This window comes from Neoarius graeffei, chromosome 5 (genome assembly GCF_027579695.1).
Source record: "Neoarius graeffei isolate fNeoGra1 chromosome 5, fNeoGra1.pri, whole genome shotgun sequence".
Lineage (NCBI taxonomy): Eukaryota > Metazoa > Chordata > Actinopteri > Siluriformes > Ariidae > Neoarius > Neoarius graeffei.
This window is the reverse complement of record NC_083573.1, coordinates 35,200,654-35,272,742: the sequence shown is the minus strand read 5'-3', so window position 1 is coordinate 35,272,742 and position 72,089 is coordinate 35,200,654.

Genomic DNA, 72,089 nt, shown 5'->3' with positions numbered 1-72,089 from the left:
TCAGCTGCCCTGTCCTCAGTTTGACGCTTGTCATTCAAAAACCGTAAATCCTATCGTTTAGGTAGACACATTGTGTGAATCAGGACAAGTTTTCCTACTACTTTTGAGAAAATCATGTCTGTAGAGTTAAATTTGTGGCTGAAAACAGAGTTTAAGCGAGAAAGTTTGACCTTTTTTTTGAACCTCTCTCCACTCTGACCTTAACGAGGTCCCCTGGTGTGTAACGCAATAGACACCCATTCAAAAGCCGGATTTTCTCCCAGAAACCACATGGCGTTTGACCCGGGACTGATCCGAAAGTGTAGAACCTAGCAGAAAAGTTGAATGCCAGATCCACAGAGGAGAAGTTTTCCTACGTTTTAGAGTTTGAATCACGTCTCTAGGTGAAAGCATGCCAGAGCAGCGGATGTTTGAAAAAGTGCTTTTTTTTCAATTAATTCCATAGAAATGAATGGGGTTTTTTTGGACGATTTTTTCGCGACTATGTCGCGAAAAAATCCTAATCTGTAGAGAAAAGTAATAGCATAGCGAGTCCGATCGAGCCGCACGTTTTGATATATTGTTTGTCTGTGTGCGACGTAGGGTTATTGAGTTAATCGAAATCGAAATTTGTGTAGGAAGAGTAACAAATATAACACTAGACCGGACAATTCCCCGGGGGAAATTGTGAGAGGATGCAGTGCGCGAAGCAATTCGCTCACGCATGTTCGCTGGCCGTGAATGTGTGACCCGCAATGATGTTTCAATGCAATGATTGTGTGTGTGCTCTAGACAGCAGCCATCATGAAGAAGAGCGATTCAAGAGCATGAACAAAGTGACTACAGGCGGAAATTAGCATGTACTGCTATAACCTGGGACAGACATCTGTCCTTACCACAAGGATAATGTTTAATTTGTGCACTGTCCCTTTTAAAAATAAAATAAACTCTAAACACTAAGAAGAGTGTTTGTAGTATGTATGTACGAACAGAAGTGTTCCTAATAAAGTGGGCGGCTAAGGTGAGGCTAAGACACACAAGGGCTGGAGTTTTCTACTGTTTTTTTATGAAGGACCAGGCCTCGAACAATAACAAATAACTCGACAACGGAAGCAGCTATTCACAAAATTCTTTCACAGTGAGCGCTAGAAGGGTCTCCTGAATAAAATGATGTATTTTTTTGTTTGTACTCTTAAAAATAACGACAATAGAGCGATTTAAAAACGAGTGACTTATCTCTCATTTTTACAATGGGTTTCAATGAAGCCTGTCAGCTGCCCTGTCCTCAGTTTGACGCTTGTCATTCAAAAACCGTAAATCCTATCGTTTAGGTAGACACATTGTGTGAATCAGGACAAGTTTTCCTACAAGGATAATGTTTAATTTGTGCACTGTCCCTTTTAAAAATAAAATAAACTCTAAACTCTAAGAAGAGTGTTTGTAGTTTGTATGTACGAACAGAAGTGTTCCTAATAAAGTGGGCGGCTAAGGTGAGGCTGACACACAAGGGCTGGAGTTTTCTACTGTTTTTTTTTATGAAGGACCAGGCCTCGAACAATGACAAATAACTCGACAACGGAAGCAGCTATTCACAAAATTCTTTCACAGTGAGCGCTAGAAGGGTCTCCTGAATAAAATGATGTATTTTTTTGTTTGTATTGTTAAAAATGACGACGCTACAGGGAGTTAAAAACGAGTGACTTTTCAGCAACGTTTATACTGGGAGTCAATGAGGCCGCTCACCTGTGCTCTCCTCACTTTGAGGCTTGTCATTCAAAAACCGTAAATCCTATCGTTTAGGTAGACACATTGTGTGAATCAGGACAAGTTTTCCTACTACTTTTGAGAAAATCATGTCTGTAGAGTGAAATTTGTGGATGAAAACACAGTTTAAGCGAGAAAGTTTGACCTTTTTTTTGAACCTCTCTCCACTCTGACCTTAACGAGGTCCACTGGTGTGTAACGCAATAGACACCCATTCAAAAGCCGGATTTTTTCCCAGAAACCACATGGCGTTTGACCCGGGACTGATCCGAAAGTGTAGAACCTAGCAGAAAAGTTGAATGCCAGATCCACAGAGGAGAAGTTTTCCTACGTTTTAGAGTTTGAATCATGCCTCTAGGTGAAAGCATGCCAGAGCAGCGGATGTTTGAAAAACGTTGGAAAAGTGCTTTTTTTTCAATTAATTCCATCGAAATGAATGGGGTTTTTTGAGACGATTTTTTCGCGACTACGTCGCGAAAAAATCGTATTCTGTAGAGAAAAGTAATAGCATAGCGAGTCCAATCAAGCCGCACGTTTTGATATATTGTTTGTCTGTGTGCGACGTACGGTTGTGTGACCTGCTATGAAGCTACAATGCCATGATTCATGTGTGTGCTTGAGACAGCCGGCCCCTCCCCTCTGTGCTCGCTTACTGAAGCCAGTCGGCATGGTAAAGGGCCTGAGCAGGTTAAAAAACACACACAAGAGTTTGTCAGGTGTCTGCTGAATTTTGCTAAGGGACAGGCCTCGAACAATGACAAATAACTCGACAACGGAAGCAGCTATTCACAAAATTCTTTCACAGTGAGCGCTAGAAGGGTTTCCTGAATAAAATGATGTATTTTTTTGTTTGTATTGTTAAAAATGAGGACGCTACAGGGAGTTAAAAACGAGTGACTTTTCAGCAACGTTTATACTGGGAGTCAATGAGGCTGCTCACCTGTGCTCTCCTCACTTTGAGGCTTGTCATTCAAAAACCGTAAATCCTATCGTTTAGGTAGACACATTGTGTGAATCAGGACAAGTTTTCCTACTACTTTTGAGAAAATAATGTCTGTAGAGTGAAATTTGTGGCTGAAAACGGAGTTTAAGCGAGAAAGTTTGACCTTTTTTTTGAAGCCGCCTACACTCTAAGTTTAACGACCCTCACTGGTGTGTAACGCAATAGACACCCATTCAAAAGCCGGATTTTCTCCCAGAAACCACATGGCGTTTGAACCGGGCCTGATCCGAAAGTGTAAAACCTAGCAGAAAAGTTGAATGCCAGATCCACAGAGGAGAAGTTTTCCTACGTTTTAGAGTTTGAATCATGTCTCTAGGTGAAAGCATGCCAGAGCAGTGGATGTTTGAAAAACATTGAAAAAGTGCTTTTTTTTCAATTAATTCCATAGAAATGAATGGGGTTTTTTGGGGCGATTTTTTCGCGACTACGTCGCGAAAAAATCGCATTCTATAGAGAAAAGTAATAGCATAGCGAGTCCGATCGAGCCGCACGTTTTGATATATTGTTTGTCTGTGTGCGACGTACGGTTATTGAGTTAATCGAAATCAAAATTTGCGTAGGAATAATAAAAATAATAATAAATATAAGAATAAGAAGAAGAAGAAGAAACACGTAGAAGAACAATAGTTGCAGTGCTTTGCACTGCAACCTATGGGCTCCCCTAGGGGAGCCCATAGGTTGCTGTGCTGCAGCACTGCATCCTAATAAAAAGAAACACGTAGAAGAACAATAGTTGCAGTGCTTTGCACTGCAACCTATGGGCTCCCCTAGGGGAGCCCATAGGTTGCTGTGCTGCAGCACTGCATCCTAACTAGACCGGACAATTCCCCGGGGGAAATTGTGAGAGGATGCAGTGCGCGAAGCAATTCGCTCACGCATGTTCGCTGGCCGTGAATGTGTGACCCGCAATGATGTTTCAATGCAATGATTGTGTGTGTGCTCTAGACAGCAGCCATCATGAAGAAGAGCGATTCAAGAGCATGAACAAAGTGACTACAGGCGGAAATTAGCATGTACTGCTATAACCTGGGACAGACATCTGTCCTTACCACAAGGATAATGTTTAATTTGTGCACTGTCCCTTTTAAAAATAAAATAAACTCTAAACACTAAGAAGAGTGTTTGTAGTATGTATGTACGAACAGAAGTGTTCCTAATAAAGTGGGCGGCTAAGGTGAGGCTAAGACACACAAGGGCTGGAGTTTTCTACTGTTTTTTTATGAAGGACCAGGCCTCGAACAATAACAAATAACTCGACAACGGAAGCAGCTATTCACAAAATTCTTTCACAGTGAGCGCTAGAAGGGTCTCCTGAATAAAATGATGTATTTTTTTGTTTGTACTCTTAAAAATAACGACAATAGAGCGATTTAAAAACGAGTGACTTATCTCTCATTTTTACAATGGGTTTCAATGAAGCCTGTCAGCTGCCCTGTCCTCAGTTTGACGCTTGTCATTCAAAAACCGTAAATCCTATCGTTTAGGTAGACACATTGTGTGAATCAGGACAAGTTTTCCTACAAGGATAATGTTTAATTTGTGCACTGTCCCTTTTAAAAATAAAATAAACTCTAAACTCTAAGAAGAGTGTTTGTAGTTTGTATGTACGAACAGAAGTGTTCCTAATAAAGTGGGCGGCTAAGGTGAGGCTGACACACAAGGGCTGGAGTTTTCTACTGTTTTTTTTTATGAAGGACCAGGCCTCGAACAATGACAAATAACTCGACAACGGAAGCAGCTATTCACAAAATTCTTTCACAGTGAGCGCTAGAAGGGTCTCCTGAATAAAATGATGTATTTTTTTGTTTGTATTGTTAAAAATGACGACGCTACAGGGAGTTAAAAACGAGTGACTTTTCAGCAACGTTTATACTGGGAGTCAATGAGGCCGCTCACCTGTGCTCTCCTCACTTTGAGGCTTGTCATTCAAAAACCGTAAATCCTATCGTTTAGGTAGACACATTGTGTGAATCAGGACAAGTTTTCCTACTACTTTTGAGAAAATCATGTCTGTAGAGTGAAATTTGTGGATGAAAACACAGTTTAAGCGAGAAAGTTTGACCTTTTTTTTGAACCTCTCTCCACTCTGACCTTAACGAGGTCCACTGGTGTGTAACGCAATAGACACCCATTCAAAAGCCGGATTTTTTCCCAGAAACCACATGGCGTTTGACCCGGGACTGATCCGAAAGTGTAGAACCTAGCAGAAAAGTTGAATGCCAGATCCACAGAGGAGAAGTTTTCCTACGTTTTAGAGTTTGAATCATGCCTCTAGGTGAAAGCATGCCAGAGCAGCGGATGTTTGAAAAACGTTGGAAAAGTGCTTTTTTTTCAATTAATTCCATCGAAATGAATGGGGTTTTTTGAGACGATTTTTTCGCGACTACGTCGCGAAAAAATCGTATTCTGTAGAGAAAAGTAATAGCATAGCGAGTCCAATCAAGCCGCACGTTTTGATATATTGTTTGTCTGTGTGCGACGTACGGTTGTGTGACCTGCTATGAAGCTACAATGCCATGATTCATGTGTGTGCTTGAGACAGCCGGCCCCTCCCCTCTGTGCTCGCTTACTGTAGCCAGTCGGCATGGTAAAGGGCCTGAGCAGGTTAAAAAACACACACAAGAGTTTGTCAGGTGTCTGCTGAATTTTGCTAAGGGACAGGCCTCGAACAATGACAAATAACTCGACAACGGAAGCAGCTATTCACAAAATTCTTTCACAGTGAGCGCTAGAAGGGTTTCCTGAATAAAATGATGTATTTTTTTGTTTGTATTGTTAAAAATGAGGACGCTACAGGGAGTTAAAAACGAGTGACTTTTCAGCAACGTTTATACTGGGAGTCAATGAGGCTGCTCACCTGTGCTCTCCTCACTTTGAGGCTTGTCATTCAAAAACCGTAAATCCTATCGTTTAGGTAGACACATTGTGTGAATCAGGACAAGTTTTCCTACTACTTTTGAGAAAATAATGTCTGTAGAGTGAAATTTGTGGCTGAAAACGGAGTTTAAGCGAGAAAGTTTGACCTTTTTTTTGAAGCCGCCTACACTCTAAGTTTAACGACCCTCACTGGTGTGTAACGCAATAGACACCCATTCAAAAGCCGGATTTTCTCCCAGAAACCACATGGCGTTTGAACCGGGCCTGATCCGAAAGTGTAAAACCTAGCAGAAAAGTTGAATGCCAGATCCACAGAGGAGAAGTTTTCCTACGTTTTAGAGTTTGAATCATGTCTCTAGGTGAAAGCATGCCAGAGCAGTGGATGTTTGAAAAACATTGAAAAAGTGCTTTTTTTTCAATTAATTCCATAGAAATGAATGGGGTTTTTTGGGGCGATTTTTTCGCGACTACGTCGCGAAAAAATCGCATTCTATAGAGAAAAGTAATAGCATAGCGAGTCCGATCGAGCCGCACGTTTTGATATATTGTTTGTCTGTGTGCGACGTACGGTTATTGAGTTATTCGAAATCAAAATTTGCGTAGGAATAATAATAATAATAAACTAGACCGGACAATTCCCCGGGGGAAATTGTGAGAGGATGCAGTGCGCGAAGCAATTCGGTCACGCACGTTCGCTGGCCGTGAACGTGTGACCCGCAATGATGTTTCAATGCAATGATTATGTGTGTGCTTGAGACAGCAGCCGTCATGAAGAGCTATTCAACAGTACAACCAAAGTGACTACAGGCGGAAATTAGCATGTACTGCTATAACCTGGGACAGACATCTGTCCTTACCACAAGGATAATGTTTAATTTGTGCACTGTCCCTTTTAAAAATAAAATAAACTCTAAGAAGAGTGTTTGTAGTTTGTATGTACGAACAGACGTGTTCCTAATAAAGTGGGCGGCTAAGGTGAGGCCTGTCGGCTGCCCTCTTCTCAGTTTCTCAGAGCAGCGGATGTTTGAAAAAGTGCTTTTTTTTCCAATTAATTCCATAGAAATTAATGGGGTTTTTTTGGGACAAGTGTGACTACTACTTTTGAGAAAATTATGTCTGTAGTGTGAAATTTGTGGCTGAAAACAGTTTAAGTTTGAAATTTTGAGCATGTAAGTGTAGAACCTAGCAGAAAAGTTGAATGACAGATCCACAGAGGAGAAGTTTTCCTACGTTTTAGAGTTTGAATCACGTCTCTAGGTGAAAGCATGCAAGAGCAGCAGACGTTTGAAAAACGTTGAAAAAGTGCTTTTTTTCAATTAATTCCATAGAAATGAATGGGGTTTTTTTGTGACGATTTTTTCGCGACTACGTCGCGAAAAAATGGTATTCTGTAGAGAAAAGTAATAGCATAGCGAGTCTGATCGAGCCGCACGTTTTGATATATTGTTTGTCTGTGTGCAACGTACGGTTATTGAGTTAATCGAAATCGAAATTTGCATAGGAAGAGTAACAAATATAACACTAGACTGGACAATTCCCCGGGGGAAATTGTGAGAGGATGCAGTGCGCGAAGCAATTCGGTCACGCATGTTCGCTGGCCGTGAATGTGTGACCCGCAATGATGTTTCAATGCAATGATTGTGTGTGTGCTCGAGACAGCAGCCGTCATGAAGAAGAGCTATCCAAGAGCAAGAACAAAGTGACTACAGGCGGAAATTAGCATGTACTGCTATAACCTGGGACAGACATCTGTCCTTACCACAAGGATAATGTTTAATTTGTGCACTGTCCCTTTTAAAAATAAAATAAACTCTAAACTCTAAGAAGAGTGTTTGTAGGTTGTATGTACGAACAGAAGTGTTCCTAATAAAGTGGGCGGCTAAGGTGAGGCTAAGACACACAAGGGCTGGAGTTTTCTACTGTTTTTTTTATGAAGGACCAGGCCTCGAACAATGACAAATAACTCGACAACGGAAGCAGCTATTCACAAAATTCTTTCACAGTGAGCGCTAGAAGGGTCTCCTGAATAAAATGATGTATTTTTTTGTTTGTACTCTTAAAAACAATGACACTAGAGCGATTTAAAAACGAGTGACTTTTCTCTCACGTTTACAATGGGTTTCAATGAAGCCTGTCAGCTGCCCTGTCCTCAGTTTGACGCTTGTCATTCAAAAACCATAAATCCTATCGTTTAGGTAGACACATTGTGTGAATCAGGACAAGTTTTCCTACTACTTTTCAGAAAATCATGTCTGTAGAGTGAAATTTGTGGCTGAAAACAGAGTTTAAGCGAGAAAGTTTGACCTTTTTTTTTAACCTCTCTCCACTCTGAGCTTAACGAAGTCCACTGGTGTGTAACGCAATAGACACCCATAAAAAGCCGGATTTTCTCCCGGAACCAACATGGCGTTTGAGCCGGGACTGATCCGAAAGTGTAGAACCTAGCAGAAAAGTTGAAGGCCAGATCCACAGAGGAGAAGTTTTCCTACGTTTTAGAGTTTGAATCACGTCTCTAGGTGAAAGCATGCCAGAGCAGCGGATGTTTGAAAAACGTTGAAAAAGTGCTTTTTTTTCAATTAATTCCATAGAAATGAATGGGGTTTTTTTGGACGATTTTTTCGCAACTACGTCGCGAAAAAATCGTATTCTATAGAGAAAAGTAATAGCATAGCGAGTCCGATCGAGCCGCACGTTTTGATACATTGTTTGTCTGTGTGCGACGTACGGTTATTGTGTTACTCGAAATCAAAATTTGTGTAGGAAGAGTAACAAATATAACACTAGACCGGACAATTCCCCGGGGGAAATTGTGAGAGGATGCAGTGCGCGAAGCAATTCGCTCACGCATGTTCGCTGGCCGTGAATGTGTGACCCGCAATGATGTTTCAATGCAATGATTGTGTGTGTGCTCGAGACAGCAGCCATCATGAAGAAGACCTATTCAAGAGTATGACCAAAGTGACTACAGGCGGAAATTAGCATGTACTGCTATAACCTGGGACAGACATCTGTCCTTAACACAAGGATAATGTTCAATTTGTGCACTGTCCCTTTTAAAAATAAAATAAACTCTAAACTCTAAGAAGAGTGTTTGTAGTTTGTATGTACGAACAGAAGTGTTCCTAATAAAGTGGGCGGCTAAGGTGAGGCTGACACACAAGGGCTGGAGTTTTCTACTGTTTTTTTTATGAAGGACCAGGCCTCGAACAATGACAAATAACTCGACAACGGAAGCAGCTATTCACAAAATTCTTTCACAGTGAGCGCTAGAAGGGTCTCCTGAATAAAATGATGTATTTTTTTGTTTGTATTGTTAAAAATGAGGACGCTACAGGGAGTTAAAAACGAGTGACTTTTCAGCAACGTTTATACTGGGAGTCAATGAGGCCGCTCACCTGTGCTCTCCTCACTTTGAGGCTTGTCATTCAAAAACCGTAAATCCTATCGTTTAGGTAGACACATTGTGTGAATCAGGACAAGTTTTCCTACTACTTTTGAGAAAATCATGTCTGTAGAGTGAAATTTGTGGCTGAAAACAGAGTTTAAGCGAGAAAGTTTGACCTTTTTTTTGAACCTCTCTCCACTCTGACCTTAACGAGGTCCACTGGTGTGTAACGCAATAGACACCCATTCAAAAGCCGGATTTTCTCCCAGAAACCACATGGCGTTTGACCCGGGACTGATCCGAAAGTGTAGAACCTAGCAGAAAAGTTGAATGCCAGATCCACAGAGGAGAAGTTTTCCTACGTTTTAGAGTTTGAATCACGTCTCTAGGTGAAAGCATGACAGAGCAGCGGACGTTTGAAAAACGTTGAAAAAGTGCTTTTTTTTTCAATTAATTCCATAGAAATGAATGGGGTTTTTTTGGACGATTTTTTCGCGACTACGTCGCGAAAAAATCGTATTCTATAGAGAAAAGTAATAGCATAGCGAGTCCGATCAAGCCGCACGTTTTGATACATTGTTTGTCTGTGTGCGACGTACGGTTATTGTGTTACTCGAAATCAAAATTTGTGTAGGAAGAGTAACAAATATAACACTAGACCGGACAATTCCCCGGGGGAAATTGTGAGAGGATGCAGTGCGCGAAGCAATTCGGTCACGCACGTTCGCTGGCCGTGAACGTGTGACCCGCAATGAGGTTTCAATGCAATGATTATGTGTGTGCTTGAGACAGCAGCCGTCATGAAGAAGAGCTATTCAACAGTACAACCAAAGTGACTACAGGCGGAAATTAGCATGTACTGCTATAACCTGGGACAGACATCTGTCCTTACCACAAGGATAATGTTTAATTTGTGCACTGTCCCTTTTAAAAATAAAATAAACTCTAAGAAGAGTGTTTGTAGTTTGTATGTACGAACAGAAGTGTTCCTAATAAAGTGGGCGGCTAAGGTGAGGCCTGTCGGCTGCCCTCCTCTCAGTTTCTCAGAGCAGCGGATGTTTGAAAAAGTGCTTTTTTTTCCAATTAATTCCATAGAAATGAATGGGTTTTTTTTGGGACAAGTGTGACTACTACTTTTGAGAAAATTATGTCTGTAGTGTGAAATTTGTGGCTGAAAACAGTTTAAGTTTGAAATTTTGAGCATGATGTGTGTGTGCTTGAGACAGCTTTTCCCTCTGCCCCGTCACTGGCCCCAATTGGCATGGTGACGGGCCTGAACAGGAGAGTTAAGCACACACACAAGATTATGTCAGGTGTCTGCTGTGTTTTTTGCAAAGAGTAGGCCTCGAACAATCACAAATAACTCGACAACGGAAGCAGCTATTCACAAAATTCTTTCACAGTGAGCGCTAGAAGGGTCTCCTGAATAAAATGATGTATTTTTTTGTTTGTAGTCTTAAAAATAACGACACTAGAGCGATTTAAAAACGAGTGACTTTTCTATCCCGTTTATAATGCATGTCAATGAGCTAACACACACAAGGTCTTGAATTTTGTGCTGTGTTTTACTACGGACCAGACCTCAAACAATGACAAATAACTCGACAACGGAAGCAGCTATTCACAAAATTCTTTCACAGTGAGCGCTAGAAGGGTCTCCTGAATAAAATTATGTATTTTTTTGTTTGTACTCTTAAAAATAACGACACTAGAGCGATTTAAAAACGAGTGACTTTTCTCTCACGTTTACAATGGGTTTCAATGAAGCCTGTCAGCTGCCCTGTCCTCAGTTTGACGCTTGTCATTCAAAAACCGTAAATCCTATCGTTTAGGTAGACACATTGTGTGAATCAGGACAAGTTTTCCTACTACTTTTGAGAAAATCATGTCTGTAGAGTGAAATTTGTGGCTGAAAACAGAGTTTAAGCGAGAAAGTTTGACCTTTTTTTTGAACCTCTCTCCACTCTGACCTTAACGAGGTCCACTGGTGTGTAACGCAATAGACACCCATTCAAAAGCCGGATTTTCTCCCAGAACCCACATGGCGTTTGACCCGGGACTGATCCGAAAGTGTAGAACCTAGCAGAAAAGTTGAATGCCAGATCCACAGAGGAGAAGTTTTCCTACGTTTTAGAGTTTGAATCACGTCTCTAGGTGAAAGCATGCCAGAGCAGTGGACGTTTGAAAAACGTTGAAAAAGTGCTTTTTTTTCAATTAATTCCATAGAAATGAATGGGGTTTTTTTGGACGATTTTTTCGCGACTACGTCGCGAAAAAATCGTAATCTACAGAGAAAAGTAATAGCATAGCGAGTCCGATCGAGCCGCACGTTTTGATACATTGTTTGTCTGTGTGCGACGTACGGTTATTGAGTTATTCGAAATCAAAATTTGCGTAGGAATAATAATAATAACTAGACCGGACAATTCCCCGGGGGAAATTGTGAGAGGATGCAGTGCGCGAAGCAATTCGGTCACGCCCGTTCGCTGGCCGTGAACGTGTGACCCGCAATGATGTTTCAATGCAATGATCGTGTGTGTGCTCGAGACAGCAGCCATCATGAAGAAAACCTATTCAAGAGTATGACCAAAGTGACTACAGGCGGAAATTAGCATGTACTGCTATAACCTGGGACAGACATCTGTCCTTACCACAAGGATAATGTTTAATTTGTGCACTGTCCCTTTTAAAAATAAAATAAACTCTAAACTCTAAGAAGAGTGTTTGTAGTTTGTATGTACGAACAGAAGTGTTCCTAATAAAGTGGGCGGCTAAGGTGAGGCTGACACACAAGGGCTGGAGTTTTCTACTGTTTTTTTTATGAAGGACCAGGCCTCGAACAATGACAAATAACTCGACAACGGAAGCAGCTATTCACAAAATTCTTTCACAGTGAGCGCTAGAAGGGTCTCCTGAATAAAATGATGTATTTTTTTGTTTGTATTGTTAAAAATGAGGACGCTACAGGGAGTTAAAAACGAGTGACTTTTCAGCAACGTTTATACTGGGAGTCAATGAGGCCGCTCACCTGTGCTCTCCTCACTTTGAGGCTTGTCATTCAAAAACCGTAAATCCTATCGTTTAGGTAGACACATTGTGTGAATCAGGACAAGTTTTCCTACTACTTTTGAGAAAATCATGTCTGTAGAGTGAAATTTGTGGATGAAAACACAGTTTAAGCGAGAAAGTTTGACCTTTTTTTTGAACCTCTCTCCACTCTGACCTTAACGAGGTCCACTGGTGTGTAACGCAATAGACACCCATTCAAAAGCCGGATTTTTTCCCAGAAACCACATGGCGTTTGACCCGGGACTGATCCGAAAGTGTAGAACCTAGCAGAAAAGTTGAATGCCAGATCCACAGAGGAGAAGTTTTCCTACGTTTTAGAGTTTGAATCATGCCTCTAGGTGAAAGCATGCCAGAGCAGCGGATGTTTGAAAAACGTTGGAAAAGTGCTTTTTTTTCAATTAATTCCATCGAAATGAATGGGGTTTTTTGAGACGATTTTTTCGCGACTACGTCGCGAAAAAATCGTATTCTGTAGAGAAAAGTAATAGCATAGCGAGTCCAATCAAGCCGCACGTTTTGATATATTGTTTGTCTGTGTGCGACGTACGGTTGTGTGACCTGCTATGAAGCTACAATGCCATGATTCATGTGTGTGCTTGAGACAGCCGGCCCCTCCCCTCTGTGCTCGCTTACTGAAGCCAGTCGGCATGGTAAAGGGCCTGAGCAGGTTAAAAAACACACACAAGAGTTTGTCAGGTGTCTGCTGAATTTTGCTAAGGGACAGGCCTCGAACAATGACAAATAACTCGACAACGGAAGCAGCTATTCACAAAATTCTTTCACAGTGAGCGCTAGAAGGGTTTCCTGAATAAAATGATGTATTTTTTTGTTTGTATTGTTAAAAATGAGGACGCTACAGGGAGTTAAAAACGAGTGACTTTTCAGCAACGTTTATACTGGGAGTCAATGAGGCTGCTCACCTGTGCTCTCCTCACTTTGAGGCTTGTCATTCAAAAACCGTAAATCCTATCGTTTAGGTAGACACATTGTGTGAATCAGGACAAGTTTTCCTACTACTTTTGAGAAAATAATGTCTGTAGAGTGAAATTTGTGGCTGAAAACGGAGTTTAAGCGAGAAAGTTTGACCTTTTTTTTGAAGCCGCCTACACTCTAAGTTTAACGACCCTCACTGGTGTGTAACGCAATAGACACCCATTCAAAAGCCGGATTTTCTCCCAGAAACCACATGGCGTTTGAACCGGGCCTGATCCGAAAGTGTAAAACCTAGCAGAAAAGTTGAATGCCAGATCCACAGAGGAGAAGTTTTCCTACGTTTTAGAGTTTGAATCATGTCTCTAGGTGAAAGCATGCCAGAGCAGTGGATGTTTGAAAAACATTGAAAAAGTGCTTTTTTTTCAATTAATTCCATAGAAATGAATGGGGTTTTTTGGGGCGATTTTTTCGCGACTACGTCGCGAAAAAATCGCATTCTATAGAGAAAAGTAATAGCATAGCGAGTCCGATCGAGCCGCACGTTTTGATATATTGTTTGTCTGTGTGCGACGTACGGTTATTGAGTTAATCGAAATCAAAATTTGCGTAGGAATAATAAAAATAATAATAAATATAAGAATAAGAAGAAGAAGAAGAAACACGTAGAAGAACAATAGTTGCAGTGCTTTGCACTGCAACCTATGGGCTCCCCTAGGGGAGCCCATAGGTTGCTGTGCTGCAGCACTGCATCCTAACTAGACTGGACAATTCCCCGGGGGAAATTGTGAGAGGATGCAGTGCGCGAAGCAATTCGGTCACGCATGTTTGCTGGCCGTGAACGTGTGACCCGCAATGATGTTTCAATGCAATGATTATGTGTGTGCTTGAGACAGCAGCCGTCATGAATAAGAGCTATTCAAGAGCATGAACAAAGTGACTACAGGCGGAAATTAGCATGTACTGCTATAACCTGGGACAGACATCTGTCCTTACCACAAGGATAATGTTTAATTTGTGCACTGTCCCTTTTAAAAATAAAATAAACTCTAAGAAGAGTGTTTGTAGTTTGTATGTACGAACAGAAGTGTTCCTAATAAAGTGGGCGGCTAAGGTGAGGCCTGTCGGCTGCCCTCCTCTCAGTTTCTCAGAGCAGCGGATGTTTGAAAAAGTGCTTTTTTTTTTCCAATTAATTCCATAGAAATGAATGGGTTTTTTTTGGGACAAGTGTGACTACTACTTTTGAGAAAATTACGTCTGTAGTGTGAAATATGTGGCTGAAAACAGTTTAAGTTTGAAATTTTGAGCATGATGTGTGTGTTCTTGAGACAGCTTTTCCCTCTGCCCCGTCACTGGCCCCAATTGGCATGGTGATGGGCCTGAACAGGAGAGTTAAGAAACACACACAAGATTATGTCAGGTGTCTGCTGTAAATTGCTATGGACCAGGCCTCGAACAATAACAAATAACTCGACAACGGAAGCAGCTATTCACAAAATTCTTTCACAGTGAGCGCTAGAAGGGTCTCCTGAATAAAATGATGTATTTTTTTGTTTGTATTGTTAAAAATGACGACGCTACAGGGAGTTAAAAACGAGTGACTTTTCAGCAACGTTTATACTGGGAGTCAATGAGGCCGCTCACCTGTGCTCTCCTCACTTTGAGGCTTGTCATTCAAAAACCGTAAATCCTATCGTTTAGGTAGACACATTGTGTGAATCAGGACAAGTTTTCCTACTACTTTTGAGAAAATCATGTCTGTAGAGTGAAATTTGTGGCTGAAAACAGAGTTTAAGCGAGAAAGTTTGACCTTTTTTTTGAACCTCTCTCCACTCTGACCTTAACGAGGTCCACTGGTGTGTAACGCAATAGACACCCATTCAAAAGCCGGATTTTCTCCCAGAAACCGCATGGCGTTTGACCCGGGACTGATCCGAAAGTGTAGAACCTAGCAGAAAAGTTGAATGCCAGATCCACAGAGGAGAAGTTTTCCTACGTTTTAGAGTTTGAATCATGTCTCTAGGTGAAAGCATGCCAGAGCAGCGGATGTTTGAAAAACGTTGAAAAAGTGCTTTTTTTTCAATTAATTCCATAGAAATGAATGGGGTTTTTTGGGGCGATTTTTTCGCGACTACGTCGCGAAAAAATCGTAAACTGTAGAGAAAAGTAATAGCATAGCGAGTCCGATCGAGCCGCACGTTTTGATGTATTGTTTGTCTGTGTGCGACGTACGGTTATTGAGTTAATCGAAATCGAAATTTGTGTAGGAAGAGTAACAAATATAACACTAGACCGGACAATTCCCCGGGGGAAATTGTGAGAGGATGCAGTGCGCGAAGCAATTCGCTCACGCATGTTCGCTGGCCGTGAACGCGTGACCCGCAATGATGTTTCAATGCAATGATCGTGTGTGTGCTCGAGACAGCAGCCATCATGAAGAAGACCTATTCAAGAGTATGACCAAAGTGACTACAGGCGGAAATTAGCATGTACTGCTATAACCTGGGACAGACATCTGTCCTTAACACAAGGGTAATGTTTAATTTGTGCACTGTCCCTTTTAAAAATAAAATAAACTCTAAACTCTAAGAAGAGTGTTTGTAGTTTGTATGTACGAACAGAAGTGTTCCTAATAAAGTGGGCGGCTAAGGTGAGGCTGACACACAAGGGCTGGAGTTTTCTACTGTTTTTTTTATGAAGGACCAGGCCTCGAACAATGACAAATAACTCGACAACGGAAGCAGCTATTCACAAAATTCTTTCACAGTGAGCGCTAGAAGGGTCTCCTGAATAAAATGATGTATTTTTTTGTTTGTACTCTTAAAAATAACGACAGTAGAGCGATTTAAAAACGAGTGACTTTTCTCTCATGTTTACAATGGGTTTCAATGAAGCCTGTCAGCTGCCCTGTCCTCAGTTTGACGCTTGTCATTCAAAAACAGTAAATCCTATCGTTTAGGTAGACACATTGTGTGAATCAGGACAAGTTTTCCTACAAGGATAATGTTTAATTTGTGCACTGTCCCTTTTAAAAATAAAATAAACTCTAAACTCTAAGAAGAGTGTTTGTAGTTTGTATGTACGAACAGAAGTGTTCCTAATAAAGTGGGCGGCTAAGGTGAGGCTGACACACAAGGGCTGGAGTTTTCTACTGTTTTTTTTATGAAGGACCAGGCCTCGAACAATGACAAATAACTCGACAACGGAAGCAGCTATTCACAAAATTCTTTCACAGTGAGCGCTAGAAGGGTTTCCTGAATAAAATGATGTATTTTTTTGTTTGTATTGTTAAAAATGAGGACGCTACAGGGAGTTAAAAACGAGTGACTTTTCAGCAACGTTTATACTGGGAGTCAATGAGGCCGCTCACCTGTGCTCTCCTCACTTTGAGGCTTGTCATTCAAAAACCGTAAATCCTATCGTTTAGGTAGACACATTGTGTGAATCAGGACAAGTTTTCCTACTACTTTTGAGAAAATCATGTCTGTAGAGTGAAATTTGTGGCGGAAAACACGGTTTAAGCGAGAAAGTTTGAGCTTTTTTTTGAAGCCGCCTACACTCTAAGCTTAAAGACCCTCACTGGTGTGTAACGCAATAGACACCCATTCAAAAGCCGGATTTTCTCCCAGAAACCACATGGCGTTTGAACCGGGACTGATCCGAAAGTGTAAAACCTAGCAGAAAAGTTGAATGCCAGATCCACAGAGGAGAAGTTTTCCTACGTTTTAGAGTTTGAATCATGTCTCTAGGTGAAAGCATGCCAGAGCAACGGATGTTTGAAAAACGTTGAAAAAGTGCTTTTTTTTCAATTAATTCCATAGAAATGAATGGGGTTTTTTGGGGCGATTTTTTCACGACTACGTCGCGAAAAAATCGTATTCTATAGAGAAAAGTAATGTACTGTTTGTTTGCATGTACTGCTATAACCTGGGACAGACATCTGTCCTTAACACAAGGATAATGTTTAATTTGTGCACTGTCCCTTTTAAAAATAAAATAAACTCTAAACTCTAAGAAGAGTGTTTGTAGTTTGTATGTACGAACAGAAGTGTTCCTAATAAAGTGGGCGGCTAAGGTGAGGCTGACACATCAAGGGCTGGAGTTTTCTACTGTTTTTTTATGAAGGACCAGGCCTCGAACAATGACAAATAACTCGACAACGGAAGCAGCTATTCACAAAATTCTTTCACAGTGAGCGCTAGAAGGGTCTCCTGAATAAAATGATGTATTTTTTGGTTTGTATTGTTAAAAATGAGGACGCTACAGGGAGTTAAAAACGAGTGACTTTTCAGCAACATTTATACTGGGAGTCAATGAGGCTGCTCACCTGTGCTCTCCTCACTTTGAGGCTTGTCATTCAAAAACCGTAAATCCTACCGTTTAGGTAGACACATTGTGTGAATCAGGACAAGTTTTCCTACTACTTTTGAGAAAATAATGTCTGTAGAGTGAAATTTGTGGCTGAAAACGGAGTTTAAGCGAGAAAGTTTGACCTTTTTTTTGAAGCCGCCTACACTCTAAGTTTAACGACCCTCACTGGTGTGTAACGCAATAGACACCCATTCAAAAGCCGGATTTTCTCCCAGAAACCACATGGCGTTTGAACCGGGCCTGATCCGAAAGTGTAAAACCTAGCAGAAAAGTTGAATGCCAGATCCACAGAGGAGAAGTTTTCCTACGTTTTAGAGTTTGAATCATGTCTCTAGGTGAAAGCATGCCAGAGCAGTGGATGTTTGAAAAACATTGAAAAAGTGCTTTTTTTTCAATTAATTCCATAGAAATGAATGGGTTTTTTTGGGGCGATTTTTTCGCGACTACGTCGCGAAAAAATCGTATTCTATAGAGAAAAGTAATAGCATAGCGAGTCCGATCGAGCCGCACGTTTTGATATATTGTTTGTCTGTGTGCGACGTACGGTTATTGAGTTATTCGAAATCAAAATTTGCGTAGGAATAATAAGAAGAAGAAGAAATACGTAGAAGAACAATAGTTGCAGTGCTTTGCACTGCAACCTATGGGCTCCCCTAGGGGAGCCCATAGGTTGCTGTGCTGCAGCACTGCATCCTAACTAGACCGGACAATTCCCCGGGGGAAATTGTGAGAGGATGCAGTGCGCGAAGCAATTCGCTCACGCATGTTCGCTGGCCGTGAATGTGTGACCCGCAATGATGTTTCAATGCAATGATCGTGTGTGTGCTCGAGACAGCAGCCATCATGAAGAAGACCTATTCAAGAGTATGACCAAAGTGACTACAGGCGGAAATTAGCATGTACTGCTATAACCTGGGACAGACATCTGTCCTTAACACAAGGATAATGTTTAATTTGTGCACTGTCCCTTTTAAAAATAAAATAAACTCTAAACTCTAAGAAGAGTGTTTGTAGTTTGTATGTACGAACAGAAGTGTTCCTAATAAAGTGGGCGGCTAAGGTGAGGCTGACACACAAGGGCTGGAGTTTTCTACTGTTTTTTTTATGAAGGACCAGGCCTCGAACAATGACAAATAACTCGACAACGGAAGCAGCTATTCACAAAATTCTTTCACAGTGAGCGCTAGAAGGGTCTCCTGAATAAAATGATGTATTTTTTTGTTTGTATTGTTAAAAATGAGGACGCTACAGGGAGTTAAAAACGAGTGACTTTTCAGCAACGTTTATACTGGGAGTCAATGAGGCCGCTCACCTGTGCTCGCCTCACTTTGAGGCTTGTCATTCAAAAACCGTAAATCCTATCGTTTAGGTAGACACATTGTGTGAATCAGGACAAGTTTTCCTACTACTTTTGAGAAAATCATGTCTGTAGAGTGAAATTTGTGGCTGAAAACACGGTTTAAAAATAAAATAAACTCTAAACTCTAAGAAGAGTGTTTGTAGTTTGTATGTACGAACAGAAGTGTTCCTAATAATGTGGGCGGCTAAGGTGAGGCTGACACACAAGGGCTGGAGTTTTCTACTGTTTTTTTTATGAAGGACCAGGCCTCGAACAATGACAAATAACTCGACAACGGAAGCAGCTATTCACAAAATTCTTTCACAGTGAGCGCTAGAAGGGTCTCCTGAATAAAATGATGTATTTTTTTGTTTGTATTGTTAAAAATGAGGACGCTACAGGGAGTTAAAAACGAGTGACTTTTCAGCAACGTTTATACTGGGAGTCAATGAGGCCGCTCACCTGTGCTCTCCTCACTTTGAGGCTTGTCATTCGAAAACCGTAAATCCTATCGTTTAGGTAGACACATTGTGTGAATCAGGACAAGTTTTCCTACTACTTTTGAGAAAATCATGTCTGTAGAGTGAAATTTGTGGCTGAAAACACGGTTTAAGCGAGAAAGTTTGAGCTTTTTTTTGAAGCCGCCTACACTCTAAGATTAACGACCATCACTGGTGTGTAACGCAATAGACACCCATTCAAAAGCCGGATTTTCTCCCAGAACTCACATCGTGTTTGAGCCGGGCCTGATCCGAAAGTGTAGAACCTTGCAGAAAAGTTGAATGCCAGATCCACAGAGGAGAAGTTTTCCTACGTTTTAGAGTTTGAATCACGTCTCTAGGTTAAAGCATGCCAGAGCAGCGGACGTTTGAAAAACGTTGAAAAAGTGCTTTTTTTCCAATTAATTCCATAGAAATGAATGGGTTTTTTTGGGGCGATTTTTTCGCGACTACGTCGAGAAAAAATCGTATTCTATAGAGAAAAGTAATAGCATAGCGAGTCCGATCGAGCCGCACGTTTTGATACATTGTTTGTCTGTGTGCGACGTACGGTTATTGAGTTAATCGAAATCGAAATTTGTGTAGGAAGAGTAACAAATATAACACTAGACCGGACAATTCCCCGGGGGAAATTGTGAGAGGATGCAGTGCGCGAAGCAATTCGCTCACGCATGTTTGCTGGCCGTGAATGTGTGACCCGCAATGATGTTTCAATGCAATGATCATGTGTGTGCTTGAGACAGCAGCCGTCATGAAGAGCTATTCAAGAGCAAAAAAAAGTCACTACAGGCGGAAATTAGCATGTACTGCTATAACCTGGGACAGACATCTGTCCTTACCACAAGGATAATGTTTAATTTGTGCACTGTCCCTTTTAAAAATAAAATAAACTCTAAACTCTAAGAAGAGTGTTTGTAGGTTGTATGTACGAACAGAAGTGTTCCTAATAAAGTGGGCGGCTAAGGTGAGGCTAAGACACAAAGGCTGGAGTTTTCTACTGTTTTTTTTATGAAGGACCAGGCCTCGAACAATGCCAAATAACTCGACAACGGAAGCAGCTATTCACAAAATTCTTTCACTCTGAGCGCTAGAAGGGTCTCCTGAATAAAATGATGTATTTTTTTGTTTGTACTCTTAAAAATAACGACACTAGAGCGATTTAAAAACGAGTGACTTTTCTCTTACGTTTACAATGGGTTTCAGTGAAGCCTGTCAGCTGCCCTGTCCTCAGTTTGACGCTTGTCATTCAAAAACCGTAAATCCTATCGTTTAGGTAGACACATTGTGTGAATCAGGACAAGTTTTCCTACTACTTTTGAGAAAATCATGTCTGTAGAGTGAAATTTGTGGCTGAAAACAGAGTTTAAGCGAGAAAGTTTGACCTTTTTTTTTAACCACTCTCCACTCTGAGCTTACCGAGGTCCACTGGTGTGTAACGCAATAGACACCCATTCAAAAGCCGGATTTTCTCCCAGAAACCACATGGCGTTTGAGCTGGGACTGATCCGAAAGTGTAGAACCTAGCAGAAAAGTTGAATGCCAGATCCACAGAGGAGAAGTTTTCCTACGTTTTAGAGTTTGAATCACGTCTCTAGGTGAAAGCATGCCAGAGCAGCGGATGTTTGAAAAACGTTGAAAAAGTGGTTTTTTTCAAATTAATTCCATAGAAATGAATGGGGTTTTTTTGGACGATTTTTTCGCGACTACGTCGCGAAAAAATCGTAATCTGTAGAGAAAAGTAATAGCATAGCGAGTCCGATCGAGCCGCACGTTTTGATACATTGTTTGTCTGTGTGCGACGTACGGTTATTGTGTTACTCGAAATCAAAATTTGTGTAGGAAGAGTAACAAATATAACACTAGACCGGACAATTCCCCGGGGGAAATTGTGAGAGGATGCAGTGCGCGAAGCAATTCGGTCACGCATGTTCGCTGGCCGTGAACGTGTGACCCGCAATGACGTTTCAATGCAATGATTATGTGTGTGCTTGAGACAGCAGCCGTCATGAAGAAGAGCTATTCAACAGTATGACCAAAGTGACTACAGGCGGAAATTAGCATGTACTGCTATAACCTGGGACAGACATCTGTCCTTACCACAAGGATAATGTTTAATTTGTGCACTGTCCCTTTTAAAAATAAAATAAACTCTAAACTCTAAGAGTGTTTGTAGTTTGTATGTACGAACAGAAGTGTTCCTAATAAAGTGGGCGGCTAAGGTGAGGCCTGTCGGCTGCCCTCCTCTCAGTTTCTCAGAGCAGCGGATGTTTGAAAAAGTGCTTTTTTTTTCCAATTAATTCCATAGAAATGAATGGGTTTTTTTTGGGACAAGTGTGACTACTACTTTTGAGAAAATTATGTCTGTGGTGTGAAATTTGTGGCTGAAAACAGTTTAAGTTTGAAATTTTGAGCATGATTTGTGTTTGTGCTTGAGACAGCTTTTCCCTCTGCCCCGTCACTGGCCCCAATTGGCATGGTGACGGGCCTGAACAGGAGAGTTAAGAAACACACACAAGATTATGTCAGGTGTCTACTGTGTTTTGCAAAGAGTAGGCCTCGCACAATCACAAATAACTCGACAACGAAAGCAGCTATTCACAAAATTCTTTCACAGTGAGCGCTAGAAGGGTCTCCTGAATAGACTGATGTAATTTTTTTGTCTGTATTGTTAAAAATGAGGACGCTACAGGGAGTTAAAAACGAGTGACTTTTCAGCAACGTTTATAATGGGAGTCAATGAGGCCGCTCACCTGTGCTCTCCTCACTTTGAGGCTTGTCATTCAAAAACCGTAAATCCTATCGTTTAGGTAGACACATTGTGTGAATCAGGACAAGTTTTCCTACTACTTTTGAGAAAATCATGTCTGTAGAGTGAAATTTGTGGCTGAAAACAGAGTTTAAGCGAGAAAGTTTGACCTTTTGTTTTAACCTCTCTCCACTCTGAGCATAACGAGGTCCACTGGTGTGTAACGCAATAGACACCCATTCAAAAGCCGGATTTTCTCCCAGAACTCACATCGTGTTTGAGCCGGGCCTGATCCGAAAGTGTAGAACCTTGCAGAAAAGTTGAATGCCAGATCCACAGAGGAGAAGTTTTCCTACGTTTTAGAGTTTGAATCACGTCTCTAGGTTAAAGCATGCCAGAGCAGCGGATGTTTGAAAAACGTTGAAAAAGTGCTTTTTTTCAAATTAATTCCATAGAAATGAATGGGGTTTTTTTGGACGATTTTTTCGCGACTACGTCGCGAAAAAATCGCTATCTATAGAGAAAAGTAATAGCATAGCGAGTCCGATCGAGCCGCACGTTTTGATATATTGTTTGTCTGTGTGCGACGTACGGTTATTGAGTTAATCGAAATCGAAATTTGCGTAGGGAGAGTAACAAATATAACACTAGACCGGACAATTCCCCGGGGGAAATTGTGAGAGGATGCAGTGCGCGAAGCAATTCGGTCACGCATGTTTGCTGGCCGTGAACGTGTGACCCGCAATGATGTTTCAGTGCAATGATCATGTGTGTGCTCGAGACAGCAGCCGTCATGAATAAGAACTATTCAAGGTTATGAACAAAGTGACTCCAGGCGGAAATTAGCATGTACTGCTATAACCTGGGACAGACATCTGTCCTTACCACAAGGATAATGTTTAATTTGTGCACTGTCCCTTTTAAAAATAAAATAAACTCTAAACTCTAAGAAGAGTGTTTGTAGTTTGTATGTACGAACAGAAGTGTTCCTAATAAAGTGGGCGGCTAAGGTGAGGCCTGTCGGCTGCCCTCCTCTCAGTTTCTCAGAGCAGCGGATGTTTGAAACAGTGTTTTTTTTTTTCCAATTAATTCCATAGAAATGAATGGGTTTTTTTGGGGACAAGTGTGACTACTACTTTTGAGAAAATTATGTCTGTAGTGTGAAATTTGTGGCTGAAAACAGTTTAAGTTTGAAATTTTGAGCATGATTTGTGTTTGTGCTTGAGACAGCTTTTCCCTCTGCCCCGTCACTGGCCCCAATTGGCATGGTGACGGGCCTGAACAGGAGAGTTATGAAACACACACAAGATTATGTCAGGTGTCTACTGTGTTTTGCAAAGAGTAGGCCTCGAACAATCACAAATATGATGTTTCAATGCAATGATCGTGTGTGTGCTCGAGACAGCAGCCATCATGAAGAAGACCTATTCAAGAGTATGACCAAAGTGACTACAGGCGGAAATTAGCATGTACTGCTATAACCTGGGACAGACATCTGTCCTTAACACAAGGATAATGTTTAATTTGTGCACTGTCCCTTTTAAAAATAAAATAAACTCTAAACTCTAAGAAGAGTGTTTGTAGTTTGTATGTACGAACAGAAGTGTTCCTAATAAAGTGGGCGGCTAAGGTGAGGCTGACACACAAGGGCTGGAGTTTTCTACTGGTTTTTTTATGAAGGACCAGGCCTCGAACAATGACAAATAACTCGACAACGGAAGCAGCTATTCACAAAATTCTTTCACAGTGAGCGCTAGAAGGGTTTCCTGAATAAAATGATGTATTTTTTTGTTTGTATTGTTAAAAATGAGGACGCTACAGGGAGTTAAAAACGAGTGACTTTTCAGCAACGTTTATACTGGGAGTCAATGAGGCCGCTCACCTGTGCTCTCCTCACTTTGAGGCTTGTCATTCAAAAACCGTAAATCCTATCGTTTAGGTAGACACATTGTGTGAATCAGGACAAGTTTTCCTACTACTTTTGAGAAAATCATGTCTGTAGAGTGAAATTTGTGGCTGAAAACACGGTTTAAAAATAAAATAAACTCTAAACTCTAAGAAGAGTGTTTGTAGTTTGTATGTACGAACAGAAGTGTTCCTAATAAAATGGGCGGCTAAGGTGAGGCTGACACACAAGGGCTGGAGTTTTCTACTGTTTTTTTTATGAAGGACCAGGCCTCGAACAATGACAAATAACTCGACAACGGAAGCAGCTATTCACAAAATTCTTTCACAGTGAGCGCTAGAAGGGTCTCCTGAATAAAATGATGTATTTTTTTGTTTGTATTGTTAAAAATGAGGACGCTACAGGGAGTTAAAAACGAGTGACTTTTCTATCCCGTTTATAATGCATGTCAATGAGCTAACACACACAAGGTCTTGAATTTTGTGCTGTTTTTTACTACGGACCAGACCTCAAACAATGACAAATAACTCGACAACGAAAGCAGCTATTCACAAAATTCTTTCACAGTGAGCGCTAGAAGGGTCTCCTGAATAAAATGATGTATTTTTTTGTTTGTATTGTTAAAAATGAGGACGCTACAGGGAGTTAAAAACGAGTGACTTTTCAGCAACGTTTACAATGGGAGTCAATGAGGCCGCTCACCTGTGCTCTCCTCACTTTGAGGCTTGTCATTCAAAAACCGTAAATCCTATCGTTTAGGTAGACACATTGTGTGAATCAGGACAAGTTTTCCTACTACTTTTGAGAAAATCATGTCTGTAGAGTGAAATTTGTGGCTGAAAACAGAGTTTAAGCGAGAAAGTTTGACCTTTTTTTTCAAACTGTCTACACTCTAAGATAACGACCTTCACTGGTGTGTAACGCAATAGACACCCATTCAAAAGCCGGATTTTCTCCCAGAAACCACATGGCGGTTGAGCCGGGACTGATCCGAAAGTGTAGAACCTAGCAGAAAAGTTTAATGCCAGATCCACAGAGGAGAAGTTTTCCTACGTTTTAGAGTTTGAATCACGTCTCTAGGTGAAAGCATGCCAGAGCAGCGGATGTTTGAAAAACGTTGAAAAAGTGCTTTTTTTTCAATTAATTCCATAGAAATGAATGGGGTTATTTTGGGCGATTTTTTCGCGACTACGTCGCGAAAAAATCGCAATCTATAGAGAAAAGTAATAGCATAGCGAGTCCGATCGAGCCGCACGTTTTGATGTATTGTTTGTCTGTGTGCAACGTACGGTTATTGAGTTATTCGAAATCAAAATTTGCGTAGGAATAATAAAAATAATAAAAATAACTAGACCGGACAATTCCCCGGGGGAAATTGTGAGAGGATGCAGTGCGCGAAGCAATTCGCTCACGCATGTTCGCTGGCCGTGAACGCGTGACCCGCAATGATGTTTCAATGCAATGATTGTGTGTGTGCTCGAGACAGCAGCCATCATGAAGAAGAGCTATTCAAGACTATGACCAAAGTGACTACAGGCGGAAATTAGCATGTACTGCTATAACCTGGGACAGACATCTGTCCTTAACACAAGGATAATGTTTAATTTGTGCACTGTCCCTTTTAAAAATAAAATAAACTCTAAACTCTAAGAAGAGTGTTTGTAGTTTGTATGTACGAACAGAAGTGTTCCTAATAAAGTGGGCGGCTAAGGTGAGGCTGACACACAAGGGCTGGAGTTTTCTACTGTTTTTTTCATGAAGGACCAGGCCTCGAACAATGACAAATAACTCGACAACGGAAGCAGCTATTCACAAAATTCTTTCCCCGTGAGCGCTAGAAGGGTCTCCTGAATAAAATGATGTATTTTTTTGTTTGTATTGTTAAAAATGAGGACGCTACAGGGAGTTAAAAACGAGTGACTTTTCAGCAACGTTTATACTGGGAGTCAATGAGGCCGCTCACCTGTGCTCTCCTCACTTTGAGGCTTGTCATTCAAAAACCGTAAATCCTATCGTTTAGGTAGACACATTGTGTGAATCAGGACAAGTTTTCCTACTACTTTTGAGAAAATCATGTCTGTAGAGTGAAATTTGTGGCGGAAAACACGGTTTAAGCGAGAAAGTTTGAGCTTTTTTTTGAAGCCGCCTACACTCTAAGCGTAACGACCCTCACTGGTGTGTAACGCAATAGACACCCATTCAAAAGCCGGATTTTCTCCCAGAAACCACATGGCGTTTGAACCGGGACTGATCCGAAAGTGTAAAACCTAGCAGAAAAGTTGAATGCCAGATCCACAGAGGAGAAGTTTTCCTACGTTTTAGAGTTTGAATCATGTCTCTAGGTGAAAGCATGCCAGAGCAACGGATGTTTGAAAAACGTTGAAAAAGTGCTTTTTTTTCAATTAATTCCATAGAAATGAATGGGGTTTTTTGGGGCGATTTTTTCGCGACTACGTCGCGAAAAAATCGTATTCTATAGAGAAAAGTAATGTACTGTTTGTTTGCATGTACTGCTATAACCTGGGACAGACATCTGTCCTTAACACAAGGATAATGTTTAATTTGTGCACTGTCCCTTTTAAAAATAAAATAAACTCTAAACTCTAAGAAGAGTGTTTGTAGTTTGTATGTACGAACAGAAGTGTTCCTAATAAAGTGGGCGGCTAAGGTGAGGCTGACACATCAAGGGCTGGAGTTTTCTACTGTTTTTTTATGAAGGACCAGGCCTCGAACAATGACAAATAACTCGACAACGGAAGCAGCTATTCACAAAATTCTTTCACAGTGAGCGCTAGAAGGGTCTCCTGAATAAAATGATGTATTTTTTTGTTTGTATTGTTAAAAATGAGGACGCTACAGGGAGTTAAAAACGAGTGACTTTTCAGCAACATTTATACTGGGAGTCAATGAGGCCGCTCACCTGTGCTCTCCTCACTTTGAGGCTTGTCATTCAAAAACCGTAAATCCTACCGTTTAGGTAGACACATTGTGTGAATCAGGACAAGTTTTCCTACTACTTTTGAGAAAATCATGTCTGTAGAGTGAAATTTGTGGCTGAAAACGGAGTTTAAGCGAGAAAGTTTGACCTTTTTTTGAAGCCGCCTACACTCTAAGTTTAACGACCCTCACTGGTGTGTAACGCAATAGACACCCATTCAAAAGCCGGATTTTCTCCCAGAAACCACATGGCGTTTGAACCGGGCCTGATCCGAAAGTGTAAAACCTAGCAGAAAAGTTGAATGCCAGATCCACAGAGGAGAAGTTTTCCTACGTTTTAGAGTTTGAATCATGTCTCTAGGTGAAAGCATGCCAGAGCAGTGGATGTTTGAAAAACATTGAAAAAGTGCTTTTTTTTCAATTAATTCCATAGAAATGAATGGGGTTTTTTGGGGCGATTTTTTCGCGACTACGTCGCGAAAAAATCGTATTCTATAGAGAAAAGTAATAGCATAGCGAGTCCGATCGAGCCGCACGTTTTGATATATTGTTTGTCTGTGTGCGACGTACGGTTATTGAGTTATTCGAAATCAAAATTTGCGTAGGAATAATAAGAAGAAGAAGAAATACGTAGAAGAACAATAGTTGCAGTGCTTTGCACTGCAACCTATGGGCTCCCCTAGGGGAGCCCATAGGTTGCTGTGCTGCAGCACTGCATCCTAACTAGACCGGACAATTCCCCGGGGGAAATTGTGAGAGGATGCAGTGCGCGAAGCAATTCGGTCATGCATGTTCGCCGGCCGTGAATGTGTGACCAGCAATGATGTTTCAATGCAATGATCGTGTGTGTGCTTGAGACAGCAGCCGTCATGAAGGAGACCTATTCAAGAGCATGAACAAAGTGACTACAGGCGGAAATTAGCATGTACTGCTATAACCTGGGACAGACATCTGTCCTTACCACAAGGATAATGTTTAATTTGTGCACTGTCCCTTTTAAAAATAAAATAAACTCTAAACACTAAGAAGAGTGTTTGTAGTTTGTATGTACGAACAGAAGTGTTCCTAATAAAGTGGGCGGCTAAGGTGAGGCCTGTCGGCTGCCCTCTTCTCAGTTTCTCAGAGCAGCGGATGTTTGAAAAAGTGCTTTTTTTTCCAATTAATTCCATAGAAATTAATGGGGGTTTTTTGGGACAAGTGTGACTACTACTTCTGAGAAAATTATGTCTGTAGTGTGAAATTTGTGGCTGAAAACAGTTTAAGTTTGAAATTTTGAGCATGTAAGTGTAGAACCTAGCAGAAAAGTTGAATGACAGATCCACAGAGGAGAAGTTTTCCTACGTTTTAGAGTTTGAATCACGTCTCTAGGTGAAAGCATGCCAGAGCAGCAGACGTTTGAAAAACGTTGAAAAAGTGCTTTTTTTCAATTAATTCCATAGAAATGAATGGGGTTTTTTTGTGACGATTTTTTTTTTTTATAACCTGGGACAGACATCTGATCTTAACACAAGGATAATGTTTAATTTGTGCACTGTCCCTTTTAAAAATAAAATAAACTCTAAACTCTAAGAAGAGTGTTTGTAGTTTGTATGTACGAACAGAAGTGTTCCTAATAAAGTGGGCGGCTAAGGTGAGGCTGACACACAAGGGCTGGAGTTTTCTACTGTTTTTTTTATGAAGGACCAGGCCTCGAACAATGACAAATAACTCGACAACGGAAGCAGCTATTCACAAAATTCTTTCACAGTGAGCGCTAGAAGGGTCTCCTGAATAAAATGATGTATTTTTTTGTTTGTATTGTTAAAAATGAGGACGCTACAGGGAGTTAAAAACGAGTGACTTTTCAGCAACGTTTATACTGGGAGTCAATGAGGCCGCTCACCTGTGCTCTCCTCACTTTGAGGCTTGTCATTCAAAAACCGTAAATCCTACCGTTTAGGTAGACACATTGTGTGAATCAGGACAAGTTTTGCTACTACTTTTGAGAAAATCATGTCTGTAGAGTGAAATTTGTGGATGAAAACACAGTTTAAGTGAGAAATTTTGAGCTTTTTTTTGAAGCCGCCTACACTCTGAGTTAACGAGGCGCACTGGTGTGTAACGCAATAGACACCCATTCAAAAGCCGGATTTTCTCCCAGAAACCACATGGCGTTTGAACCGGGCCTGATCCGAAAGTGTAAAACCTAGCAGAAAAGTTGAATGCCAGATCCACAGAGGAGAAGTTTTCCTACGTTTTAGAGTTTGAATCACGTCTCTAGGTGAAAGCATGCCAGAGCAGCGGATGTTTGAAAAACGTTGAAAAAGTGCTTTTTTTTCAATTAATTCCATAGAAATGAATGGGGTTTTTTTGGACGATTTTTTCGCGACTACGTCGCGAAAAAATCGTATTCTATAGAGAAAAGTAATAGCATAGCGAGTCCGATCGAGCTGCACGTTTTGATACATTGTTTGTCTGTGTGCGACGTACGGTTATTGTGTTACTCGAAATCAAAATTTGTGTAGGAAGAGTAACAAATATAACACTAGACCGGACAATTCCCCGGGGGAAATTGTGAGAGGATGCAGTGCGCGAAGCAATTCGCTCACGCACGTTTGCTGGCCGTGAATGTGTGACCCGCAATGATGTTTCAATGCAATGATTGTGTGTGTGCTCTAGACAGCAGCCATCATGAAGAAGAGCTATTCAAGAGCATGAACAAAGTGACTACAGGCGGAAATTAGCATGTACTGCTATAACCTGGGACAGACATCTGTCCTTACCACATGGATAATGTTTAATTTGTGCACTGTCCCTTTTAAAAATAAAATAAAACTCTAAACACTAAGAAGAGTGTTTGTAGTATGTATGTACGAACAGAAGTGTTCCTAATAAAGTGGGCGGCTAAGGTGAGGCTAAGACACACAAGGGCTGGAGTTTTCTACTGTTTTTTTATGAAGGACCAGGCCTCGAACAATAACAAATAACTCGACAACGGAAGCAGCTATTCACAAAATTCTTTCACAGTGAGCGCTAGAAGGGTCTCCTGAATAAAATGATGTATTTTTTTGTTTGTACTCTTAAAAATAACGACAATAGAGCGATTTAAATACGAGTGACTTTTCTCTCATGTTTACAATGGGTTTCAATGAAGCCTGTCAGCTGCCCTGTCCTCAGTTTGACGCTTGTCATTCAAAAACCGTAAATCCTATCGTTTAGGTAGACACATTGTGTGAATCAGGACAAGTTTTCCTACAAGGATAATGTTTAATTTGTGCACTGTCCCTTTTAAAAATAAAATAAACTCTAAACTCTAAGAAGAGTGTTTGTAGTTTGTATGTACGAACAGAAGTGTTCCTAATAAAGTGGGCGGCTAAGGTGAGGCTGACACACAAGGGCTGGAGTTTTCTACTGTTTTTTTTATGAAGGACCAGGCCTCGAACAATGACAAATAACTCGACAACGGAAGCAGCTATTCACAAAATTCTTTCACAGTGAGCGCTAGAAGGGTCTCCTGAATAAAATGATGTATTTTTTTGTTTGTATTTTTAAAAATGACGACGCTACAGGGAGTTAAAAACGAGTGACTTTTCAGCAACGTTTATACTGGGAGTCAATGAGGCCGCTCACCTGTGCTCTCCTCACTTTGAGGCTTCTCATTCAAAAACCGTGAATCCTATCGTTTAGGTAGACACATTGTGTGAATCAGGACAAGTTTTCCTACTACTTTTGAGAAAATCATGTCTGTAGAGTGAAATTTGTGGATGAAAACACAGTTTAAGTGAGAAATTTTGAGCTTTTTTTTGAAGCCGCCTACACTCTGAGTTAACGAGGCGCACTGGTGTGTAACGCAATAGACACCCATTCAAAAGCAGGATTTTCTATCAGAACCCACATGGCGTTTGACCCGGGACTGATCCGAAAGTGTAGAACCTAGCAGAAAAGTTGAATGCCAGATCCACAGAGGAGAAGTTTTCCTACGTTTTAGAGTTTGAATCACGTCTCTAGGTGAAAGCATGCCAGAGCAGTGGACGTTTGAAAAACGTTGAAAAAGTGCTTTTTTTTCAATTAATTCCATAGAAATGAATGGGGCTTTTTTGGACGATTTTTTCGCGACTACGTCGCGAAAAAATCGTAATCTATAGAGAAAAGTAATAGCATAGCGAGTCCGATCGAGCCGCACGTTTTGATATATTGTTTGTCTGTGTGCGACGTACGGTTATTGAGTTAATCGAAATCAAAATTTGCGTAGGAATAATAAAAATAATAATAAATATAAGAATAAGAAGAAGAAGAAGAAACACGTAGAAGAACAATAGTTGCAGTGCTTTGCACTGCAACCTATGGGCTCCCCTAGGGGAGCCCATAGGTTGCTGTGCTGCAGCACTGCATCCTAACTAGACCGGACAATTCCCCGGGGGAAATTGTGAGAGGATGCAGTGCGCGAAGCAATTCGCTCACGCACGTTTGCTGGCCGTGAATGTGTGACCCGCAATGATGTTTCAATGCAATGATTGTGTGTGTGCTCTAGACAGCAGCCATCATGAAGAAGAGCTATTCAAGAGCATGAACAAAGTGACTACAGGCGGAAATTAGCATGTACTGCTATAACCTGGGACAGACATCTGTCCTTACCACATGGATAATGTTTAATTTGTGCACTGTCCCTTTTAAAAATAAAATAAAACTCTAAACACTAAGAAGAGTGTTTGTAGTATGTATGTACGAACAGAAGTGTTCCTAATAAAGTGGGCGGCTAAGGTGAGGCTAAGACACACAAGGGCTGGAGTTTTCTACTGTTTTTTTATGAAGGACCAGGCCTCGAACAATAACAAATAACTCGACAACGGAAGCAGCTATTCACAAAATTCTTTCACAGTGAGCGCTAGAAGGGTCTCCTGAATAAAATGATGTATTTTTTTGTTTGTACTCTTAAAAATAACGACAATAGAGCGATTTAAATACGAGTGACTTTTCTCTCATGTTTACAATGGGTTTCAATGAAGCCTGTCAGCTGCCCTGTCCTCAGTTTGACGCTTGTCATTCAAAAACCGTAAATCCTATCGTTTAGGTAGACACATTGTGTGAATCAGGACAAGTTTTCCTACAAGGATAATGTTTAATTTGTGCACTGTCCCTTTTAAAAATAAAATAAACTCTAAACTCTAAGAAGAGTGTTTGTAGTTTGTATGTACGAACAGAAGTGTTCCTAATAAAGTGGGCGGCTAAGGTGAGGCTGACACACAAGGGCTGGAGTTTTCTACTGTTTTTTTTTATGAAGGACCAGGCCTCGAACAATGACAAATAACTCGACAACGGAAGCAGCTATTCACAAAATTCTTTCACAGTGAGCGCTAGAAGGGTCTCCTGAATAAAATGATGTATTTTTTTGTTTGTATTGTTAAAAATGACGACGCTACAGGGAGTTAAAAACGAGTGACTTTTCAGCAACGTTTATACTGGGAGTCAATGAGGCCGCTCACCTGTGCTCTCCTCACTTTGAGGCTTGTCATTCAAAAACCGTAAATCCTATCGTTTAGGTAGACACATTGTGTGAATCAGGACAAGTTTTCCTACTACTTTTGAGAAAATCATGTCTGTAGAGTGAAATTTGTGGATGAAAACACAGTTTAAGCGAGAAAGTTTGACCTTTTTTTTGAACCTCTCTCCACTCTGACCTTAACGAGGTCCACTGGTGTGTAACGCAATAGACACCCATTCAAAAGCCGGATTTTTTCCCAGAAACCACATGGCGTTTGACCCGGGACTGATCCGAAAGTGTAGAACCTAGCAGAAAAGTTGAATGCCAGATCCACAGAGGAGAAGTTTTCCTACGTTTTAGAGTTTGAATCATGCCTCTAGGTGAAAGCATGCCAGAGCAGCGGATGTTTGAAAAACGTTGGAAAAGTGCTTTTTTTTCAATTAATTCCATCGAAATGAATGGGGTTTTTTGAGACGATTTTTTCGCGACTACGTCGCGAAAAAATCGTATTCTGTAGAGAAAAGTAATAGCATAGCGAGTCCAATCAAGCCGCACGTTTTGATATATTGTTTGTCTGTGTGCGACGTACGGTTGTGTGACCTGCTATGAAGCTACAATGCCATGATTCATGTGTGTGCTTGAGACAGCCGGCCCCTCCCCTCTGTGCTCGCTTACTGTAGCCAGTCGGCATGGTAAAGGGCCTGAGCAGGTTAAAAAACACACACAAGAGTTTGTCAGGTGTCTGCTGAATTTTGCTAAGGGACAGGCCTCGAACAATGACAAATAACTCGACAACGGAAGCAGCTATTCACAAAATTCTTTCACAGTGAGCGCTAGAAGGGTTTCCTGAATAAAATGATGTATTTTTTTGTTTGTATTGTTAAAAATGAGGACGCTACAGGGAGTTAAAAACGAGTGACTTTTCAGCAACGTTTATACTGGGAGTCAATGAGGCTGCTCACCTGTGCTCTCCTCACTTTGAGGCTTGTCATTCAAAAACCGTAAATCCTATCGTTTAGGTAGACACATTGTGTGAATCAGGACAAGTTTTCCTACTACTTTTGAGAAAATAATGTCTGTAGAGTGAAATTTGTGGCTGAAAACGGAGTTTAAGCGAGAAAGTTTGACCTTTTTTTTGAAGCCGCCTACACTCTAAGTTTAACGACCCTCACTGGTGTGTAACGCAATAGACACCCATTCAAAAGCCTGATTTTCTCCCAGAAACCACATGGCGTTTGAACCGGGCCTGATCCGAAAGTGTAAAACCTAGCAGAAAAGTTGAATGCCAGATCCACAGAGGAGAAGTTTTCCTACGTTTTAGAGTTTGAATCATGTCTCTAGGTGAAAGCATGCCAGAGCAGTGGATGTTTGAAAAACATTGAAAAAGTGCTTTTTTTTCAATTAATTCCATAGAAATGAATGGGGTTTTTTGGGGCGATTTTTTCGCGACTACGTCGCGAAAAAATCGTATTCTACAGAGAAAAGTAATAGCATAGCGAGTCCGATCGAGCCGCACGTTTTGATATATTGTTTGTCTGTGTGCCACGTACGGTTATTGAGTTATTCGAAATCAAAATTTGCGTAGGAATAATAATAAGAAGAAGAAATACGTAGAAGAACAATAGTTGCAGTGCTTTGCACTGCAACCTATGGGCTCCCCTAGGGGAGCCCATAGGTTGCTGTGCTGCAGCACTGCATCCTAACTAGACCGGACAATTCCCCGGGGGAAATTGTGAGAGGATGCAGTGCGCGAAGCAATTCGCTCACGCATGTTCGCTGGCCGTGAACGTGTGACCCGCAATGATGTTTCAATGCAATGATCGTGTGTGTGCTCGAGACAGCAGCCATCATGAAGAAGACCTATTCAAGAGTATGACCAAAGTGACTACAGGCGGAAATTAGCATGTACTGCTATAACCTGGGACAGACATCTGTCCTTAACACAAGGATAATGTTTAATTTGTGCACTGTCACTTTTAAAAATAAAATAAACTCTAAACTCTAAGAAGAGTGTTTGTAGTTTGTATGTACGAACAGAAGTGTTCCTAATAAAGTGGGCGGCTAAGGTGAGGCTGACACACAAGGGCTGGAGTTTTCTACTGTTTTTTTTATGAAGGACCAGGCCTCGAACAATGACAAATAACTCGACAACGGAAGCAGCTATTCACAAAATTCTTTCACAGTGAGCGCTAGAAGGGTCTCCTGAATAAAATGATGTATTTTTTTGTTTGTACTCTTAAAAATAACGACACTAGAGCGATTTAAATACGAGTGACTTTTCACTCACGTTTATAATGTGAGTCAATGAGCTAAGAAACACAAGGTCTTGAATATTGTGCTGTGTTTTACTACGGACCAGACCTCGAACAATGACAAATAACTCGACAACGGAAGCAGCTATTCACAAAATTCTTTCACACTGAGCGCTAGAAGGGTCTCCTGAATAAAATGATGTATTTTTTTGTTTGTACTCTTTAAAATAACGACACTAGAGCGATTTAAAAACGAGTGACTTTTCACTCATGTTTATAATGTGTGTCAATGACCTAAGACACACAAGGTCTTGAATATTGTGCTGTGTTTTACTACGGACCAGACCTCGAACAATGACAAATAACTCGACAACGGAAGCAGCTATTCACAAAATTCTTTCACACTGAGCGCTAGAAGGGTCTCCTGAATAAAATGATGTATTTTTTTGTTTGTACTCTTAAAAATAACGACACTAGAGCGATTTAAAAACGAGTGACTTTTCACTCACGTTTATAATGTGAGTCAATGAGCTAAGAAACACAAGGTCTTGAATATTGTGCTGTGTTTTACTACGGACCAGACCTCGAACAATGACAAATAACTCGACAACGGAAGCAGCTATTCACAAAATTCTTTCACAGTGAGCGCTAGAACGGTCTCCTGAATAAAATTATGTATTTTTTTGTTTGTACTCTTAAAAATAACGACACTAGAGCGATTTAAAAACGAGTGACTTTTCTATCCCGTTTATAATGCATGTCAATGAGCTAAAACACACAAGGTCTTGAATTTTGGGCTGTGTTTTACTACAGACCAGACCTCGAACAATGACAAATAACTCGACAACGGAAGCAGCTATTCACAAAATTCTTTCACAGTGAGCGCTAGAAGGGTCTCCTGAATAAAATGATGTATTTTTTTGTTTGTATTGTTAAAAATGAGGACGCTACAGGGAGTTAAAAACGAGTGACTTTTCAGCAACGTTTATACTGGGAGTCAATGAGGCCGCTCACCTGTGCTCTCCTCACTTTGAGGCTTGTCATTCAAAAACCGTAAATCCTACCGTTTAGGTAGACACATTGTGTGAATCAGGACAAGTTTTCCTACTACTTTTGAGAAAATCATGTCTGTAGAGTGAAATTTGTGGATGAAAACACAGTTTAAGTGAGAAATTTTGAGCTTTTTTTTGAAGCCGCCTACACTCTGAGTTAACGAGGCGCACTGGTGTGTAACGCAATAGACACCCATTCAAAAGCCGGATTTTCTCCCAGAAACCACATGGCGTTTGAACCGGGCCTGATCCGAAAGTGTAAAACCTAGCAGAAAAGTTGAATGCCAGATCCACAGAGGAGAAGTTTTCCTACGTTTTAGAGTTTGAATCATGTCTCTAGGTGAAAGCATGCCAGAGCAGCGGATGTTTGAAAAACGTTGAAAAAGTGCTTTTTTTTCAATTAATTCCATAGAAATGAATGGGGTTTTTTGGGGCGATTTTTTCGCGACTACGTCGCGAAAAAATCGTAAACTGTAGAGAAAAGTAATAGCATAGCGAGTCCGATCGAGCCGCACGTTTTGATGTATTGTTTGTCTGTGTGCGACGTACGGTTATTGAGGTATTCGAAATCAAAATTTGCGTAGGAATAATAAGTTTAATAATAATAATAAGAAGAAGAAGAAACACGTAGAAGAACAATAGTTGCAGTGCTTTGCACTGCAACCTATGGGCTCCCCTAGGGGAGCCCATAGGTTGCTGTGCTGCAGCACTGCATCCTAACTAGACCGGACAATTCCCCGGGGGAAATTGTGAGAGGATGCAGTGCGCGAAGCAATTCGCTCACGCATGTTCGCTGGCCGTGAATGTGTGACCCGCAATGATGTTTCAATGCAATGATTGTGTGTGCTTGAGACAGCAGCCGTCATGAAGAAGAGCTATTCAACAGTACAACCAAAGTGACTACAGGCGGAAATTAGCATGTACTGCTATAACCTGGGACAGACATCTGTCCTTACCACAAGGATAATGTTTAATTTGTGCACTGTCCCTTTTAAAAATAAAATAAACTCTAAGAAGAGTGTTTGTAGTTTGTATGAACGAACAGAAGTGTTCCTAATAAAGTGGGCGGCTAAGGTGAGGCTAAGACACACAAGGGCTGGAGTTTTCTACTGGTTTTTTATGAAGGACCAGGCCTCGAACAATAACAAATATCTCGACAACGGAAGCAGCTATTCACAAAATTCTTTCACAGTGAGCGCTAGAAGGGTCTCCTGAATAAAATGATGTATTTTTTTGTTTGTACTCTTAAAAATAACGAAAATAGAGCGATTTAAAAACGAGTGACTTTTCTCTCATGTTTACAATGGGTTTCAATGAAGCCTGTCAGCTGCCCTGTCCTCAGTTTGACGCTTGTCATTCAAAAACCGTAAATCCTATCGTTTAGGTAGACACATTGTGTGAATCAGGACAAGTTTTCCTACAAGGATAATGTTTAATTTGTGCACTGTCCCTTTTAAAAATAAAATAAACTCTAAACTCTAAGAAGAGTGTTTGTAGTTTGTATGTACGAACAGAAGTGTTCCTATTAAAGTGGGCGGCTAAGGTGAGGCTGACACACAAGGGCTGGAGTTTTCTACTGTTTTTTTTATGAAGGACCAGGCCTCGAACAATGACAAATAACTCGACAACGGAAGCAGCTATTCACAAAATTCTTTCACAGTGAGCGCTAGAAGGGTCTCCTGAATAAAATGATGTATTTTTTTGTTTGTATTGTTAAAAATGAGGACGCTACAGGGAGTTAAAAACGAGTGACTTTTCAGCAACGTTTATACTGGGAGTCAATGAGGCCGCTCACCTGTGCTCTCCTCGCTTTGAGGCTTGTCATTCAAAAACCGTAAATCCTACCGTTTAGGTAGACACATTGTGTGAATCAGGACAAGTTTTCCTACTACTATTGAGAAAATCATGTCTGTAGAGTGAAATTTGTGGCTGAAAACAGAGTTTAAGCGAGAAAGTTTGACCTTTTTTTTCAAACTGTCTACACTCTAAGATAATGACCTTCACTGGTGTGTAACGCAATAGACACCCATTCAAAAGCCGGATTTTCTCCCAGAAACCACATGGCGGTTGAGCCGGGACTGATCCGAAAGTGTAGAACCTAGCAGAAAAGTTTAATGCCAGATCCACAGAGGAGAAGTTTTCCTACGTTTTAGAGGTTGAATCACGTCTCTAGGTGAAAGCATGCCAGAGCAGCGGATGTTTGAAAAACGTTGAAAAAGTGCTTTTTTTTCAATTAATTCCATAGAAATGAATGGGGTTTTTTTGGGACAAGTGTGACTACTACTTTTGAGAAAATTATGTCTGTAGTGTGAAATTTGTGGCTGAAAACAGTTTAAGTTTGAAATTTTGAGCATGATGTGTGTGTGCTTGAGACAGCTTTTCCCTCTGCCCCGTCACTGGCCCCAATTGGCATGGTGATGGGCCTGAACAGGAGAGTTAAGAAACACACACAAGATTATGTCAGGTGTCTGCTGTAAATTGCTATGGACCAGGCCTCGAACAATGACAAATAACTCGACAACGGAAGCAGCTATTCACAAAATTCTTTCACAGTGAGCGCTAGAAGGGTCTCCTGCATAAAATGATGTATTTTTTTGTTTGTATTGTTAAAAATGAGGACGCTACAGGGAGTTAAAAACGAGTGACTTTTCTATCCCGTTTATAATGCATGTCAATGAGCTAACACACACAAGGTCTTGAATTTTGTGCTGTTTTTTACTACGGACCAGACCTCAAACAATGACAAATAACTCGACAACGAAAGCAGCTATTCACAAAATTCTTTCACAGTGAGCGCTAGAAGGGTCTCCTGAATAAAATGATGTATTTTTTTGTTTGTATTGTTAAAAATGAGGACGCTACAGGGAGTTAAAAACGAGTGACTTTTCAGCAACGTTTATACTGGGAGTCAATGAGGCCGCTCACCTGTGCTCTCCTCACTTTGAGGCTTGTCATTCAAAAACCGTAAATCCTATCGTTTAGGTAGACACATTGTGTGAATCAGGACAAGTTTTCCTACTACTTTTGAGAAAATCATGTCTGTAGAGTGAAATTTGTGGATGAAAACACAGTTTAAGTGAGAAATTTTGAGCTTTTTTTTGAAGCCGCCTACACTCTAAGTTAACGAGGCGCACTGGTGTGTAACGCAATAGACACCCATTCAAAAGCCGGATTTTCTCCCAGAAACCACATGGCGTTTGAACCGGGCCTGATCCGAAAGTATAAAACCTAGTAGAAAAGTTGAATGCCAGATCCACAGAGGAGAAGTTTTCCTACATTTTAGAGTTTGAATCATGTCTCTAGGTGAAAGCATGCCAGAGCAGCGGATGTTTGAAAAACGTTGAAAAAGTGCTTTTTTTTCAATTAATTCCATAGAAATGAATGGGGTTTTTTGGGGCGATTTTTTCGCGACTACGTCGCGAAAAAATCGTAAACTGTAGAGAAAAGTAATAGCATAGCGAGTCCGATCGAGCCGCACGTTTTGATGTATTGTTTGTCTGTGTGCGACGTACGGTTATTGAGGTATTCGAAATCAAAATTTGTGTAGGAATAATAATAATAAGAAGAAGAAGAAATACGTAGAAGAACAATAGTTGCAGTGCTTTGCACTGCAACCTATGGGCTCCCCTAGGGGAGCCCATAGGTTGCTGTGCTGCAGCACTGCATCCTAACTAGACCGGACAATTCCCCGGGGGAAATTGTGAGAGGATGCAGTGCGCGAAGCAATTCGCTCACGCATGTTTGCTGGCCGTGAATGTGTGACCCGCAATGATGTTTCAACGCAATGATTGTGTGTGCTCGAGACAGCAGCCATCATGAATAAGAGCTATTCAAGAGAATAACCAAAGTGACTACAGGCGGAAATTAGCATGTACTGCTATAACCTGGGACAGACATCTGCAGCCGGTTTCACTAAAGTAGTTTAGACTGGTCTATGGGTTAAGATTGGTCTTAAGTTTCTTTATAGACCAGTCTAATGCAAGTAAGACAGTTTCACAAAAGTTAAGACTAATTTTTTAAGTCTAATTTTAGGCTTAAAAAGTAAGACACCCTCCCCCCAGTCTAATATGGGTCTAAGGGCTATATCACCATGGTAATAACTGAAATAGTGTGTGAATCAGTGTGTGTGTGTGTGTGTGTGTTGTTGTTGTTGTTGTTGTTGTTATTATTATTATTATTATTATAGTGTTGTTATTGTGTTCTTGTTATTGTGTTCTTGTTATTATTACTATTGTTATTATTATTACTATTGTTACTATTATTACTGGACATACTTTCTTAAATGAATAAAATTGAATTAAAAAAAAGTCAAGCCATAAGTGCCATCAATGTCAATAACTACAAGAAAGCCTGAAATGTTAAGGCAGTGAAGTGCAATTATGTAATGCACAAATTTAGGCTATTATAATCTAACTATAAAGTATTCAATAAAGAACAAACAGTGTAATGCCAGCTTATTCATTTTATTACTTATAAATAATATAAATATATATAAATAATATAAATATATCAATTCATTTATGCATATAATTACATCACCACTCATCACTTATCTCTCTCTCTCTCACACACACACACACACACACACACACACCACTACATCACTCCTCCATCTGCGCGAGTCTCTTCAATTTAAGTTGCAGTCGCTCCAAAAGGAAAGACTGCAACTTAAATTGAAGAGACTCGCGCAGATGGAGGAGTGATGTAGATAATAACGGCGACTCGCCTCCGTAGATCTCTATCACCATTTCGGTGATGACTTTGTTTCTTCGCTTTCCCTCCTCCTGTTGGGGGTCCCGTTTTCCGCTTGTATATTAACTTTTTTGCCTCTGGCAATATTTTTAAACCTCTTCTGCACAGCTGACACGTCTCGTACCGCAGTGGGGTTAACGCTGTTCACCGCATCGGTGATTTTTTTCCACACCTCATGTTTCTTTTTGTTGGTACACTCCTCATTGAATTTCCCCAACAAAACCCCTTTGTAGGAATTAAATTCTTCAAGAATGGCTAAATTCTCTGAGTGCGTGAACAGCACTGACCGGTTGCTGTCCGCCATTTTTTTTTGTTTTGAAAAGAGTCTTAAATTACCAACAATCCTTTGCGGCATAGTACGACTTAAGATAGGCAGAGTCTTAACTGCTTTGTGCAACAGTTTTTGTTAGACGTCTATGCTAAGTCCGACTATACCCTCTGTCTAAGTTATAGTCATAGTCTATCTTAGTGAAACCGGCTCCTGTCCTTACCACAAGGATAATGTTTAATTTGTGCACTGTCCATTTTAAAAATAAAATAAACTCTAAACTCTAAGAAGAGTGTTTGTAGTTTGTATGTACGAACAGAAGTGTTCCTAATAAAGTGGGCGGCTAAGGTGAGGCTGACACACAAGGGCTGGAGTTTTCTACTGTTTTTTTTATGAAGGACCAGGCCTCGAACAATGACAAATAACTCGACAACGGAAGCAGCTATTCACAAAATTCTTTCACAGTGAGCGCTAGAAGGGTCTCCTGAATAAAATGATGTATTTTTTTGTTTGTATTGTTAAAAATGAGGACGATACAGGGAGTTAAAAACGAGTGACTTTTCTATCCCGTTTATAATGCATGTCAATGAGCTAACACACACAAGGTCTTGAATTTTGTGCTGTTTTTTACTACGGACCAGACCTCAAACAATGACAAATAACTCGACAACGAAAGCAGCTATTCACAAAATTCTTTCACAGTGAGCGCTAGAAGGGTCTCCTGAATAAAATGATGTATTTTTTTGTTTGTATTGTTAAAAATGAGGACGCTACAGGGAGTTAAAAACGAGTGACTTTTCAGCAACTTTTATACTGGGAGTCAATGAGGCCGCTCACCTGTGCTCTCCTCACTTTGAGGCTTGTCATTCAAAAACCATAAATCCTATCGTTTAGGTAGACACATTGTGTGAATCAGGACAAGTTTTCCTACTACTTTTGAGAAAATCATGTCTGTAGAGTGAAATTTGTGGCTGAAAACAGAGTTTAAGCGAGAAAGTTTGACCTTTTTTTTCAAACTGTCTACACTCTAAGATAATGACCTTCACTGGTGTGTAACGCAATAGACACCCATTCAAAAGCCGGATTTTCTCCCAGAAACCACATGGCGGTTGAGCCGGGACTGATCGGAAAGTGTAGAACCTAGCAGAAAAGTTTAATGCCAGATCCACAGAGGAGAAGTTTTCCTACGTTTTAGAGTTTAAATCACGTCTCTAGGTGAAAGCATGCCAGAGCAGCGGATGTTTGAAAAACGTTGAAAAAGTGCTTTTTTTTCAATTAATTCCATAGAAATGAATGGGGTTTTTTTGGACGATTTTTTCGCGACTACGTCGCGAAAAAATCGTAATCTATAGAGAAAAGTAATAGCATAGCGAGTCCGATCGATCCGCACGTTTTGATATATTGTTTGTCTGTGTGCGACGTACGGTTATTGAGTTATTCGAAATCAAAATTTGCGTAGGAATAAGAAGAAGAAGAAGAAGAAGAAGAAGAAGAAGAAATACGTAGAAGAACAATAGTTGCAGTGCTTTGCACTGCAACCTATGGGCTCCCCTAGGGGAGCCCATAGGTTGCTGTGCTGCAGCACTGCATCCTAACTAGACCGGACAATTCCCCGGGGGAAATTGTGAGAGGATGCAGTGCGCGAAGCAATTCGCTCACGCACGTTCGCTGGCCGTGAACGTGTGACCCGCAATGATGTTTCAATGCAATGATCGTGTGTGTGCTCGAGACAGCAGCCATCATGAAGAAGACCTATTCAAGAGTATGACCAAAGTGACTACAGGCGGAAATTAGCATGTACTGCTATAACCTGGGACAGACATCTGTCCTTAACACAAGGATAATGTTTAATTTGTGCACTGTCCCTTTTAAAAATAAAATAAACTCTAAACTCTAAGAAGAGTGTTTGTAGTTTGTATGTACGAACAGAAGTGTTCCTAATAAAGTGGGCGGCTAAGGTGAGGCTGACACACAAGGGCTGGAGTTTTCTACTGTTTTTTTTATGAAGGACCAGGCCTCGAACAATGACAAATAACTCGACAACGGAAGCAGCGATTCACAAAATTCTTTCACAGTGAGCGCTAGAAGGGTCTCCTGAATAAAATGATGTATTTTTTTGTTTGTATTGTTAAAAATGAGGACGCTACAGGGAGTTAAAAACGAGTGACTTTTCAGCAACGTTTATACTGGGAGTCAATGAGGCCGCTCACCTGTGCTCTCCTCACTTTGAGGCTTGTCATTCAAAAACCGTAAATCCTATCGTTTAGGTAGACACATTGTGTGAATCAGGACAAGTTTTCCTACTACTTTTGAGAAAATCATGTCTGTAGAGTGAAATTTGTGGCTGAAAACACGGTTTAAAAATAAAATAAACTCTAAACTCTAAGAAGAGTGTTTGTAGTTTGTATGTACGAACAGAAGTGTTCCTAATAAAGTGGGCGGCTAAGGTGAGGCTGACACACAAGGGCTGGAGTTTTCTACTGTTTTTTTTTATGAAGGACCAGGCCTCGAACAATGACAAATAACTCGACAACGGAAGCAGCTATTCACAAAATTCTTTCACAGTGAGCGCTAGAAGGGTCTCCTGAATAAAATGATGTATTTTTTTGTTTGTATTGTTAAAAATGAGGACGCTACAGGGAGTTAAAAACGAGTGACTTTTCAGCAACGTTTATACTGGGAGTCAATGAGGCCGCTCACCTGTGCTCTCCTCACTTTGAGGCTTGTCATTCAAAAACCGTAAATCCTATCGTTTAGGTAGACACATTGTGTGAATCAGGACAAGTTTTCCTACTACTTTTGAGAAAATCATGTCTGTAGAGTGAAATTTGTGGCTGAAAATGGAGTTTAAGCGAGAAAGTTTGACCTTTTTTTTGAAGCCGCCTACACTCTAAGCTAAACGACCCTCACTGGTGTGTAACGCAATAGACACCCATTCAAAAGCCGGATTTTCTCCCAGAAACCACATGGCGTTTGAACCGGGCCTGATCCGAAAGTGTAAAACCTAGCAGAAAAGTTGAATGCCAGATCCACAGAGGAGAAGTTTTCCTACGTTTTAGAGTTTGAATCATGTCTCTAGGTGAAAGCATGCCAGAGCAGTGGATGTTTGAAAAACATTGAAAAAGTGCTTTTTTTTCAATTAATTCCATAGAAATGAATGGGGTTTTTTGGGGCGATTTTTTCGCGACTACGTCGCGAAAAAATCGTATTCTACAGAGAAAAGTAATAGCATAGCGAGTCCGATCGAGCCGCACGTTTTGATATATTGTTTGTCTGTGTGCGACGTACGGTTATTGAGTTATTCGAAATCAAAATTTGCGTAGGAATAATAATAAGAAGAAACACGTAGAAGAACAATAGTTGCAGTGCTTTGCACTGCAACCTATGGGCTCCCCTAGGGGAGCCCATAGGTTGCTGTGCTGCAGCACTGCATCCTAATAATAAGAAGAAGAAATACGTAGAAGAACAATAGTTGCAGTGCTTTGCACTGCAACCTATGGGCTCCCCTAGGGGAGCCCATAGGTTGCTGTGCTGCAGCACTGCATCCTAACTAGACCGGACAATTCCCCGGGGGAAATTGTGAGAGGATGCAGTGCGCGAAGCAATTCGCTCACGCATGTTCGCTGGCCGTGAACGCGTGACCCGCAATGATGTTTCAATGCAATGATCGTGTGTGTGCTTGAGACAGCAGCCATCATGAAGAAGACCTATTCAAGAGTATGACCAAAGTGACTACAGGCGGAAATTAGCATGTACTGCTATAACCTGGGACAGACATCTGTCCTTAACACAAGGATAATGTTTAATTTGTGCACTGTCCCTTTTAAAAATAAAATAAACTCTAAACTCTAAGAAGAGTGTTTGTAGTTTGTATGTACGAACAGAAGTGTTCCTAATAAAGTGGGCGGCTAAGGTGAGGCTGACACACAAGGGCTGGAGTTTTCTACTGTTTTTTTTATGAAGGACCAGGCCTCGAACAATGACAAATAACTCGACAACGGAAGCAGCTATTCACAAAATTCTTTCACAGTGAGCGCTAGAAGGGTCTCCTGAATAAAATGATGTATTTTTTTGTTTGTATTGTTAAAAATGAGGACGCTACAGGGAGTTAAAAACGAGTGACTTTTCAGCAACGTTTATACTGGGAGTCAATGAGGCCGCTCACCTGTGCTCTCCTCACTTTGAGGCTTGTCATTCAAAAACCGTAAATCCTATCGTTTAGGTAGACACATTGTGTGAATCAGGACAAGTTTTCCTACTACTTTTGAGAAAATCATGTCTGTAGAGTGAAATTTGTGGCTGAAAACACGGTTTAAAAATAAAATAAACTCTAAACTCTAAGAAGAGTGTTTGTAGTTTGTATGTACGAACAGAAGTGTTCCTAATAAAGTGGGCGGCTAAGGTGAGGCTGACACACAAGGGCTGGAGTTTTCTACTGTTTTTTTTATGAAGGACCAGGCCTCGAACAATGACAAATAACTCGACAACGGAAGCAGCTATTCACAAAATTCTTTCACAGTGAGCGCTAGAAGGGTCTCCTGAATAAAATGATGTATTTTTTTGTTTGTATTGTTAAAAATGAGGACGCTACAGGGAGTTAAAAACGAGTGACTTTTCAGCAACGTTTATACTGGGAGTCAATGAGGCCGCTCACCTGTGCTCTCCTCACTTTGAGGCTTGTCATTCAAAAACCGTAAATCCTACCGTTTAGGTAGACACATTGTGTGAATCAGGACAAGTTTTCCTACTACTTTTGAGAAAATCATGTCTGTAGAGTGAAATTTGTGGATGAAAACACGGTTTAAGCGAGAAAGTTTGAGCTTTTTTTTGAAGCCGCCTACACTCTAAGTTAACGACCCTCACTGGTGTGTAACGCAATAGACACCCATTCAAAAGCCGGATTTTCTCCCAGAAACCACATGGCGTTTGAACCGGGCCTGATCCGAAAGTGTAAAACCTAGCAGAAAAGTTGAATGCCAGATCCACAGAGGAGAAGTTTTCCTACGTTTTAGAGTTTGAATCATGTCTCTAGGTGAAAGCATGCCAGAGCAGCGGATGTTTGAAAAACGTTGAAAAAGTGCTTTTTTTTCAATTAATTCCATAGAAATGAATGGGGTTTTTTGGGGCGATTTTTTCGCGACTACGTCGCGAAAAAATCGTAAACTGTAGAGAAAAGTAATAGCATAGCGAGTCCGATCGAGCCGCACGTTTTGATGTATTGTTTGTCTGTGTGCGACGTACGGTTGTGTGACCTGCTATGAAGCTACAATGCCATGATTGATGTGTGTGCTTGAGACAGCTGCCCCCCTCCCCTCTGTGCTCGCTTACTGAAGCCAGCAAGCATGGTGACATGCCTGAGCAGGCTAAGAAACACACACAAGATTTTATCAGGTGTCTGCTGTTTTGCTAAGGAGTAGGCCTCGAACAATCACAAATAACTCGACAACGAAAGCAGCTATTCACAAAATTCTTTCACAGTGAGCGCTAGAAGGGTCTCCTGAATAAAATGATGTATTTTTTTGTTTGTATTGTTAAAAATGAGGACGCTACAGGGAGTTAAAAACGAGTGACTTTTCAGCAACGTTTATACTGGGAGTCAATGAGGCCGCTCACCTGTGCTCTCCTCACTTTGAGGCTTGTCATTCAAAAACCGTAAATCCTACCGTTTAGGTAGACACATTGTGTGAATCAGGACAAGTTTTCCTACTACTTTTGAGAAAATCATGTCTGTAGAGTGAAATTTGTGGCTGAAAACAGAGTTTAAGCGAGAAAGTTTGAGCTTTATTTTCAACCTCTCTACACTCTAAGATAACGACCTTCACTGGTGTGTAACGCAATAGACACCCATTCAAAAGCCGGATTTTCTCCCAGAAACCACATGGCGGTTGAGCCGGGACTGATCCGAAAGTGTAGAACCTAGCACAAAAGTTTAATGCCAGATCCACAGAGGAGAAGTTTTCCTACGTTTTAGAGTTTGAATCATGTCTCTAGGTGAAAGCATGCCAGAGCAGTGGATGTTTGAAAAACATTGAAAAAGTGCTTTTTTTTCAATTAATTCCATAGAAATGAATGGGGTTTTTTGGGGCGATTTTTTCGCGACTACGTCGCGAAAAAATCGTATTCTATAGAGAAAAGTAATAGCATAGCGAGTCCGATCGAGCCGCACGTTTTGATATATTGTTTGTCTGTGTGCGACGTACGGTTATTGAGTTATTCGAAATCAAAATTTGCGTAGGAATAATAATAAGAAGAAGAAGAAGAACTAGACCGGACAATTCCCCGGGGGAAATTGTGAGAGGATGCAGTGCGCGAAGCAATTCGGTCACGCACGTTCGGTGGCCGTGAACGTGTGACCCGCAATGATGTTTCAATGCAATGATTATGTGTGTGCTTGAGACAGCAGCCGTCATGAAGAAGAGCTATTCAACAGTATAACCAAAGTGACTACAGGCGGAAATTAGCATGTACTTCTATAACCTGGGACAGACATCTGTCCTTACCACAAGGATAATGTTTAATTTGTGCACTGTCCCTTTTAAAAGTAAAATAAACTCTAAGAAGAGTGTTTGTAGTTTGTATGTACGAACAGAAGTGTTCCTAATAAAGTGGGCGGCTAAGGTGAGGCCTGTCGGCTGCCCTCTTCTCAGTTTCTCAGAGCAGCGGATGTTTGAAAAAGTGCTTTTTTTTCCAATTAATTCCATAGAAATTAATGGGGTTTTTTTGGGACAAGTGTGACTACTACTTTTGAGAAAATTATGTCTGTAGTGTGAAATTTGTGGCTGAAAACAGTTTAAGTTTGAAATTTTGAGCATGTAAGTGTAGAACCTAGCAGAAAAGTTGAATGACAGATCCACAGAGGAGAAGTTTTCCTACGTTTTAGAGTTTGAATCACGTCTCTAGGTGAAAGCATGCAAGAGCAGCAGACGTTTGAAAAACGTTGAAAAAGTGCTTTTTTTCAATTAATTCCATAGAAATGAATGGGGTTTTTTTGTGACGATTTTTTCGCGACTACGTCGCGAAAAAATGGTATTCTGTAGAGAAAAGTAATAGCATAGCGAGTCTGATCGAGCCGCACGTTTTGATATATTGTTTGTCTGTGTGCAACGTACGGTTATTGAGTTAATCGAAATCGAAATTTGCATAGGAAGAGTAACAAATATAACACTAGACCGGACAATTCCCCGGGGGAAATTGTGAGAGGATGCAGTGCGCGAAGCAATTCGCTCACGCATGTTCGCTGGCCGTGAATGTGTGACCCGCAATGATGTTTCAATGCAATGATTGTGTGTGTGCTCTAGACAGCAGCCATCATGAAGAAGAGCGATTCAAGAGCATGAACAAAGTGACTACAGGCGGAAATTAGCATGTACTGCTATAACCTGGGACAGACATCTGTCCTTACCACAAGGATAATGTTTAATTTGTGCACTGTCCCTTTTAAAAATAAAATAAACTCTAAACACTAAGAAGAGTGTTTGTAGTATGTATGTACGAACAGAAGTGTTCCTAATAAAGTGGGCGGCTAAGGTGAGGCTAAGACACACAAGGGCTGGAGTTTTCTACTGTTTTTTTATGAAGGACCAGGCCTCGAACAATAACAAATAACTCGACAACGGAAGCAGCTATTCACAAAATTCTTTCACAGTGAGCGCTAGAAGGGTCTCCTGAATAAAATGATGTATTTTTTTGTTTGTACTCTTAAAAATAACGACAATAGAGCGATTTAAAAACGAGTGACTTATCTCTCATTTTTACAATGGGTTTCAATGAAGCCTGTCAGCTGCCCTGTCCTCAGTTTGACGCTTGTCATTCAAAAACCGTAAATCCTATCGTTTAGGTAGACACATTGTGTGAATCAGGACAAGTTTTCCTACAAGGATAATGTTTAATTTGTGCACTGTCCCTTTTAAAAATAAAATAAACTCTAAACTCTAAGAAGAGTGTTTGTAGTTTGTATGTACGAACAGAAGTGTTCCTAATAAAGTGGGCGGCTAAGGTGAGGCTGACACACAAGGGCTGGAGTTTTCTACTGTTTTTTTTTATGAAGGACCAGGCCTCGAACAATGACAAATAACTCGACAACGGAAGCAGCTATTCACAAAATTCTTTCACAGTGAGCGCTAGAAGGGTCTCCTGAATAAAATGATGTATTTTTTTGTTTGTATTGTTAAAAATGACGACGCTACAGGGAGTTAAAAACGAGTGACTTTTCAGCAACGTTTATACTGGGAGTCAATGAGGCCGCTCACCTGTGCTCTCCTCACTTTGAGGCTTGTCATTCAAAAACCGTAAATCCTATCGTTTAGGTAGACACATTGTGTGAATCAGGACAAGTTTTCCTACTACTTTTGAGAAAATCATGTCTGTAGAGTGAAATTTGTGGATGAAAACACAGTTTAAGCGAGAAAGTTTGACCTTTTTTTTGAACCTCTCTCCACTCTGACCTTAACGAGGTCCACTGGTGTGTAACGCAATAGACACCCATTCAAAAGCCGGATTTTTTCCCAGAAACCACATGGCGTTTGGACGTCTATGCTAAGTCCGACTATACCCTCTGTCTAAGTTATAGTCATAGTCTATCTTAGTGAAACCGGCTCCTGTCCTTACCACAAGGATAATGTTTAATTTGTGCACTGTCCATTTTAAAAATAAAATAAACTCTAAACTCTAAGAAGAGTGTTTGTAGTTTGTATGTACGAACAGAAGTGTTCCTAATAAAGTGGGCGGCTAAGGTGAGGCTGACACACAAGGGCTGGAGTTTTCTACTGTTTTTTTTATGAAGGACCAGGCCTCGAACAATGACAAATAACTCGACAACGGAAGCAGCTATTCACAAAATTCTTTCACAGTGAGCGCTAGAAGGGTCTCCTGAATAAAATGATGTATTTTTTTGTTTGTATTGTTAAAAATGAGGACGATACAGGGAGTTAAAAACGAGTGACTTTTCTATCCCGTTTATAATGCATGTCAATGAGCTAACACACACAAGGTCTTGAATTTTGTGCTGTTTTTTACTACGGACCAGACCTCAAACAATGACAAATAACTCGACAACGAAAGCAGCTATTCACAAAATTCTTTCACAGTGAGCGCTAGAAGGGTCTCCTGAATAAAATGATGTATTTTTTTGTTTGTATTGTTAAAAATGAGGACGCTACAGGGAGTTAAAAACGAGTGACTTTTCAGCAACTTTTATACTGGGAGTCAATGAGGCCGCTCACCTGTGCTCTCCTCACTTTGAGGCTTGTCATTCAAAAACCATAAATCCTATCGTTTAGGTAGACACATTGTGTGAATCAGGACAAGTTTTCCTACTACTTTTGAGAAAATCATGTCTGTAGAGTGAAATTTGTGGCTGAAAACAGAGTTTAAGCGAGAAAGTTTGACCTTTTTTTTCAAACTGTCTACACTCTAAGATAATGACCTTCACTGGTGTGTAACGCAATAGACACCCATTCAAAAGCCGGATTTTCTCCCAGAAACCACATGGCGGTTGAGCCGGGACTGATCGGAAAGTGTAGAACCTAGCAGAAAAGTTTAATGCCAGATCCACAGAGGAGAAGTTTTCCTACGTTTTAGAGTTTAAATCACGTCTCTAGGTGAAAGCATGCCAGAGCAGCGGATGTTTGAAAAACGTTGAAAAAGTGCTTTTTTTTCAATTAATTCCATAGAAATGAATGGGGTTTTTTTGGACGATTTTTTCGCGACTACGTCGCGAAAAAATCGTAATCTATAGAGAAAAGTAATAGCATAGCGAGTCCGATCGATCCGCACGTTTTGATATATTGTTTGTCTGTGTGCGACGTACGGTTATTGAGTTATTCGAAATCAAAATTTGCGTAGGAATAAGAAGAAGAAGAAGAAGAAGAAGAAGAAGAAATACGTAGAAGAACAATAGTTGCAGTGCTTTGCACTGCAACCTATGGGCTCCCCTAGGGGAGCCCATAGGTTGCTGTGCTGCAGCACTGCATCCTAATAATAACTAGACCGGACAATTCCCCGGGGGAAATTGTGAGAGGATGCAGTGCGCGAAGCAATTCGGTCACGCACGTTCGCTGGCCGTGAACGTGTGACCCGCAATGATGTTTCAATGCAATGATTATCTGTGTGCTTGAGACAGCAGCCGTCATGAAGAAGAGCTATTCAACAGTACAACCAAAGTGACTACAGGCGGAAATTAGCATGTACTGCTATAACCTGGGACAGACATCTGTCCTTACCACAAGGATAATGTTTAATTTGTGCACTGTCCCTTTTAAAAATAAAATAAACTCTAAACTCTAAGAAGAGTGTTTGTAGTTTGTATGTACGAACAGAAGTGTTCCTAATAAAGTGGGCGGCTAAGGTGAGGCTGACACACAAGGGCTGGAGTTTTCTACTGTTTTTTTTATGAAGGACCAGGCCTCGAACAATGACAAATAACTCGACAACGGAAGCAGCTATTCACAAAATTCTTTCACACTGAGCGCTAGAAGGGTCTCCTGAATAGACTGATGTAATTTTTTTGTCTGTATTGTTAAAAATGAGGACGCTACAGGGAGTTAAAAACGAGTGACTTTTCAGCAACGTTTATAATGGGAGTCAATGAGGCCGCTCACCTGTGCTCTCCTCACTTTGAGGCTTGTCATTCAAAAACCGTAAATCCTATCGTTTAGGTAGACACATTGTGTGAATCAGGACAAGTTTTCCTACTACTTTTGAGAAAATCATGTCTGTAGAGTGAAATTTGTGGCTGAAAACAGAGTTTAAGCGAGAAAGTTTGACCTTTTTTTTGAACCTCTCTCCACTCTGACCTTAACGAGGTCCACTGGTGTGTAACGCAATAGACACCCATTCAAAAGCCGGATTTTCTCCCAGAAACCACATGGCGTTTGACCCGGGACTGATCCGAAAGTGTAAAACCTAGCAGAAAAGTTGAATGCCAGATCCACAGAGGAGAAGTTTTCCTACGTTTTAGAGTTTGAATCACGTCTCTAGGTGAAAGCATGCCAGAGCAGCGGATGTTTGAAAAAGTGCTTTTTTTCCAATTAATTCCATAGAAATGAATGGGGTTTTTTTGGGACAAGTGTGACTACTACTTTTGAGAAAATTATGTCTGTAGTGTGAAATTTGTGGCTGAAAACAGTTTAAGTTTGAAATTTTGAGCATGATTTGTGTGTGTGCTTGAGACAGCTTTTCCCTCTGCCCCGTCACTGGCCCCAATCGTCCAAAAAAAACCCATTCATTTCTATGGAATTAATTTGAAAAAAAGCACTTTTTCAACGTTTTTCAAACATCCGCTGCTCTGGCATGCTTTCACCTAGAGACGTGATTCAAACTCTAAAACGTAGGAAAACTTCTCCTCTGTGGATCTGGCATTGAACTTTTCTGCTAGGCGGAAATTAGCATGTACTGCTATAACCTGGGACAGACATCTGTCCTTACCACAAGGATAATGTTTAATTTGTGCACTGTCCCTTTTAAAAATAAAATAAACTCTAAGAAGAGTGTTTGTAGTTTGTATGTACGAACAGAAGTGTTCCTAATAAAGTGGGCGGCTAAGGTGAGGCCTGTCGGCTGCCCTCCTCTCAGTTTCTCAGAGCAGCCGATGTTTGAAAAAGTGCTTTTTTTTCCATTAAATTCCATAGAAATGAATGGGGTTTTTTTGGGACAAGTGTGACTACTACTTTTGAGAAAATTATGTCTGTAGTGTGAAATTTGTGGCTGAAAACAGTTTAAGTTTGAAATTTTGAGCATGATGTGTGTGTGCTTGAGACAGCTTTTCCCTCTGCCCCGTCACTGGCCCCAATTGGCATGGTGACGGGCCTGAACAGGAGAGTTAAGACACACACACAAGATTATGTCAGGTGTCTGCTGTGTTTTGCAAAGAGTAGGCCTCGAACAATCACAAATAACTCGACAACGAAAGCAGCTATTCACAAAATTCTTTCACAGTGAGCGCTAGAAGGGTCTCCTGAATAAAATGATGTATTTTTTTGTTTGTATTGTTAAAAATAACGACACTAGAGCGATTTAAAAACGTTGAAAAAGTGCTTTTTTTCCAATTAATTCCATAGAAATGAATGGGGTTTTTTTGGACGATTTTTTCGCGACTACGTCGCGAAAAAATCGTATTCTGTAGAGGAAAGTAATAGCATAGTGAGTCCGATCGAGCCGCACGTTTTGATATATTGTTTGTCTGTGTGCGACGTACGGTTGTGTGACCTGCTATGAAGCTACAATGCCATGATTTGTGTGCTTGAGACAGCCGGCCCCTCCCCTCTGTGCTCGCTTACTGAAGCCAGTAAGCATGGTGACAGGCCTGAGCAGGTTATGAAACACACACAAGATTTTATCAGGTGTCTGCTGTAAATTGCTATGGACCAGGCCTCGAACAATGACAAATAACTCGACAACGGAAGCAGCTATTCACAAAATTCTTTCACAGTGAGCGCTAGAAGGGTCTCCTGAATAAAATGATGTATTTTTTTGTTTGTATTGTTAAAAATGAGGACGCTACAGGGAGTTAAAAACGAGTGACTTTTCAGCAACGTTTATACTGGGAGTCAATGAGGCCGCTCACCTGTGCTCTCCTCACTTTGAGGCTTGTCATTCGAAAACCGTAAATCCTATCGTTTAGGTAGACACATTGTGTGAATCAGGACAAGTTTTCCTACAACTTTTGAGAAAATCATGTCTGTAGAGTGAAATTTGTGGCTGAAAACACGGTTTAAGCGAGAAAGTTTGAGCTTTTTTTTGAAGCCGCCTACACTCTAAGATTAACGACCCTCACTGGTGTGTAACGCAATAGACACCCATTCAAAAGCCGGATTTTCTCCCAGAAACCACATGGCGTTTGAACCGGGCCTGATCCGAAAGTGTAAAACCTAGCAGAAAAGTTGAATGCCAGATCCACAGAGGAGAAGTTTTCCTACGTTTTAGAGTTTGAATCATGTCTCTAGGTGAAAGCATGCCAGAGCAGTGGATGTTTGAAAAACATTGAAAAAGTGCTTTTTTTTCAATTAATTCCATAGAAATGAATGGGGTTTTTTGGGGCGATTTTTTCGCGACTACGTCGCGAAAAAATCGTATTCTACAGAGAAAAGTAATAGCATAGCGAGTCCGATCGAGCCGCACATTTTGATATATTGTTTGTCTGTGTGCGACGTACGGTTATCGAGTTAATCGAAATCGAAATTTGCGTAGGAATAATAAGAAAAAATATAAGAAAAATAACTAGACCGGACAATTCCCCGGGGGAAATTGTGAGAGGATGCAGTGCGCGAAGCAATTCGCTCACGCATGTTCGCTGGCCGTGAATGTGTGACCCGCAATGATGTTTCAATGCAATGATTGTGTGTGTGCTCGAGACAGCAGCCATCATGAAGAAGACCTATTCAAGAGTATGACCAAAGTGACTACAGGCGGAAATTAGCATGTACTGCTATAACCTGGGACAGACATCTGTCCTTAACACAAGGATAATGTTTAATTTGTGCACTGTCCCTTTTAAAAATAAAATAAACTCTAAACTCTAAGAAGAGTGTTTGTAGTTTGTATGTACGAACAGAAGTGTTCCTAATAAAGTGGGCGGCTAAGGTGAGGCTGACACACAAGGGCTGGAGTTTTCTACTGTTTTTTTTATGAAGGACCAGGCCTCGAACAATGACAAATAACTCGACAACGGAAGCAGCTATTCACAAAATTCTTTCACAGTGAGCGCTAGAAGGGTCTCCTGAATAAAATGATGTATTTTTTTGTTTGTATTGTTAAAAATGAGGACGCTACAGGGAGTTAAAAACGAGTGACTTTTCAGCAACGTTTATACTGGGAGTCAATGAGGCCGCTCACCTGTGCTCGCCTCACTTTGAGGCTTGTCATTCAAAAACCGTAAATCCTATCGTTTAGGTAGACACATTGTGTGAATCAGGACAAGTTTTCCTACTACTTTTGAGAAAATCATGTCTGTAGAGTGAAATTTGTGGCTGAAAACACGGTTTAAAAATAAAATAAACTCTAAACTCTAAGAAGAGTGTTTGTAGTTTGTATGTACGAACAGAAGTGTTCCTAATAATGTGGGCGGCTAAGGTGAGGCTGACACACAAGGGCTGGAGTTTTCTACTGTTTTTTTTATGAAGGACCAGGCCTCGAACAATGACAAATAACTCGACAACGGAAGCAGCTATTCACAAAATTCTTTCACAGTGAGCGCTAGAAGGGTCTCCTGAATAAAATGATGTATTTTTTTGTTTGTATTGTTAAAAATGAGGACGCTACAGGGAGTTAAAAACGAGTGACTTTTCAGCAACGTTTATACTGGGAGTCAATGAGGCCGCTCACCTGTGCTCTCCTCACTTTGAGGCTTGTCATTCGAAAACCGTAAATCCTATCGTTTAGGTAGACACATTGTGTGAATCAGGACAAGTTTTCCTACTACTTTTGAGAAAATCATGTCTGTAGAGTGAAATTTGTGGCTGAAAACACGGTTTAAGCGAGAAAGTTTGAGCTTTTTTTTGAAGCCGCCTACACTCTAAGATTAACGACCATCACTGGTGTGTAACGCAATAGACACCCATTCAAAAGCCGGATTTTCTCCCAGAACTCACATCGTGTTTGAGCCGGGCCTGATCCGAAAGTGTAGAACCTAGCAGAAAAGTTGAATGCCAGATCCACAGAGGAGAAGTTTTCCTACGTTTTAGAGTTTGAATCACGTCTCTAGGTGAAAGCATGCCAGAGCAGCGGACGTTTGAAAAACGTTGAAAAAGTGCTTTTTTTTCAATTAATTCCATAGAAATGAATGGGGTTTTTTTGGACGATTTTTTCGCGACTACGTCGCGAAAAAATCGTATTCTATAGAGAAAAGTAATAGCATAGCGAGTCCGATCGAGCCGCACGTTTTGATACATTGTTTGTCTGTGTGCGACGTACGGTTATTGTGTTACTCGAAATCAAAATTTGTGTAGGAAGAGTAACAAATATAACACTAGACCGGACAATTCCCCGGGGGAAATTGTGAGAGGATGCAGTGCGCGAAGCAATTCGGTCACGCATGTTTGCTGGCCGTGAACGTGTGACCCGCAATGATGTTTCAATGCAATGATTGTGTGTGTGCTTGAGACAGCAGCCGTCATGAAGAAGAGCTATTCAAGAGCATGAACAAAGTGACTACAGGTGGAAATTAGCATGTACTGCTATAACCTGGGACAGACATCTGTCCTTAACACAAGGATAATGTTTAATTTGTGCACTGTCCCTTTTAAAAATAAAATAAACTCTAAGAAGAGTGTTTGTAGGTTGTATGTACGAACAGAAGTGTTCCTAATAAAGTGGGCGGCTAAGGTGAGGCTAAGACACACAAGGGCTGGAGTTTTCTACTGTTTTTTTTATGAAGGACCAGGCCTCGAACAATGACAAATAACTCGACAACGGAAGCAGCTATTCACAAAATTCTTTCACAGTGAGCGCTAGAAGGGTCTCCTGAATAAAATTATGTATTTTTTTGTTTGTACTCTTAAAAATAACGACACTAGAGCGATTTAAAAACGAGTGACTTTTCTCTCACGTTTACAATGGGTTTCAATGAAGCCTGTCAGCTGCCCTGTCCTCAGTTTGACGCTTGTCATTCAAAAACCGTAAATCCTATCTTTTAGCTAGACACATTGTGTGAATCAGGACAAGTTTTCCTACTACTTTTGAGAAAATCATGTCTGTAGAGTGAAATTTGTGGCTGAAAACAGAGTTTAAGCGAGAAAGTTTGACCTTTTTTTTTAACCACTCTCCACTCTGAGCTTAACGAGGTCCACTGGCGTGTAACGCAATAGACACCCATTCAAAAGCCAGATTTTCTCCCAGAACCCACATGGTGTTTGAGCTGGGACTGATCCGAAAGTGTAGAACCTAGCAGAAAAGTTGAATGCCAGATCCACAGAGGAGAAGTTTTCCTACGTTTTAGAGTTTGAATCACGTCTCTAGGTGAAAGCATGCCAGAGCAGCGGATGTTTGAAAAACATTGAAAAAGTGCTTTTTTTCAAATTAATTCCTTAGAAATGAATGGGGTTTTTTTGGACGATTTTTTCGCGACTACGTCGCGAAAAAATCGTAATCTGTAGAGAAAAGTAATAGCATAGCGAGTCCGATTGAGCCGCACGTTTTGATATATTGTTTGTCTGTGTGCGACGTACGGTTATTGTGTTACTCGAAATCAAAATTTGTGTAGGAAGAGTAACAAATATAACACTAGACCGGACAATTCCCCGGGGGAAATTGTGAGAGGATGCAGTGCGCGAAGCAATTCGCTCACGCACGTTCGCTGGCCGTGAACGTGTGACCCGCAATGATGTTTCAATGCAATGATCGTGTGTGTGCTCGAGACAGCAGCCGTCATGAAGAAGACCTATTCAAGAGTATGACCAAAGTGACTACAGGCGGAAATTAGCATGTACTGCTATAACCTGGGACAGACATCTGTCCTTAACACAAGGATAATGTTTAATTTGTGACTACTACTTTTGAGAAAATTATGTCTGTAGTGTGAATTTTGTGGCTGAAAACAGTTTAAGTTTGAAATTTTGAGCATGATGTGTGTGTTCTTGAGACAGCTTTTCCCTCTGCCCCGTCACTGGCCCCAATTGGCATGGTGATGGGCCTGAACAGGAGAGTTAAGAAACACACACAAGATTATGTCAGGTGTCTGCTGTAAATTGCTATGGACCAGGCCTCGAACAATGACAAATAACTCGACAACGGAAGCAGCTATTCACAAAATTCTTTCACAGTGAGCGCTAGAAGGGTCTCCTGAATAAAATGATGTATTTTTTTGTTTGTATTGTTAAAAATGAGGACGCTACAGGGAGTTAAAAACGAGTGACTTTTCAGCAACGTTTATACTGGGAGTCAATGAGGCCGCTCACCTGTGCTCTCCTCACTTTGAGGCTTGTCATTCAAAAACCGTAAATCCTATCGTTTAGGTAGACACATTGTGTGAATCAGGACAAGTTTTCCTACTACTTTTGAGAAAATCATGTCTGTAGAGTGAAATTTGTGGCTGAAAACACGGTTTAAGCGAGAAAGTTTGAGCTTTTTTTTGAAGCCGCCTACACTCTAAGCTTAAAGACCCTCACTGGTGTGTAACGCAATAGACACCCATTCAAAAGCCGGATTTTCTCCCAGAAACCACATGGCGTTTGAACCGGGACTGATCCGAAAGTGTAAAACCTAGCAGAAAAGTTGAATGCCAGATCCACAGAGGAGAAGTTTTCCTACGTTTTAGAGTTTGAATCATGTCTCTAGGTGAAAGCATGCCAGAGCAACGGATGTTTGAAAAACGTTGAAAAAGTGCTTTTTTTTCAATTAATTCCATAGAAATGAATGGGGTTTTTTGGGGCGATTTTTTCACGACTACGTCGCGAAAAAATCGTATTCTATAGAGAAAAGTAATGTACTGTTTGTTTGCATGTACTGCTATAACCTGGGACAGACATCTGTCCTTAACACAAGGATAATGTTTAATTTGTGCACTGTCCCTTTTAAAAATAAAATAAACTCTAAACTCTAAGAAGAGTGTTTGTAGTTTGTATGTACGAACAGAAGTGTTCCTAATAAAGTGGGCGGCTAAGGTGAGGCTGACACATCAAGGGCTGGAGTTTTCTACTGTTTTTTTATGAAGGACCAGGCCTCGAACAATGACAAATAACTCGACAACGGAAGCAGCTATTCACAAAATTCTTTCACAGTGAGCGCTAGAAGGGTCTCCTGAATAAAATGATGTATTTTTTTTTTTGTATTGTTAAAATTGAGGACGCTACAGGGAGTTAAAAACGAGTGACTTTTCAGCAACATTTATACTGGGAGTCAATGAGGCTGCTCACCTGTGCTCTCCTCACTTTGAGGCTTGTCATTCAAAAACCGTAAATCCTACCGTTTAGGTAGACACATTGTGTGAATCAGGACAAGTTTTCCTACTACTTTTGAGAAAATCATGTCTGTAGAGTGAAATTTGTGGCTGAAAACGGAGTTTAAGCGAGAAAGTTTGACCTTTTTTTTGAAGCCGCCTACACTCTAAGTTTAACGACCCTCACTGGTGTGTAACGCAATAGACACCCATTCAAAAGCCGGATTTTCTCCCAGAAACCACATGGCGTTTGAACCGGGCCTGATCCGAAAGTGTAAAACCTAGCAGAAAAGTTGAATGCCAGATCCACAGAGGAGAAGTTTTCCTACGTTTTAGAGTTTGAATCATGTCTCTAGGTGAAAGCATGCCAGAGCAGTGGATGTTTGAAAAACATTGAAAAAGTGCTTTTTTTTCAATTAATTCCATAGAAATGAATGGGGTTTTTTGGGGCGATTTTTTCGCGACTACGTCGCGAAAAAATCGTATTCTACAGAGAAAAGTAATAGCATAGCGAGTCCGATCGAGCCGCACGTTTTGATATATTGTTTGTCTGTGTGCGACGTACGGTTATTGAGTTATTCGAAATCAAAATTTGCGTAGGAATAATAATAAGAAGAAGAAGAAGAAATACGTAGAAGAACAATAGTTGCAGTGCTTTGCACTGCAACCTATGGGCTCCCCTAGGGGAGCCCATAGGTTGCTGTGCTGCAGCACTGCATCCTAATAAGAAGAAACACGTAGAAGAACAATAGTTGCAGTGCTTTGCACTGCAACCTATGGGCTCCCCTAGGGGAGCCCATAGGTTGCTGTGCTGCAGCACTGCATCCTAACTAGACCGGACAATTCCCCGGGGGAAATTGTGAGAGGATGCAGTGCGCGAAGCAATTCGGTCATGCATGTTTGCCGGCCGTGAATGTGTGACCAGCAATGATGTTTCAATGCAATGATTGTGTGTGTGCTTGAGACAGCAGCCGTCATGAAGGAGACCTATTCAAGAGCATGAACAAAGTGACTACAGGCGGAAATTAGCATGTACTGCTATAACCTGGGACAGACATCTGTCCTTACCACAAGGATAATGTTTAATTTGTGCGCTGTCCCTTTTAAAAATAAAATAAACTCTAAACTCTAAGAAGAGTGTTTGTAGTTTGTATGTACGAACAGAAGTGTTCCTAATAAAGTGGGCGGCTAAGGTGAGGCTGACACACAAGGGCTGGAGTTTTCTACTGTTTTTTTTATGAAGGACCAGGCCTCGAACAATGACAAATAACTCGACAACGGAAGCAGCTATTCACAAAATTCTTTCACAGTGAGCGCTAGAAGGGTCTCCTGAATAAAATGATGTATTTTTTTGTTTGTACTCTTTAAAATGACGAAGCTACAGGGAGTTAAAAACGAGTGACTTTTCAGCAACGTTTATACTGGGAGTCAATGAGGCCGCTCACCTGTGCTCTCCTCACTTTGAGGCTTGTCATTCAAAAACCGTAAATCCTATCGTTTAGGTAGACACATTGTGTGAATCAGGACAAGTTTTCCTACTACTTTTGAGAAAATCATGTCTGTAGAGTGAAATTTGTAGCTGAAAACACAGTTTAAGGGAGAAAGTTTGACCTTTTTTTTAACCTCTGTCCACTCTGAGCTTAATGAGGTCCACTGGTGTGTAACGCAATAGACACTCATTCAAAAGCCGGATTTTCTCCCAGAAACCACATGGCGTTTGAGCCGGGACTGATCCGAAAGTGTAGAACCTAGCAGAAAAGTTGAATGCCAGATCCACAGAGGAGAAGTTTTCCTACGTTTTTGAGTTTGAATCACGTCTCTAGGTTAAAGCATGCCAGAGCAGCGGACGTTTGAAAAACGTTGAAAAAGTGCTTTTTTTCCAATTAATTCCATAGAAATGAATGGGTTTTTTTTGGGACAAGTGTGACTACTACTTTTGAGAAAATTATGTCTGTAGTGTGAAATTTGTGGCTGAAAACAGTTTAAGTTTGAAATTTTGAGCATGATGTGTGTGTTCTTGAGACAGCTTTTCCCTCTGCCCCGTCACTGGCCCCAATTGGCATGGTGATGGGCCTGAACAGGAGAGTTAAGAAACACACACAAGATTATGTCAGGTGTCTGCTGTAAATTGCTATGGACCAGGCCTCGAACAATGACAAATAACTCGACAACGGAAGCAGCTATTCACAAAATTCTTTCACAGTGAGCGCTAGAAGGGTCTCCTGAATAAAATGATGTATTTTTTTGTTTGTATTGTTAAAAATGAGGACGCTACAGGGAGTTAAAAACGAGTGACTTTTCAGCAACGTTTATACTGGGAGTCAATGAGGCCGCTCACCTGTGCTCTCCTCACTTTGAGGCTTGTCATTCAAAAACCGTAAATCCTATCGTTTAGGTAGACACATTGTGTGAATCAGGACAAGTTTTCCTACTACTTTTGAGAAAATAATGTCTGTAGAGTGAAATTTGTGGCTGAAAACGGAGTTTAAGCGAGAAAGTTTGACCGTTTTTTTGAAGCCGCCTACACTCTAAGCTAAACGACCCTCACTGGTGTGTAACGCAATAGACACCCATTCAAAAGCCGGATTTTCTCCCAGAAACCACATGGCGTTTGAACCGGGCCTGATCCGAAAGTGTAAAACCTAGCAGAAAAGTTGAATGCCAGATCCACAGAGGAGAAGTTTTCCTACGTTTTAGAGTTTGAATCATGTCTCTAGGTGAAAGCATGCCAGAGCAGTGGATGTTTGAAAAACATTGAAAAAGTGCTTTTTTTTCAATTAATTCCATAGAAATGAATGGGGTTTTTTGGGGCGATTTTTTCGCGACTACGTCGCGAAAAAATCGTATTCTATAGAGAAAAGTAATAGCATAGCGAGTCCGATCGAGCCGCACGTTTTGATATATTGTTTGTCTGTGTGCGACGTACGGTTATTGAGTTAATCGAAATCGAAATTTGCGTAGGAAGAGTAACAAATATAACACTAGACCGGACAATTCCCCGGGGGAAATTGTGAGAGGATGCAGTGCGCGAAGCAATTCGGTCACGCATGTTTGCTGGCCGTGAATGTGTGACCCGCAATGATGTTTCAATGCAATGATTATGTGTGTGCTTGAGACAGCAGCCGTCATGAAGAAGAGCTATTCAAGAGTAAAACAAAAAGTGACTACAGGCGGAAATGAGCATGTACTGCTATAACCTGGGACAGACATCTGTCCTTACCACAAGGATAATGTTTAATTTGTGCACTGTCCCTTTTAAAAATAAAATAAACTCTAAGAAGAGTGTTTGTAGTTTGTATGTACGAACAGAAGTGTTCCTAATAAAGTGGGCGGCTAAGGTGAGGCCTGTCGGCTGCCCTCTTCTCAGTTTCTCAGAGCAGCGGATGTTTGAAAAAGTGCTTTTTTTTCCAATTAATTCCATAGAAATTAATGGGGTTTTTTGGGACAAGTGTGACTACTACTTTTGAGAAAATTATGTCTGTAGTGTGAAATTTGTGGCTGAAAACAGTTTAAGTTTGAAATTTTGAGCATGTAAGTGTAGAACCTAGCAGAAAAGTTGAATGCCAGATCCACAGAGGAGAAGTTTTCCTACGTTTTAGAGTTTGAATCATGTCTCTAGGTGAAAGCATGCCAGAGCAGCGGATGTTTGAAAAACGTTGAAAAAGTGCTTTTTTTTCAATTAATTCCATCGAAATGAATGGGGTTTTTTGAGACGATTTTTTCGCGACTACGTCGCGAAAAAATCGTATTCTGTAGAGAAAAGTAATAGCATAGCGAGTCCAATCAAGCCGCACGTTTTGATATATTGTTTGTCTGTGTGCGACGTACGGTTGTGTGACCTGCTATGAAGCTACAATGCCATGATTTATGTGTGTGCTTGAGACAGCCGGCCCCTCCCCTCTGTGCTCGCTTACTGAAGCCAGTCGGCATGGTAAAGGGCCTGAGCAGGTTAAAAAACACACACAAGAGTTTGTCAGGTGTCTGCTGAATTTTGCTAAGGGACAGGCCTCGAACAATGACAAATAACTCGACAACGGAAGCAGCTATTCACAAAATTCTTTCACAGTGAGCGCTAGAAGGGTCTCCTGAATAAAATGATGTATTTTTTTGTTTGTATTGTTAAAAATGAGGACGCTACAGGGAGTTAAAAACGAGTGACTTTTCAGCAACGTTTATACTGGGAGTCAATGAGGCCGCTCACCTGTGCTCTCCTCACTTTGAGGCTTGTCATTCGAAAACCGTAAATCCTACCGTTTAGGTAGACACATTGTGTGAATCAGGACAAGTTTTCCTACTACTTTTGAGAAAATCATGTCTGTAGAGTGAAATTTGTGGCTGAAAACACGGTTTAAAAATAAAATAAACTCTAAACTCTAAGAAGAGTGTTTGTAGTTTGTATGTACGAACAGAAGTGTTCCTAATAAAGTGGGCGGCTAAGGTGAGGCTGACACACAAGGGCTGGAGTTTTCTACTGTTTTTTTTATGAAGGACCAGGCCTCGAACAATGACAAATAACTCGACAACGGAAGCAGCTATTCACAAAATTCTTTCACAGTGAGCGCTAGAAGGGTCTCCTGAATAAAATGATGTATTTTTTTCTTTGTAGTCTTAAAAATAACAACACTAGAGCGATTTAAAAACGAGTGACTTTTCTATCCCGTTTATAATGCATGTCAATGAGCTAACACACACAAGGTCTTGAATTTTGTGCTGTGTTTTACTACGGACCAGACCTCAAACAATGACAAATAACTCGACAACGGAAGCAGCTATTCACAAAATTCTTTCACAGTGAGCGCTAGAAGGGTCTCCTGAATAAAATTATGTATTTTTTTGTTTGTACTCTTAAAAATAACGACACTAGAGCGATTTAAAAATGAGTGACTTTTCTCTCACGTTTACAATGGGTTTCAATGAAGCCTGTCAGCTGCCCTGTCCTCAGTTTGACGCTTGTCATTCAAAAACCATAAATCCTATCGTTTAGGTAGACACATTGTGTGAATCAGGACAAGTTTTCCTACTACTTTTGAGAAAATCATGTCTGTAGAGTGAAATTTGTGGCTGAAAACAGAGTTTAAGCGAGAAAGTTTGACCTTTTTTTTGAACCTCTCTCCACTCTGACCTTAACGAGGTCCACTGGTGTGTAACGCAATAGACACCCATTCAAAAGCCGGATTTTCTCCCAGAAACCACATGGCGTTTGACCCGGGACTGATCCGAAAGTGTAGAACCTAGCAGAAAAGTTGAATGCCAGATCCACAGAGGAGAAGTTTTCCTACGTTTTAGAGTTTGAATCACGTCTCTAGGTGAAAGCATGCCAGAGCAGTGGACGTTTGAAAAACGTTGAAAAAGTGCTTTTTTTTCAATTAATTCCATAGAAATGAATGGGGTTTTTTTGGACGATTTTTTCGCGACTACGTCGAGAAAAAATCGTAATCTGTAGAGAAAAGTAATAGCATAGCGAGTCCGATCGAGCCGCACGTTTTGATACATTGTTTGTCTGTGTGCGACGTACGGTTATTGTGTTACTCGAAATCAAAATTTGCGTAGGTAGAGTAACAAATATAACACTAGACCGGACAATTCCCCGGGGGAAATTGTGAGAGGATGCAGTGCGCGAAGCAATTCGGTCACGCACGTTCGCTGGCCGTGAATGTGTGACCCGCAATGATGTTTCAATGCAATGATTGTGTGTGTGCTCTAGACAGCAGCCATCATGAAGAAGAGCGATTCAAGAGCATGAACAAAGTGACTACAGGCGGAAATTAGCATGTACTGCTATAACCTGGGACAGACATCTGTCCTTACCACAAGGATAATGTTTAATTTGTGCACTGTCCCTTTTAAAAATAAAATAAACTCTAAACTCTAAGAAGAGTGTTTGTAGTTTGTATGTACGAACAGAAGTGTTCCTAATAAAGTGGGCGGCTAAGGTGAGGCTAAGACACACAAGGGCTGGAGTTTTCTACTGTTTTTTTTATGAAGGACCAGGCCTCGAACAATGACAAATAACTCGACAACGGAAGCAGCTATTCACAAAATTCTTTCACACTGAGCGCTATAAGGGTCTCCTGAATAAAATTATGTTTTTTTTTGTTTGTACTCTTAAAAATAACGACAATAGAGCGATTTAAAAACGAGTGACTTTTCTCTCACGTTTACAATGGGTTTCAATGAAGCCTGTCAGCTGCACTGTCCTCAGTTTGACGCTTGTCATTCAAAAACCGTAAATCCTATCGTTTAGGTAGACACATTGTGTGAATCAGGACAAGTTTTCCTACTACTTTTGAGAAAATCATGTCTGTAGAGTGAAATTTGTGGCTGAAAACAGAGTTTAAGCGAGAAAGTTTGACCTTTTTTTTTAACCTCTCTCCACTCTGAGCTTAACGAGGTCCACTGGTGTGTAACGCAATAGACACCCATTCAAAAGCCGGATTTTCTCCCAGAACCCACATGGCGTTTGACCCGGGACTGATCCGAAAGTGTAGAACCTAGCAGAAAAGTTGAATGCCAGATCCACAGAGGAGAAGTTTTCCTACGTTTTAGAGTTTGAATCACGTCTCTAGGTGAAAGCATGCCAGAGCAGTGGATGTTTGAAAAACGTTGAAAAAGTGCTTTTTTTTCAATTAATTCCATAGAAATGAATGGGCTTTTTTTGTACGATTTTTTCGCAACTACGTCGCGAAAAAATCGTATTCTGTAGACAAAAGTAATAGCATAGCGAGTCCGATCGAGACGCACGTTTTGATACATTGTTTGTCTGTGTGCGACGTACGGTTATTGTGTTACTCGAAATCAAAATTTGTGTAGGAAGAGTAACAAATATAACACTAGACCGGACAATTCCCCGGGGGAAATTGTGAGAGGATGCAGTGCGCGAAGCAATTCGCTCACGCACGTTCGCTGGCCGTGAACGTGTGACCCGCAATGATGTTTCAATGCAATGATCGTGTGTGTGCTCGAGACAGCAGCCATCATGAAGAAGACCTATTCAAGAGTATGACCAAAGTGACTGCAGGCGGAAATTAGCATGTACTGCTATAACCTGGGACAGACATCTGTCCTTAACACAAGGATAATGTTTAATTTGTGCACTGTCCCTTTTAAAAATAAAATAAACTCTAAACTCTAAGAAGAGTGTTTGTAGTTTGTATGTACGAACAGAAGTGTTCCTAATAAAGTGGGCGGCTAAGGTGAGGCTGACACACAAGGGCTGGAGTTTTCTACTGTTTTTTTTATGAAGGACCAGGCCTCGAACAATGACAAATAACTCGACAACGGAAGCAGCTATTCACAAAATTCTTTCACAGTGAGCGCTAGAAGGGTCTCCTGAATAAAATGATGTATTTTTTTGTTTGTATTGTTAAAAATGAGGACGCTACAGGGAGTTAAAAACGAGTGACTTTTCAGCAACGTTTATACTGGGAGTCAATGAGGCCGCTCACCTGTGCTCTCCTCACTTTGAGGCTTGTCATTCGAAAACCGTAAATCCTATCGTTTAGGTAGACACATTGTGTGAATCAGGACAAGTTTTCCTACTACTTTTGAGAAAATCATGTCTGTAGAGTGAAATTTGTGGCTGAAAACACGGTTTAAGCGAGAAAGTTTGAGCTTTTTTTTGAAGCCGCCTGCACTCTAAGCTTAACGACCCTCACTGGTGTGTAACGCAATAGACACCCATTCAAAAGCCGGATTTTCTCCCAGAAACCACATGGCGTTTGAACCGGGCCTGATCCGAAAGTGTAAAACCTAGCAGAAAAGTTGAATGCCAGATCCACAGAGGAGAAGTTTTCCTACGTTTTAGAGTTTGAATCATGTCTCTAGGTGAAAGCATGCCAGAGCAGTGGATGTTTGAAAAACATTGAAAAAGTGCTTTTTTTTCAATTAATTCCATAGAAATGAATGGGGTTTTTTGGGGCGATTTTTTCGCGACTTCGTCGCGAAAAAATCGTATTCTATAGAGAAAAGTAATAGCATAGCGAGTCCGATCGAGCCGCACGTTTTGATATATTGTTTGTCTGTGTGCGACGTACGGTTATTGAGTTAATCGAAATCAAAATTTGCGTAGGGAGAGTAACAAATATAACACTAGACCGGACAATTCCCCGGGGGAAATTGTGAGAGGATGCAGTGCGCGAAGCAATTCGCTCACGCATGTTCGCTGGCCGTGAACGCGTGACCCGCAATGATGTTTCAATGCAATGATCGTGTGTGTGCTCGAGACAGCAGCCATCATGAAGAAGACCTATTCAAGAGTATGACCAAAGTGACTACAGGCGGAAATTAGCATGTACTGCTATAACCTGGGACAGACATCTGTCCTTAACACAAGGGTAATGTTTAATTTGTGCACTGTCCCTTTTAAAAATAAAATAAACTCTAAACTCTAAGAAGAGTGTTTGTAGTTTGTATGTACGAACAGAAGTGTTCCTAATAAAGTGGGCGGCTAAGGTGAGGCTGACACACAAGGGCTGGAGTTTTCTACTGTTTTTTTTATGAAGGACCAGGCCTCGAACAATGACAAATAACTCGACAACGGAAGCAGCTATTCACAAAATTCTTTCACAGTGAGCGCTAGAAGGGTCTCCTGAATAAAATGATGTATTTTTTTGTTTGTACTCTTAAAAATAACGACAATAGAGCGATTTAAAAACGAGTGACTTTTCTCTCATGTTTACAATGGGTTTCAATGAAGCCTGTCAGCTGCCCTGTCCTCAGTTTGACGCTTGTCATTCAAAAACAGTAAATCCTATCGTTTAGGTAGACACATTGTGTGAATCAGGACAAGTTTTCCTACAAGGATAATGTTTAATTTGTGCACTGTCCCTTTTAAAAATAAAATAAACTCTAAACTCTAAGAAGAGTGTTTGTAGTTTGTATGTACGAACAGAAGTGTTCCTAATAAAGTGGGCGGCTAAGGTGAGGCTGACACACAAGGGCTGGAGTTTTCTACTGTTTTTTTTATGAAGGACCAGGCCTCGAACAATGACAAATAACTCGACAACGGAAGCAGCTATTCACAAAATTCTTTCACAGTGAGCGCTAGATGGGTTTCCTGAATAAAATGATGTATTTTTTTGTTTGTATTGTTAAAAATGAGGACGCTACAGGGAGTTAAAAACGAGTGACTTTTCAGCAACGTTTATACTGGGAGTCAATGAGGCCGCTCACCTGTGCTCTCCTCACTTTGAGGCTTGTCATTCAAAAACCGTAAATCCTATCGTTTAGGTAGACACATTGTGTGAATCAGGACAAGTTTTCCTACTACTTTTGAGAAAATCATGTCTGTAGAGTGAAATTTGTGGCGGAAAACACGGTTTAAGCGAGAAAGTTTGAGCTTTTTTTTGAAGCCGCCTACACTCTAAGCTTAAAGACCCTCACTGGTGTGTAACGCAATAGACACCCATTCAAAAGCCGGATTTTCTCCCAGAAACCACATGGCGTTTGAACCGGGACTGATCCGAAAGTGTAAAACCTAGCAGAAAAGTTGAATGCCAGATCCACAGAGGAGAAGTTTTCCTACGTTTTAGAGTTTGAATCATGTCTCTAGGTGAAAGCATGCCAGAGCAACGGATGTTTGAAAAACGTTGAAAAAGTGCTTTTTTTTCAATTAATTCCATAGAAATGAATGGGGTTTTTTGGGGCGATTTTTTCACGACTACGTCGCGAAAAAATCGTATTCTATAGAGAAAAGTAATGTACTGTTTGTTTGCATGTACTGCTATAACCTGGGACAGACATCTGTCCTTAACACAAGGATAATGTTTAATTTGTGCACTGTCCCTTTTAAAAATAAAATAAACTCTATACTCTAAGAAGAGTGTTTGTAGTTTGTATGTACGAACAGAAGTGTTCCTAATAAAGTGGGCGGCTAAGGTGAGGCTGACACATCAAGGGCTGGAGTTTTCTACTGTTTTTTTATGAAGGACCAGGCCTCGAACAATGACAAATAACTCGACAACGGAAGCAGCTATTCACAAAATTCTTTCACAGTGAGCGCTAGAAGGGTCTCCTGAATAAAATGATGTATTTTTTGGTTTGTATTGTTAAAAATGAGGACGCTACAGGGAGTTAAAAACGAGTGACTTTTCAGCAACATTTATACTGGGAGTCAATGAGGCCGCTCACCTGTGCTCTCCTCACTTTGAGGCTTGTCATTCAAAAACCGTAAATCCTACCGTTTAGGTAGACACATTGTGTGAATCAGGACAAGTTTTCCTACTACTTTTGAGAAAATAATGTCTGTAGAGTGAAATTTGTGGCTGAAAACGGAGTTTAAGCGAGAAAGTTTGACCTTTTTTTTGAAGCCGCCTACACTCTAAGTTTAACGACCCTCACTGGTGTGTAACGCAATAGACACCCATTCAAAAGCCGGATTTTCTCCCAGAAACCACATGGCGTTTGAACCGGGCCTGATCCGAAAGTGTAAAACCTAGCAGAAAAGTTGAATGCCAGATCCACAGAGGAGAAGTTTTCCTACGTTTTAGAGTTTGAATCATGTCTCTACGTGAAAGCATGCCAGAGCAGTGGATGTTTGAAAAACATTGAAAAAGTGCTTTTTTTTCAATTAATTCCATAGAAATGAATGGGGTTTTTTGGGGCGATTTTTTCGCGACTACGTCGCGAAAAAATCGTATTCTATAGAGAAAAGTAATAGCATAGCGAGTCCGATCGAGCCGCACGTTTTGATATATTGTTTGTCTGTGTGCGACGTACGGTTATTGAGTTATTCGAAATCAAAATTTGCGTAGGAATAATAAGAAGAAGAAGAAATACGTAGAAGAACAATAGTTGCAGTGCTTTGCACTGCAACCTATGGGCTCCCCTAGGGGAGCCCATAGGTTGCTGTGCTGCAGCACTGCATCCTAACTAGACCGGACAATTCCCCGGGGGAAATTGTGAGAGGATGCAGTGCGCGAAGCAATTCGGTCACGCATGTTCGCTGGCCGTGAACGTGTGACCTGCAATGACGTTTCAATGCAATGATTGTGTGTGTGCTTGAGACAGCAGCCATCATGAAGAAGAGCTATTCAACAGTATGAACAAAGTGACTACAGGCGGAAATTAGCATGTACTGCTATAACCTGGGACAGACATCTGTCCTTACCACAAGGATAATGTTTAATTTGTGCACTGTCCCTTTTAAAAATAAAATAAACTCTAAACTCTAAGAAGAGTGTTTGTAGGTTGTATGTACGAACAGAAGTGTTCCTAATAAAGTGGGCGGCTAAGGTGAGGCTAAGACACACAAGGGCTGGAGTTTTCTACTGTTTTTTTTATGAAGGACCAGGCCTCGAACAATGACAAATAACTCGACAACGGAAGCAGCTATTCACAAAATTCTTTCACACTGAGCGCTAGAAGGGTCTCCTGAATAAAATGATGTATTTTTTTGTTTGTACTCTTTAAAATAACGACACTAGAGCGATTTAAAAACGAGTGACTTTTCTATCACGTTTATAATGGATGTCAATGAAGCCTGTCAGCTGCACTAACCTCAGTTTGACGCTTGTCATTCAAAAACCGTAAATCCTGTCGTTTAGGTAGACACATTGTGTGAATCAGGACAAGTTTTCCTACTACTTTTGAGAAAATCATGTCTGTAGAGTGAAATTTGTAGCTGAAAACACAGTTTAAGCGAGAAAGTTTGACCTTTTTTTTAACCTCTGTCCACTCTGAGCTTAACGAGGTCCACTGGTGTGTAACGCAATAGACACTCATTCAAAAGCCGGATTTTCTCCCAGAAACCACATGGCGTTTGAGCTGGGACTGATCCGAAAGTGTAGAACCTAGCAGAAAAGTTGAATGCCAGATCCACAGAGGAGAAGTTTTCCTACGTTTTTGAGTTTGAATCACGTCTCTAGGTTAAAGCATGCCAGAGCAGCGGACGTTTGAAAAACGTTGAAAAAGTGCTTTTTTTCCAATTAATTCCATAGAAATGAATGGGGTTTTTTTGGGACAAGTGTGACTACTACTTTTGAGAAAATTATGTCTGTAGTGTGAAATTTGTGGCTGAAAACAGTTTAAGTTTGAAATTTTGAGCATGATTTGTGTTTGTGCTTGAGACAGCTTTTCCCTCTGCCCCGTCACTGGCCCCAATTGGCATGGTGACGGGCCTGAACAGGAGAGTTAAGAAACACACACAAGATTATGTCAGGTGTCTACTGTGTTTTGCAAAGAGTAGGCCTCGAACAATCACAAATAACTCGACAACGGAAGCAGCTATTCACAAAATTCTTTCACAGTGAGCGCTAGAAGGGTCTCCTGAATAAAATGATGTATTTTTTTGTTTGTATTGTTAAAAATGAGGACGCTACAGGGAGTTAAAAACGAGTGACTTTTCAGCAACGTTTATACTGGGAGTCAATGAGGCCGCTCACCTGTGCTCTCCTCACTTTGAGGCTTGTCATTCAAAAACCGTAAATCCTATCGTTTAGGTAGACACATTGTGTGAATCAGGACAAGTTTTCCTACTACTTTTGAGAAAATCATGTCTGTAGAGTGAAATTTGTGGCTGAAAACAGAGTTTAAGCGAGAAAGTTTGACCTTTTTTTTGAACCTCTCTCCACTCTGACCTTAACGAGGTCCACTGGTGTGTAACGCAATAGACACCCATTCAAAAGCCGGATTTTCTCCCAGAAACCACACGGCGTTTGACCCGGGACTGATCCGAAAGTGTAGAACCTAGCAGAAAAGTTGAATGCCAGATCCACAGAGGAGAAGTTTTCCTACGTTTTAGAGTTTGAATCACGTCTCTAGGTGAAAGCATGCCAGAGCAGCGGACGTTTGAAAAACGTTGAAAAAGTGCTTTTTTTTCAATTAATTCCATAGAAATGAATGGGGTTTTTTTGGACGATTTTTTCGCGACTACGTCGCGAAAAAATCGTATTCTATAGAGAAAAGTAATAGCATAGCGAGTCCGATCAAGCCGCACGTTTTGATACATTGTTTGTCTGTGTGCGACGTACGGTTATTGTGTTACTCGAAATCAAAATTTGTGTAGGAAGAGTAACAAATATAACACTAGACCGGACAATTCCCCGGGGGAAATTGTGAGAGGATGCAGTGCGCGAAGCAATTCGCTCACGCATGTTCGCTGGCCGTGAATGTGTGACCCGCAATGATGTTTCAATGCAATGATTGTGTGTGTGCTCTAGACAGCAGCCATCATGAAGAAGAGCGATTCAAGAGCATGAACAAAGTGACTACAGGCGGAAATTAGCATGTACTGCTATAACCTGGGACAGACATCTGTCCTTACCACAAGGATAATGTTTAATTTGTGCACTGTCCCTTTTAAAAATAAAATAAACTCTAAACACTAAGAAGAGTGTTTGTAGTATGTATGTACGAACAGAAGTGTTCCTAATAAAGTGGGCGGCTAAGGTGAGGCTAAGACACACAAGGGCTGGAGTTTTCTACTGTTTTTTTATGAAGGACCAGGCCTCGAACAATAACAAATAACTCGACAACGGAAGCAGCTATTCACAAAATTCTTTCACAGTGAGCGCTAGAAGGGTCTCCTGAATAAAATGATGTATTTTTTTGTTTGTACTCTTAAAAATAACGACAATAGAGCGATTTAAAAACGAGTGACTTATCTCTCATTTTTACAATGGGTTTCAATGA